The 72,089-nt window shown below is 38.6% G+C and overlaps 3 protein-coding genes across 5 annotated transcripts; 2 read left to right on the top strand and 1 right to left on the bottom strand.

Annotated features, from left to right (window-relative positions):
- Positions 1 to 18,111: 18,111 nt before the first annotated feature.
- On the top strand, positions 18,112 to 20,656 carry LOC146467048 (uncharacterized). The gene is made up of 4 exons (XM_085126398.1): positions 18,112 to 19,028; positions 19,185 to 19,305; positions 19,637 to 19,741; positions 20,079 to 20,656. Exons 1-4 carry the CDS (start codon positions 18,871 to 18,873, stop codon positions 20,142 to 20,144), a joined length of 450 nt encoding a protein of 149 aa, XP_084982524.1. The 5' UTR covers positions 18,112 to 18,870; the 3' UTR covers positions 20,145 to 20,656.
- Positions 20,657 to 20,758: 102 nt separating this feature from the next.
- On the bottom strand, positions 20,759 to 25,184 carry LOC146467047 (uncharacterized). The gene is made up of 3 exons (XM_085126393.1): positions 24,297 to 25,184; positions 23,355 to 23,577; positions 20,759 to 22,246 (listed from the first exon to the last, which is right to left on the bottom strand). Exons 1-3 carry the CDS (start codon positions 25,140 to 25,142, stop codon positions 21,528 to 21,530), a joined length of 1,788 nt encoding a protein of 595 aa, XP_084982519.1. The 5' UTR covers positions 25,143 to 25,184; the 3' UTR covers positions 20,759 to 21,527.
- An 11,932-nt stretch (positions 25,185 to 37,116) lies between these two features.
- Positions 37,117 to 51,981, top strand: LOC146467046 (uncharacterized). 3 transcript variants are annotated; one of them, XM_085126407.1, is made up of 8 exons: positions 37,117 to 38,011; positions 44,156 to 44,392; positions 45,018 to 45,280; positions 46,260 to 46,356; positions 48,092 to 48,247; positions 48,641 to 48,748; positions 48,933 to 49,206; positions 51,301 to 51,981. In XM_085126407.1, the coding sequence occupies exons 3-5, from the start codon at positions 45,254 to 45,256 to the stop codon at positions 48,145 to 48,147; spliced, it is 180 nt and encodes a 59-aa protein (XP_084982533.1). In that variant the 5' UTR covers positions 37,117 to 38,011; positions 44,156 to 44,392; positions 45,018 to 45,253; the 3' UTR covers positions 48,148 to 48,247; positions 48,641 to 48,748; positions 48,933 to 49,206; positions 51,301 to 51,981. The 3 variants fall into 3 exon arrangements, with proteins under 3 accessions (XP_084982533.1, XP_084982531.1, XP_084982532.1); XM_085126405.1 differs by having other exon boundaries at positions 37,133 to 38,011; positions 47,295 to 48,247; XM_085126406.1 differs by lacking the exon at positions 37,117 to 38,011 and adding an exon at positions 43,049 to 43,108 and having other exon boundaries at positions 47,295 to 48,247.
- The last annotated feature ends 20,108 nt before the right edge of the window (positions 51,982 to 72,089 follow it).

The raw sequence follows: 72,089 nt of genomic DNA, 5'->3' as shown, positions 1-72,089 counted from the left end.
CAGAAGACTAACCCCCAAACGTAATTATTACTAACCCGCAGAGGTCAGAAAACTAACCCCCAAACGTAAGAAATACTAAACCCCAAACGTAAGAAAGTTACCCCCAAACGTAAGGATTCTTAATCTTCGAACGTTAGAAAACTAACCCCAAACGTAAGAATCCTTAATCCCCAAAACTAAGAAAATTAACCACCAAACGTTAGAATTACTAGCCCCCAAACGTAAGAAAACTAACCCCCAAACGTAAGAAAACTCACCCCCAAACGTAATATTTACTAACCCCCAAAAAAACGAAAACTAACCACCAAACGTAAGAGTCCTTAACCTTCAAACGTAAGAAAACTAACGACTAAACGTAAGAATTAATAGCCTTCAAACGTAAGAAAACTAACCACCAAACGTAAGAAAACTAACCCCCAAACGTAATAATTACTAACCCCCCAAAAAACGAAAACTAACCACCAAACGTAAGAGTCCTTAACCTTCAAACGTAAGAAAACTAACCCCCAAACATAAGAATCCCCAACCCCCAAACGTAAGAATTATTAACCCTTAAACGTAAGAAAACTAACCGCAGAACGTAGGTATTACTAGCCCCCAAACGTCAAAAACTAAACCCCAAACGTAAGAAAACAAATCCCCAAACTAAAAAATTACTAACCTCCAAACGTAGGAAAACTAATCCCCAAACGTAAAAATCCTTACCCCCATACGTAATAATTACTAACCCCCAGACGTAGAAAAACTAACCCCCAAACATAAGAAAACTAACCGCCAAACCTAAGGAATACTAGTCCCCAAAACGGAAGAATCATTAACCCCCAAACGTAAGAAAACTAACCCCCAAACGTAATAATTACAAACCCAAAACGTAAGAAAACACACCCAAAAACGTAATAATCGTTAACCCCCAAACGTAAGAAATCTAACCCCAAAACGTAAGACTCTATAACCCCAAAAGGTAAGAAAACTAACCCCCAAACGTAAGAATTACTAACCCACAAAAGTAAGAAAGCTAACACCCAAACGTAAGAAAACTAACCCCCAAACGTAACAATTACTAACCTCTAGCACTATAACGTATTAAAACTAACCCCCAAACGTAGGAATCGTTAACCCCGCAAACGTAAAAAAACTAACCCCCAAAAGTACTAATTACTAACCCCTAAACAAAAGAAAACTAAACAACAAACGTAAGAGTCCTTAACCCTCAAACGTCAGAAAACTAACCACCAAACGTAAGAATTACTAACCCCCAAACGAAAAAATTCCTCAACCCCTAAACGTAAGAAGACTAACCCCTAAACGTAAGAATCGTTAACCCCCAAACGTACGAAAACTAACCCCAAACTTAAGAATCCTTAACCTCCAAATGTAAGAAAACTAACGACCAAACGTAAGAATTACTAGCGTCAACCGTAAGAAACCTAACCCCATCAACCTAAGAATCCTTTACCCCTTAACGTATAGAAACCGTAACGTAAGAAAACTAATCCCCAAACGTAATAATTTGCTAACCCCCAAACGTAAGAAAACTAAGCCCTTAACGTAAGAATCCTTAACCCCCAAACGTGAGAATCCTTATCCCCCAAACGTAAGAAAACTAACCCCCAAACGTAAGAATTAATTACCCCCAGACGTAAGAATCCTTAACCCCAAAACGTAAGAAAACTAACCCCCAAAAGTAATAAGTACTAATCTCAAAAGGTAACAAAACTAACCCCCAAACGTAAGACTCCTTAACCCCCAAACGTAAAAAAAACAAACCGCCAAACGTACGAATTACTAGCCCCAAAACGTAAGAAAACTAATCCTCAAACGTAATAATCCTTAACCACCACACGTAAAAACTAGCTCCTAAACTTAAGAATTACTAACCCCCAAACATAAAAAAACTAACCCCCAAACGTAAGAATCCTTAACCCCCTAACGTAAAAAAACTAACCCCCAAACGTAATAATAACTAACCTGTAAACGTAAGAAAACTAACAGTTAAACGTAAGAATCCTTAACCCCCAAACGCCAGAAAACTAACCGCCAAACGTAAGAATTACTAGCCCCCAAACGTGAAAAAACTAACTCCCCAACGTAAGAATCCTTAACCCCCAAACGTAAGAAAACTAACCCGCAAACGTATTAAAGAATTACTAGCCCCTAAACGTAAGAGAACTAACCCCCAAACGTAAGAATACTTAACCCCCAAACGTAAGAAAACTGGCCCCCAAACGTAAGAAATACTAACCCCAACACGTAAGAAAACTAACTCCCAAACGTAAGAATCCTTAACCCCCAAACGTAACAAAACTAACTCCCAAACGTAAGAATCCTTAACCCCCAAACGTGTCAACCCTTAACCCCCGAACGTAAGAAAACTAATCGTCAAAGGTGAGAATCCTTAACCCATAAACGAAAGGAAACTAACCCCCAAACGTAAGAATTACTAATGCCCAAAAGTAAAAAAAACTAACAACTAAACAGAAGTATTCTTAACCGCCAAACGTAAGAAAACCAACCCCTCAAACGTAGGAATCCTTAGCCCCCAAACGTAAGTATTACTATCCTCCAAAAGTAAGAAGTCTAACCCACAAACGTAAGTATAGTTAACCGCCAAACGTAAGAAAACTAACCCCTGAAGGTAGGAATCCTTAACCCCTAAACATAAAAAAACTAACCGTCAAACGTAGGGAAATTAACCCCTAAACGTAAGAATTACTAACCCTTAAACGTAAGAAAACTAACCCCCAATCGTAAAACTCCTTAACCCCAAAACATAAGAAAGCTAACCCCTAAACGTAAGAATACTTAGCCCTTGAATCTAATGAAAATAGACCCCCAAACGTAAAAAATACTAACCCTTAAACGTAAGAAAACTAACCATCAAACGTAAGAATCCTTAACCCCCAAACGTAGAAATTACTAACCCCAAACGTACGAAAACTAACCATTAAACTTAAGAATCCTTAACCTCAAACTTAAGAAAACTAAACCCCAAATATAAGAATCCTTAACCTCCAATCGTAAGAACTCGAACCCTTTAAATGTAAGAATTATAAACCCTCAAACTGAAGAAAACTTACCCCCAAAGGTAGGAATAATAAACCTACAAAAGTAAGAAAACTTAACCCCAAACATAACTAAATTAACCTCTAAACATAAGAATTACTAACCCCAAAACATATTAATTTTTAACCCCCAAACATAAAAAGGAGCCCCCAAACATAAAAATCCTTAATCCCCAATCATAAGAAAACGAACCCCTCAAACGTAAGAATCATTAACCCTCAAACTGAAGAAAACTTACCCCCAAAGGTAAGAATCTTTAACCCCCAAAAGTAAAAAAAAACAATCATTAAACGTAACTAAACTAACCGCCAAACGTAAGAATTATTAACCCCTAAACGTAAGAATAATTAACCCTCAAACATAAGAAAACAAACTTCCAAACGTAAGAATTGCTAATCCCCCAACCTAAGAATTGCTAACTTTTAAACGTAAGAAATCTACCCCCAAACGTAATAAAAAGTAACCCCCAAAAGTAAGAATTACTACCCCACAAACGTAAGAAATCTAACCTATTACAAACACAAGAATTACTAACCCCCAAACGTAAGAAAACTAACTCCCAAACGTAATATTTACTAACCCCCAAAAAAACGAAAACTAACCACCAAACGTAAAAGTCCTTAACCTTCAAACGTAAGAAAACTAACGACTAAACGTAAGAATTAATAGCCTTCAAACGTAAGAAAACTAACCACCAAACGTAAGAAAACTAACCCCCAAACGTAGTAATTACTAACCCCCCAAAAAACGAAAACTAACCACCAAACGTAAGAGTCCTTAACCTTCAAACGTAAGAAAACTAACCGCTAAACGTAAGATTTACTAACCCCCAAACATAAGAATCCCAAACCCCCAAACGTAAAAAAACTAACCCCCAAACGTAAGAATTATTAACCCTTAAACGTAAGAAAACTAACCTCCAAACGTAAGAATCATTAACTCCCGAACGAAAGAAAACTAACCGCCAAACAAAAGAATTACTAGCCCCCAAACGTAAAAAAACTAACTCCCAAACGTAAGATTCCTTAACCCCCAAGCGTAAGAAAACTAACACCCAAACGTAAGAGTTACTAACCCCCAAACGTAAGAATCTCTAACCCCCAAACCTTACAAAAAATAGCTCCAAATGTAATGTTTACCAACTCCCAGACGTAAGAAAACTAACCCCGAAACGTAAGAATCCTTAAGCCCCAAACGTAAGAAAACTAACCGCCAAATGTAAGAATTACTAGCCCCCAAACGTACGAAGACTAACCGACAAACGTAAGAATAACTAGCCCCCAAACGTAAGAATCCTTAACCCCAAAACGTAAGAAAACTAACCCCCAAACGTAATAATTACTAACCCCCAGACGTAGAAAACTAACCCTCAAACGTAACAATCGTTACCCCCCAAAGGTACGAATCCTTACCCCCCAAACGTAAGAAAACTAACCCCCAAACGTATAAAAACTAACCGCCAAACGTAAGAATTACTAGCCCCAAAACGTAAGAAAACTTACCCCCAAACATAAGAATCCTTAACCCGCAAATGTTAGAAAACTAACCACCAAACGTTAGAATTACTATCCCTTAAACGTAAGAAAACTAACCTCCAAACGTCAGATTCCTTAACCCCCAAACGTAAGAAAACTAACCCCCAAACATAGGAATTTGTAACCCCAAAACGTAAAAAATCTAATCCCCAAATGTAATAATTACTAACCCCAAAACAAAAGAAAACTAACCCCCAAACGTAAGAATCTTTAACCCTCAAACGTTAGAAAACTAACCGCTAAACGAAAGAATTACCACCCTTCAAACGCAAGAAAACTAACCCCCAAACGTAATATTCCTTAACCCCCAACCGAATGAAAACTAACTCCCAAACGTAAAAATTACCAGCCCTCAAACGTAAGAAAACTAACCCCCAAACGTATGAATCCTTAACCCCTAACCGTAAGAAAACTAACCCCCAAACGTAAGAATTACTAACTCACAAGCGTAAGAAAACTAACTTCCAAACGTAAGAAAACAAACCGCCAAACGTAAGAATTACTAACCTCCAAACGTAAAAAAACTAACCCCCAAACGTAAGAATCCTTAACCCTCAAACGTAACAAAACTAACCCCAAAACGTAATAATTACTAACCCCAAACGTAAGAAAACTAACCCCTAAACGTAAGCATCCATAACACTTAAACGTATGAAAGCTAACCGCCAAATGTAAGACTTACCAGCTTTAAAACGTAAGAAAACTAACCCCCAGACGTAAGATTCCTTAACCCCCAACCGTAACAAAACTAACCTCAAAACGTAAGAATTACCAGCCCTCAAACGTAAGAACACTAACCCCCAAACGTAGGAAACCTGACCCCCAACCATCAGAAAACTAACCCCCAAACGTAAGATTTACTAACCCCCAAACGTCAGAATCCTTCACACTCAAACGTAAGAAAACTAACCCCAAAACGTAATAATTACTAACCCCCAAACGTAAGAAAACTAACCCCCAAACGTAAGAATCATTAACCCTCAAACGTTAGAAAACTAACCGCTAAACGAAAGAATTACCACCCTTCAAACGCAAGAAAACTAACCCCCAAACGTAATATTCCTTAACCCCCAACCGAATGAAAACTAACTCCCAAACGTAAAAATTACCAGCCCTCAAACGTAAGAAAACTAACCCCCAAACGTATGAATCCTTAACCCCTAACCGTAAGAAAACTAACCCCCAAACGTAAGAATTACTAACCCACAAGCTTAAGAAAACTAACTTCCAAACGTAAGAAAACAAACCGCCAAACGTAAGAATTACTAACCTTCAAACGTAAAAAAACTAACCCCCAAACGTAAGAATCCTTAACCCTCAAACGTAACAAAACTAACCCCAAAACGTAATAATTACTAACCCCAAACGTAAGAAAACTAACCCCCAAACGTAAGCATCCATAACACTTAAACGTATGAAAGCTAACCGCCAAATGTAAGACTTACCAGCTTTAAAACGTAAGAAAACTAACCCCCAGACGTAAGATTCCTTAACCCCCAACCGTAACAAAACTAACCTCAAAACGTAAGAATTACCAGCCCTCAAACGTAAGAACACTAACCCCCAAACGTAGGAATCCCTGACCCCCAACCATCAGAAAACTAACCCCCAAACGTAAGATTTACTAACCCCCAAACGTCAGAATCCTTCACACTCAAACGTAAGAAAACTAACCCCAAAACGTAATAATTACTAACCCCCAAACGTAAGAAAACTAACCCCCAAACGTAAAAATCCTTAACCAGCAAACGTAAGAAAACTAACCCCCCAAACGTAAGAATTACTAGCCCCCAAACGTAAGAAAACTAATCCCAAACGTAATAATTACTAACCTCCAAACGTAAGAAAACTAACCCCCAAACTTTAGAATCGTTAACTTCCAAACGTAAGAAAACTAACCCCCAAACGTAATAATAACTAACCCCCAAACGTAAGAAAACTAACCCCTAAACGTAAGAATCCTTAACCCCCAAACGTAAGAAAACTAACTGCTAAACGTAAGAATTACTAACCCCCAAACGTAAGAAAACTAACCCCAGAACGAAATTATTCTTAACCCTGAAAGATAAAAAAATTAACCCCCAGTCGTAGGAGTTACTAGCCTCTAAACGTAAGAATCCTTAACTCCTACACGTAAGAAAACTAACCCCCAAAGCGTAATAATTACTAACCCCTAAACGTAAGAAAACTAACCGCCAAACGTATGAATTAGTAGCCCACAAAAGTAAAAAAACTAACCTCAAAACGTAAGAATCCTTAACCCCGAAACGTAAGTAAACTAAACTCTAAACGTAAGAATTACTAAACCTTAAATGTAAGAAAACTAACCCCCAAACTTAAGAAACCTTAACTCCCGAACGTAAGAAAACTAACCCCCAAACGTAAAAATTACTAGCACTCTAACGTTAGAAAACTAACCCTCAAACGTAGGAATCCTTCACCCCCAAACGTAATAATTACTAACCCCCAAATGTAAGAAAACTAACCCCCAAACGTAAGAATCCTTAACCCCCAAACGTAACAAAGCTAACCCCAAAACGTAATAGTTAATAACCCCCAAACTTAAGAAAACTAACCCCTGAACGTAAGAATCCTTAACCCCCAAACGTAAGAAATGTAAACCCCAAACGGAATAATTACTAACCCCCAAACGTAAGAATCCTTAACCCCCCAACAAAAGAAAGGTAACCGCCAAATGTAAGAATTACCAGCCCTTAAACGTAAGAAAACTAACCCCCAAACGTAAGAATCCTAAACCCCCAACCGTAAGAAAATTAACCCCCAAACGTAAGAATTACCAACCCCTAGCACTCTAACGTATGAAAATTAACCTCCAAACGTAGGAATCCTTAACCCCGAAAACATTAAAAAACTAACCCAAAAAAGTAATAATTGCTAACACCAAAACAAAGGAAAACTAACCCCCAAACTTAAGAATCTTTAACCCTCAAACGTTAGAAAACTAACCGCCAAACGAAAGAATTACCACCCTTCAAACGCAAGAAAACTAACCCCCAAACGTCAGATTCCTTAAACCCCAACCGAATGAAAACTAACTCCCAAACGTAAAAATTACCAGCCCTCAAACGTAAGAAAACTAATCCCCAAACGTATGAATCCTTAACCCCTAACCGTAAGAAAACTAACCCCCAAACGTAAGAATTACTAACCCACAAGCGTAAGAAAACTAACTTCCAAACGTAAGAAAACAAACCGCCAAACGTAAGAATTACTAACCTCCAAACGTAAAAAAACAAACCCCCAAACGTAAGAATCCTTAACCCTCAAACGTAACAAAACTAACCCCAAAACGTAATAATTACTAACCCCAAACGTAAGAAAACTAACCCCCAAACGTAAGCATCCATAACACTTAAACGTATGAAAGCTAACCGCCAAATGTAAGACTTACCAGCTTTAAAACGTAAGAAAACTAACCCCCAGACGTAAGATTCCTTAACCCCCAACCGTAACAAAACTAACCTTAAAACGTAAGAATTACCAGCCCTCAAACGTAAGAACACTAACCCCCAAACGTAGGAATCCCTGACCCCCAACAATAGGAAAACTAACCCCCAAACGTAAGATTTACTAACCCCCAAACGTCAGAATCCTTCACACTCAAACGTAAGAAAACTAACCCCAAAACGTAATAATTACTAACCCCCAAACGTAAGAAAACTAACCACCAAACGTAAGAAAACTAACCCCCCAAACGTAAGAATTACTAACCCTCAAACGTAAGAAAACTAACCCCCAAACGTAAGAATTACTAGCCCCCAAACGTAAGAAAACTAATCCCAAACGTAATAATTACTAACCTCCAAACGTAAGAAAACTAACCCCCAAACGTTAGAATCGTTAACTTCCAAACGTAAGAAAACTAACCCCCAAACGTACTAATAACTAACCCCCAAACGTAAGAAAACTAACCCCTAAACGTAAGAATCCTTAACCCCCAAACGTAAGAAAACTAACTGCTAAACGTAAGAATTACTAACCCCCAAACGTAAGAAAAGTAACCCCAGAACGAAATTATTCTTAACCCTGAAAGATAAAAAATTTAACCCCCAGTCGTAGGAGTTAGTGACCTCTAAACGTAAGAATCCTTAACTCCTACACGTAAGAAAACTAACCCCCAAAGCGTAATAATTACTAACCCCTAAACGTAAGAAAACTAACCGCCAAACGTATGAATTAGTAGCCCACAAAAGTAAAAAAACTAACCTCAAAACGTAAGAATCCTTAACCCCGAAACGTAAGTAAACTAAACTCTAAACGTAAGAATTACTAAACCTTAAATGTAAGAAAACTTACCCCCAAACGTAAGAATCCTTAACCCCCAAACGTAACAAAGCTAACCCCAAAACGTAATAGTTAATAACCCCCAAACTTAAGAAAACTAACCCCTAAACGTAAGAATCCTTAACCCCCAAACGTAAGAAATGTAAACCCCAAACGGAATAATTACTAACCCCCAAACGTAAGAATCCTTAACCCCCCAACAAAAGAAAGGTAACCGCCAAATGTAAGAATTACCAGCCCTCAAACGTAAGAAAACTAACCCCCAAACGTAAGAATCCTAAAACCCCAACCGTAAGAAAATTAACCCCCAAACGTAAGAATTACCAACCCCTAGCTCTCTAACGTATGAAAACTAACCTCCAAACGTAGGAATCCTTAACCCCGAAAACATTAAAAAACTAACCCCAAAAAGTAATAATTGCAAACCCCTAAACCAAAGAAATCTAACCCCCAAACGTAAGAAAACTAACCGCCAAACGTTAGAATTACTTACCCCCAAACGTAAGAAAACTAACCCCAGAACGTAATAATTACTAACCCCCAACCGTAAGCATCCTTAACACTAAAACGTAAGAAACCTGACCGCCAAATGTAAGAATTACCAGCCTTCAAACGCAAGAAAACTAACCCCCAAACGTAAGATTCCTTAATCCCCAAACGTAAGAATTACCAGCCCTCAAACGTGAGAAAACTAACCCCCAAACGTATGAATCCTTAACCCCCAACCGTAAGAAAACTAACCCCCAAACCAAAGGATTACTAACCCCCAAACGTAAGAAAACTAACCCTCAAACGTAACAATTACTAACCCCTAGCACTCTAACGTATGAAAACTAGCCCCCAAACGTAGGAATCCTTAACCCCCAAACGTAAAAAAACTAACCCCCAAAAGTAACAATTACTAACCCTTAAGCAAAAAAAAAATAACCCCCAAACGTAAGAATCCTTAACCCCCAAACGTAAGAAAACTAACCGCCAAACGTAAGAATTACTAACCCCCAAACGTAAAAAAACTAACCCCCAAACGTAAGAATCCTTAACCCCCAACCATAAGAAAACTAACCCCCAAACGTCAGAATCTTTAACCCCCAAACGTAAGAACCCTTAACCCCGAAAGGTAAGGAAACTAACTGCCAAACGTAAGAATGACTAGCCCATAAACGTAAGAAAACTAACCTTTAAACGTAAGAATCCTTTACCCCCAAACGCAAAAAAACTTAACCGCAAACGTAAGAAGCCTTAACCCCCAAACGTAAGAAAATTAATTACCAAACGTATGAAATACTAGCCCCCAAACGTAAGAAAACTAACCTGCAAACGTAAGAATCCTTAACCCCGAAACGTAAGAGAACTAACCCATAAACGTAAGAATTAGATACCCCCAAACGTAAGAATTACTAACCCGCAAACGTAAGAAAACTAACACCCAAACGTACGAATCCTTAACCCCCAAATATAAGAAAACTATTCCCTAAACGTAATAATTACTAACCCCCAAACGTAAGAAAACTAACCGCCAAACGTAAGAACTACTAACTCCCAAAACGTAAGAAAACTAACACCTAAAGGTAAGAATCCTTAAAAAACAAACGTAAGAAAACTTATCCCAAAGGTAAGAAAACTAGCCCCCAAACGTAAGAATTACTAGCCCCCAAACGTCAAAAAACTAACCCCAAAACGTAAGAATCATTAACCCCCAAAGTAAAGATTTACTACCCTCCAAACGTAAGAAAACTAACCCCCAAACGTAAGAATCCTTAACAACTAAAAGTAAGAATCCTTAATCTCTAAACGTAAGAATACAAACACCAAAACCTAATAATTACTAACCCCCAAACGTAATAAAACTAACCCCCAAACGTAAAAATCCTTACCTTCAAACGTAATAATTACTAACCCCCAGACGTAGGAAAACTAACCCCCAAACATAAGAAAACTAACCGCCAAACGTAAGAAATACTAGCCCCCAAAACGTGAGAATCATTAACTCCCAAACGTAAGAAAACTAACCCACAAAGGTAAGAATTCCTAGCCCCCAAACGTAAGAAAACTAACCCCCAAATGTAAGAATCCTTAACCCCCAAACGAAAGAAAACTAACCCCCAAACGTAAGACTCCTTAACCCCCAAACGTAAAAAAAAACAAACCGCCAAACGTAAGAATTACTAGCCCCAAAACGTAAGAAAACTAATCCTCAAACGTAATAATCCTTAACCACCACACGTAAGAAAACTAGCTCCCAAACTTAAGAATTACTAACCCCCAAACATAAAAAAACTATCCCCCTAAAGTAAGAATCCTTAACCCCCTAACGTAAAAAAACTAACCCCCAAACGTAATAATAACTAACCTGTAAACGTAAGAAAACTAACAGTTAAACGTAAGAATCCTTAACCCCCAAACGCCAGAAAACTAACCGCCAAACGTAAGAATTACTAGCCCCCAAACGTGAAAAAACTAACTCCCCAACGTAAGAATCCTTAACCCCCAAACGTAAGAAAACTAACCCGCAAACGTAAGAATTACTAGCCCCTAAACGTAAGAGAACTAACCCCCAAACGTAAGAATACTTAACCCCCAAACGTAAGAAAACTGGCCCCCAAACGTAAGAAATACTAACCCCAACACGTAAGAAAACTAACTCCCAAACGTAAGAATCCTTAACCCCCAAACTTAACAAAAAATAACCCCCAAACGTGTCAACCCTTAACCCCCGAACGTAAGAAAACTAATCGTCAAAGGTGAGAATCCTTAACCCATAAACGAAAGGAAACTAACCCCCAAACGTAAGAATTACTAATGCCCAAAAGTAAAAAAAACTAACAACTAAACAGAAGTATTCTTAACCGCCAAACGTAAGAAAACCAACCCCTCAAACGTAGGAATCCTTAGCCCCCAAACGTAAGTATTACTATCCTCCAAAAGTAAGAAGTCTAACCCACAAACGTAAGTATAGTTAACCGCCAAACGTAAGAAAACTAACCCCTGAAGGTAGGAATCCTTAACCCCTAAACATAAAAAAAACTAACCGTCAAACGTAGGGAAATTAACCCCTAAACGTAAGAATTACTAACCCTTAAACGTAAGAAAACTAACCCCCAATCGTAAAACTCCTTAACCCCAAAACATAAGAAAGCTAACCCCTAAACGTAAGAATACTTAGCCCTTGAATCTAATGAAAATAGACCCCCAAACGTAAAAAATACTAACCCTTAAACGTAAGAAATCTAACCATCAAACGTGAGAATCCTTAGCCTCCAAACGTAAGAATCCTTAACCCCCAAACGTAGAAATTACTAACCCCAAACGTACGAAAACTAACCATTAAACTTAAGAATCCTTAACCTCAAACTTAAGAAAACTAAACCCCAAATATAAGAATCCTTAACCTCCAATCGTAAGAACTCGAACCCTTTAAATGTAAGAATTATAAACCCTCAAACTGAAGAAAACTTACCCCCAAAGGTAGGAATAATAAACCTACAACAGTAAGAAAACTTAACCCCAAACATAACTAAATTAACCTCTAAACGTAAGAATTACTAACCCCAAAACATATTAATTTTTAACCCCCAAACATAAAAAAAGGAGCCCCCAAACATAAGAATCCTTAATCCCCAATCATAGGAAAACGAACCCCTCAAACGTAAGAATCATTAACCCTCAAACTGAAGAAAACTTACCCCCAAAGGTAAGAATCTTTAACCCCCAAAAGTAAAAAAAACAATCATTAAACGTAACTAAACTAACCGCCAAACGTAAGAATTACTTACCCCTAAACGTAAGAATAATTAACCCTCAAACATAAGAAAACAAACTTCCAAACGTAAGAATTGCTAATCCCCCAACCTAAGAATTGCTAACTTTTAAACGTACGAAATCTACCCCCAAACGTAATAGAAAGTAACCCCCAAAAGTAAGAATTACTACCCCCCTAACGTAAGAAATCTAACCCCCGACGTAAGAATTAAAAACCCCCAAACGTAAGAATCCTTAACCTTTAAACGCAAAAAAACTAACCGCCAAACGTAAGAATTACTAACCCCTAAACCTAAGAATAATTAACCCTCAAACATAAGAAAACAAACTTCCAATCGTAACAATTGCTAACCCCCAAACGTAAAAAAACTAACCCCCAAAGGAAATAATTCCTAACCCCCAAACGTAAGAATCCTTAACCCCAAAAGGTAAGAAAACTAACCCCCAAACATAAGAGTTACAAACCTCTAAACGTAAGGAAACTAACCCCCAAACGTAAGAATCCTTAACCCCATAACGTAAGAAAACTAACCCCCAAACGTAATGATTACTAACCCCTAAACGTAAGAAAACTAACCCCCAAACGTAAGAAAACTTAACCCCCAAACGTAAGAAAACTAACCGTCAAACGTAACAATTACTAGCCCTCAACCGTAAGAAAACTAACCCCATAAACGTAAGAATCCTTAACCCCCAAACGTAAGAAAACTAATCCCCAAAGGTAATAATTGCTAACCCCCAAACGTAAGAAAACTAACCTTCCAACGAAAGAATTACTAACCCTCAGACGTAAGAATCCTTAACCCCCAAACGTAAGAAAACTAATCCCCAAACGTAATAACTACTAACCCCAAAAGGTAAGAAAACTAACCCCTAAACGAAAGAATCCTTAACCCCAAAACGTAAAAAAACAAACCGCCAAACGTAAGAATTACTAGCCCCCAAATGTAAGAAAACTAATCCTCAAACGTAAGAATCCTTAACCCCCACACGTAAGAAAACAAACTCCCAAACGTAAGAATTACTAACCCCCAAGCGTAAGAATCCTTAACCCCCTAACGTAAGAAAACTAACCCCCAAACGTAATAATAACTAACCCGTAAACGGAAGAAAACTAACACCCAAACGTAAGAATCCTTAACCCCCAAACGTCAGAAAACTAACCGCCAAACGTAAGAATTACTAACCCCCAAACGAAAAAATTCCTTAACCCCTAAACGTAACGAAACTAACCCTTAAACGTAAGAATCGTTAACCCCCAAACATCAGAAAATTAACCCCCAAACGTACGAAAACTAACCCCAAACTTAAGAATCCTTAACCTCCAAATGTAAGAAAACTAACGACTAAACGTAAGAATTACTAGCGTTAACCGTAAGAAACCTAACCCCATCAACCTAAGAATCCTTTACCCCTAAACGTAAGAAAACTAATCCCCAAACGTAATAATTGCTAACCCCCAAACGTGAGAATCCTTAACCCCCAAAAGTAAGAAAACTAACCCCCAAACGTAATAACTACTAACCCCAAAAGGTAAGAAAACTAACCCCCAAACGTAAGAATCCTTAACCCCAAAACGTAAAAAAACAAACCGCCAAACGTAAGAATTACTAGCGCCCAAATGTAAGAAAACTAATCCTCAAACGTAAGAATCCTTAACCCCCACACGTAAGAAAACAAACTCCCAAACGTAAGAATTACTAACCCCTAAACGTAAGAAAACTAACCCCCAAACGAAAAGATCCTTAACCCCCTAACGTAAGAAAACTAACCCCCAAACGTAATAATAACTAACCCGTAAACGTAAGAAAACTAACAGCCAAACGTAAGAATCCTTAACCCCCAAACGTAAAAAAACTAACCCGCAAACGTAAGAATTAATAGCCCCTAAACGTAAGAAAACTAACCCCCAAACGTAAGAAAACTAACCCCCAAACGTCTCAACCCTTAACCCCCAAACGTAAAAAAAAAACCGACAAACGTGAGAATCCTTAACCCCCAAGCGAAAGGAAACTAACCCCCAAACGTAAGAATTACTAATGCCCAAAAGAAAAAAAAAACTAACAACTAAACATAAGTATTCTTAACCGCCAAACGTAAGAAAACTAACCCCAAACGTAAGTATTACTATCCCCCAAAAGTAACTATAGTTAACCGCCAAACGTAAGAAAACTAACCCCTAAACGTAAGAATCCTTAACCCCTAAACATAAAAAAACTAACCCCAAACGTAGGAAAATTAACCCCCAAACGTAAAAATTACTAACCCTTAAACGTAAGAAAACTAACCATCAAACGTAAGAATCGTTATCCCCCAAACGTAAAAATTACTAACCTCAAACTGAAGAAAACTTACCCCCAAAGGTAGGAATAATAAACCCCCAAAAGTAAGAAAACTAAACCCCAAACATAACTAAATTAACCTTCAAACGTAAGAATTACTAACACCCAAACATAAGAATTTTTAACCCCAAAACTTATGAAAAGTAGCCCCCAAACATAAGAATCCTTAATCCCCAATCATAAGAAAACGAACCCCTCAAACGTTAGATTTATTAACTCTCAAACTGAAGAAAACTTCCTCCAAAGGTAAGAATCTTTAACCCCCAAAAGTAAAAAAACTAATCCCTAAACGTAACTAAACTAACCGCCACACGTAAGAATTACTAATCCCTAAACGTAAGAATAATTAACCCTCAAACATAAGAAAACAAACTTCCAAACGTAATAATTGTTAGCTCTCAAACATAAGAATTCCTAACTTTTAAACGTAAGAAATCTAACCCCAAAACGTAAAAGAACTAACCCCTGAAATTAAGAATTACTAACCCCCAAACGTAAGAAATCTGACCCCAAACGTAAGAATTATAAACCCCCAAACGTAAGAATCCTTAACCTTTAAACGCAAGAAAACTAACCACCAAACGTAAGAATTACTAACCCCTAAACCGAAGAATAAATAACCCTCAAACATAAGAAAACAAACTTCCAAACGTAAGAATTGCTAACCCCCAAACATAAGAATTGCTAACTTTTAAACGTAAGAAATCTAACCCCCAAACGTAAGAATCCTTAAACCCAAAACGTAAAAAAAAACATTAACCCCCAAACGTAATAATTACTAACCCCCAAACGTAAGAATCCTTAACCCCCAAACCTAATAATTACTAACCAACAAACGTAAGAAAACTAACCCCCAAAGGTAAGAAAACTAACTGCCAAACGTAAGAATTACTAGCCCCCAAACGTAAGAAAACTAACCCCCGAACGTAAATATTCTTAACCCCAAAAAATAAGAAAACTAACCCACAAACGTACGAGTTTCTAACTTCTAAACGTAAGAACACTAACCCCCAAACGTAAGAATCCTTAACCCCAAAACGTAAGAAAACTAACCTCCAAAAGTAATAATAACTAACCCCTAAACGCAAGAAAACTAACCCCAAACGTAAGAATCCTTAACCCCAAAACGTAAGAAAACTAACCCCCAAACGTAAGAATCCGTAACCCCCAAACGAAAGAATTACTAGCCCAAAACGTAAGAAAAATAACCCCCAAACGTAAGAATTACTAGCCCCAAAACGTAAGAATTACTAACCCCCAGACGTAAGAATCCTTAACCCCCAAACGTAAGAAAACTAACCCCCAAACGTAAGAATCCTTTACCCCCAAACGTAAAAAAACAAACCGCCAAACATAATCCTTAAACGTAAGAATCCTTATCCCCACACGTAAGAAAACTAACTCCCAAACTTAAGAATAACTAATCCCCAAACGTAAAAAAACTAACCCCCAAACGTAAGAATCTTTAACCCCCTAACGTAAGATAAGTAACCCCCAAACGTAATAATAACTACCCTTAAACGTAAGAAAACTAACCGTCAAACGTAAGAATCCTTAAGCCCCAAACGTCAGAAAACTAACCGCCAAACGTAAGAATTACTAGCCCCCAAACGTAAGAAAACTAACCCCCCAACGTTAGAATCCTTAACTCCCAAACATAAGAAAGGTAACCCGCAAACGAAAGAATTACTAGCCCCTAAACGCAAGAAAACTAACCCCTAAACGTAAGAAAACTAACCCCCAAACGTAAAAATTACTAACCCCCAAACGTAAAATTCCTTAACCCCTAAACGTAAGAAAAGTAACCCCCAAACGTAAGAATCCTTAACCCCAAACGTTAGAAAACTGACCCTCAAACGTAATATTTACTAACCCATAAACGTAAGAAAACTAACCCCGAACTTAAGAATCCCTAACTTCCAAACATAAGAAAACTTACCGCCAAACGTAAGAATTACTAGCTCCCAACCGTAAGAAAACTAACCCCCAAACGTGATAATAACTAACCCTTAAAAGTAAGAAATACTAACCCCAACACGTAAGAAAACTAACCGCCAAACTTAAGAAATACTAACCCCCAAACGTAAGGATCCTTAATCTTCGAACGTTAGAAAACTAACCCCCAAACGTAAGAATCCTTAATCCCCAAAACTAAGAAAATTAACCACCAAACGTTAGAATTACTAGCCCCCAAACGTAAGAAAACTAACCCCCAAACGTAAGAAAACTAACCACCAAACACAAGAATTACTAACCCCCAAACGTAAGAAAACTAACCCCCAAACGTAATATTTACTAACCCCCCAAAAAACGAAAACTAACCACCAAACGTAAGAGTCCTTAACCTTCAAACGTAAGAAAACTAACGACTAAACGTAAGAATTAATAGCCTTCAAACGTAAGAAAACTAACCACCAAACATAAGAATCCTTAACCTCCAATGGTCACAAATCGAACCCTTCAAATGTAAGAATTATAAACCCTCAAACTGAAGAAAACTTACCCCTAAAAGTAGGCATAATAAACTCCCAAAAGAAAGAAAACTAAACCCCAAACGTAACTAAATTAACCTCCAAACGTAAGAATTACTAACCCCAGAACACAAGAATTTTCAACCCCCAAACTTAAAAAAAACTAGCTCCCAAACATAAGGATCTTTAATCCCCAATCATAAGAAAAGGAACCCCTCAAACGTAAGAATCATTAACACTAAACCTGAAGAAAACTTGCCTCTAAAGATAAGAATCTTTAACCCCCAAAAGTAAAAAAACTAATCCCCAAACCTAACTAAACTAACCGCCAAACGTAAAAATTGCTAACCCCTAAACGTAAGAATAAGTAACCCTCAAACATAAGAAAACAAACTTCCAAACGTAAGAATTGCTAACCCCCAAACATAAGAATTGTTAACTTTTAAACGTAAGAAATCTAACCCCCAAACGTAAGAAAACTAACCCCCAAAAGTAAGAATTACTAACCCCCAAACGTAAGAAATCTAACCCCCCAACGTAAGAATTACAAACCCCCAAAAGTAATAAACTTACCCACAAACGTAAGAATCCTTAACCTTTAAAGGCAAGAAAACTAACCACCAATTGTAAGATTTTTTAAGGTTACCGTGTACCTTCAGGGGTGGCTTCAGTTTAACGGATGTAGCGCCTCTCGGTTACATCACAGATACCCAAAACCCTATATCAAATTAAAGCTTATAGAACTGGGTATCCAAATATTTCATTGTTTTTTCAAGAAAATAAATTCCTAAGTTTTCCGCGGTGTCGAAACTTGAAGGCACGGTTCGTCTTTCTAGAGTTCCAACTCAACGCGATTTTTATATTTTGAAATTTTGTTTTTCTTCTCACGGTCAGGATCCCAAAGGCTAAAAAAGCGTGTCGGGGTTTTCCTTAATTCGCTTGCGTTCAAAAGTTACGGAACATTTTTAAAACTGCAAGAAAAACATGCGGAGTGAACGCACAGAAATGGCTGTCAAGGAAAAAGTTTTAAGAATTATCGAATTCCCCGACACCCTTTTGTTGATTATACATTGTTCTAGGATCTGGCCAAATCTTACAGAAATCGGCCAAATCGTTGTTGAGTTGTAACTCTTCAAAGTGTCTCCTCGAAGCGGAAATTAAAGTTCGAGAAAACAGCGCTTGAAAAAAATTCTCGCTACACAAACAGGTACCGCCCCCTAACGCCTTTGCGGAAAATTAGCCAATCATTCTGCAAGGCACTTTTTCTTCCGGTCACCTCCTGTGAAGATTTTCCCGCAATTTTGCACGTACTCGCATTACAGAGTAATCAATTCCTTCGCCATTTCGTTAGATATTTGCGGTGTTTATTTTACGATATTGTATTTTGTTATCATCATGGGAAAAAATAAACGAGGAAAGGCTTCATCACACAAAACTGTTGCGCCCAAGCCAAAGCGACAAAGGCGGGCTAAAGCATCCGAAGAAAGAGCGGCGGAAACAACAGTACCGGTGAATCACCGTGACCGCATGGTTACAGCAATGGCAGAAATTGGGTAAGCTTATTGCTTGTAAATGTGCTTTCCAATTTGTTACACGATTGTAACTCCTAAGGAAAAGTCCTTAAATATTACTGCTGCCGTAGTAACAGCACGCACAGGCAAAAATGCCAATGGTCTGGAATACTCCTTGATGAATTCGATCTTGAATAGGTACGACGCAAATTTCTTCGCCGACATGCTTGAAAAGAGCACTGCAGACAGAAAAAAAAGGGGGAAGCCGGCGAGGAAGAACCGCTACTATCATTATTGTTCCTGGGCCCACGCGTTGATGGTAAGTAAAAGCAATTAATCCCTAAATCCCTCTCGTCTATATGTAGTGCTGACACCAATCGTTTCTGAACAATGGATACTTATACTCCAATTCTCCAGATTTAACTCCATGTTCGGATAGCAATTTGAAGTTATACAGTGACATAATATTATTTTCCGTTACCGAGGATCTGCTAAATACTTCCTTCTTACTAAAATACGTACATCTAAATAACCTCGTTTAGCCATGCGAAGCAATTATCAAAAATGACCGGAAATTCGGTAAGCGCATGTGAGAATTTAATACTAATGGAAAAACCCATCCTTAAATTTGTAGCACTTTTTGTTTTCAGCGAAACGAAGTGGGTCCAGAGGATTGCGAGTATGCGTTTCCGGAACAAGTGTTGAACTACATCAGGGATCTTGTACCGGGTGACATCAAAGGTGAAATTCGCGAAGTAAGTTGACGCTTGATTATCCCAAGCTTACAATTTCTTGACATGAAATTAAAAAAGTTCGTGGTACGAGGTGTTTCAAAGGGGGCCACGGTACCGCCAGAGTTTTTAATTGGTTTTTATTTTGGTATACTGCTTTCGGGGGGCTGATTTCCTTTTCTTGTTTTTTTCGTAATTTTATCGCTCTTTTCCTTTTTTCGGACAGGAAAGGGGGGGGGGGGGGGGGGGCATATTTTTGGGCATATACAGGCTATACATGCAACCGAAGGGAAACGTGTAGGCTCTAAAGATAGCAAAGTCAAGTATTTGAACATGTGTATTTCAACTTTTATCTACACAGGATGCATTTAAAGTTACCCTGCAAGATTTCTGCAGAGTTATGGAAATGAGACCACTTGAGGCCTGAAGAAATTAGGCTCGCAATTAGTTATTTTGCCAGCTATTGGTCATCAGGAGACTCTGGGGAATTCGAAGAAAAAAAAAATCGGAGTGATTGCCCCGTAACGACTAGTGTTATTTTACCCCAGAAATCCAATTCCAGTTCCCTACAGTCTCTCCTGGCGACTAACGCTGTCCAAATAGCCTAAAGACTATGGGTACCAGGTTGGGACCCCTTTGTTAAAAAAAAAAAACATTTTTAGATATTTCAACTCATGCATATTGCGCAGTCCCAGAAAATATCCATACCCACCCCCTCCCAACTCCACCCGGTTTAGCTTCATACTTTGCTTCTAAAATTTTGGCTTCTTAGAGCCCCCTCCCCTTAGGGATTTCCAATGACCTTCTATGGGGTGAGTATGGATTTTTTCTGGAACTGCCTATTATGTACACGTGTTAGAAAAATTTGAATTAAAAAAAGTTCAATGTGTTGTACAAAAAATAACTGAAACTACTTACTGGCTCACCGATTATTTTCTCAACTTGACAAAGTGAATTCCTGTGTACCCCCCCCCCCCCCCCCAAATCTACATACACCCTTTAAAAGCAGGGATGGAGACCAATGCCCAGATTTTTTATCCTTGAAATTTAGAAACAATCAGGATGCAATATGCATCTAAACCAAATAAATAAATAAATAAATAAATAAATAACTAAATAAATAAATAAAGAAAGAAAGAAATAAATAAATAAAGGAGAACCTATAATGACTTTGCATAGTTTTCACCTAGATGGAATTCCTTTAAAAAAACAACAACATTATAATGGCAATGTCCCAAATTTACATTAGTCAATAACAATCCCAAGGATTCTGGCGGAAGTGACAATATAAAAGACATTTTGCCAAGTTTGATTATCATTCTGAAGAGTAAAATTCTGAAGAGTAAAAATTTGACTGTAGCCTTGCAATTCTCAAGAAGACAAGGTCATAAAGAATAAATTTACATGTATATACAGTGCCTATCAACGAAAGCGTTTTTCGTTATTTAACATATTATCCCACAAGTGGGTGCTAACAATGACTCCTCATAAATTATTAGTTATAACTTTACAGCATGGTGCATAGGAGTGTAAAAGGATTTTTCCAACAAAATCCTTCGATAAATTTACCTCAGGAATAGCAATGATAGTTTCAGCCTTTGGAAAAAAAATTCAAATCTACATACATGTAGGGTAACAACAAACCTGGGCATGCCAACATGAAAAGGTTTAGAGATTTTCCAATTTTTACTTAAGACAAACAGCAAAACTATTATTATTAGGCCTTCCACTCTAGCACCAAATGCTTTAAATGCCACAGAATCTTTGACAGAGAGGTATTATAATTATTGTTTCACCGACCACTGAGGGTTCATGGTGCATAAAAAGCCCCTGAACTGTACGTTGTGCCCTCTTTGTGGACAAAACCATCTTGCTTCTTTACCTTCTGCCTTTTCAGTTTCTTTCTCCTTGCTTTCACCTCTGCTTGATCCTTATAGTCACTACCGCGAATGCGCTCATTATCAATTCGCTTCCAACCCTCCAACATTGGAGGTCTCACAGGAATCCCTACAGCTGGACATAACTTCCTGTAGGTAGCCTGGGCTCCTGCATTAAACAAAAGAATGCTGATGCATACAGCCAAGTAAGTCTCCTGTGGTGAGACATACTGTTCTTTGGGTGCTAAGCCCCATGTGACATGGTGTAGGGACTCGTTTCTGTTCTGGCTCAAACATCGTTCACAACCAGCTAAAAATGACTCACTTCCAAGCTTACTGAAAACTTCCTGGGCGACTTCAACCACTGCAGGTGGAAGAGGATCTTTAATTGGCTTGTGTTCGCGAGTGTTGCAAGCAACATCTTTCTGGAAGCTGCACCAAGAATCTTTACCAATGGGGCAGTCCTCATGCTGGGGGTTCTCTGGGGTACTGGCATAATGCTTCAAAATCGCTCTTGTGGCTTTTGCCATCTCCTTTGCATTTCCTTTGTTATCCCGGAGGGCTTTCCCGTAAAAGCTTTGCATCGCATCAATTCTGCTGATTGTCAGTCTACCAGCGCCTTTTATGCCTTTGCCATCTGACAGTTTCTTTCCTGTGTTGAGATCAATACAACTTAATTTAGTTCAACAAACTCTTGTCATAGAAATATTTTATTCCCACTCTCACTTGTTTGCAAATCTCTATTAACAGCCCGGTGCATTCACTGTGTTTATACAATACATAACAAGGTCATCTACAAAATCTGTGGTTCTCATACTTTCTTCTACAGTGCAGGCCTTGGTTGTTCAAAGGTTGGATAACTCTATCCGGTGGATAAGTCGCTATCCAGTGGATAAAATGTATTGGTTGGAGTAGATTTTATCCGCTGGATAGCAATTTATCTGCTGGGTAGAGTTATCCGCTCTTTGAACAACCAGGACCAGGTCAGAATTAGGCTTAATTTTACGACTTCGCCTTTGAAAACATTACTATTTGCATTATTTACTTATCACTTTTTTCTTCTGTTGTACAGGTCTATGTAAAATTAACATGATTCTCTTGAGAAGCATTTGTAATGAATGGAGTACTGTAATTTTGAATAAAGCTAACAGTGATGACAACGATTAATGATGAATTTTTAAGGAACTATTATGCACCCTTTCTATGTAAGGTGAACTCAGAAAGTGATTAAATTTCAGTTCTGTCAGCTTGTAACAGTTTTGGGAAACAAAGGGAATTATCAAAAAATCAAAGGGTATTGACAATTGAGATCTACCGTGTAATTATACCATGCCCAAGAAGTCGCGACCATAATTGTTTTATGGTTGCTCTTGAAAAGGAAATCAGCAAGGCCTACCAATCTTACTTGATTGTTTTATAAAACAATTATTTCACTTGCCCTTGTTGGATATTGGATGATTATAGCAAACTCGGCACTGTGCGCCTCATTGGCTATCTATCATCTCATATCCAACGTGTGCTCGTGGAATAATAAATTGTTAAATATATGAGTGGCTTTTTTATGACCTGCATGATTTCAAGTAGCTGCAAGTCTGTTGGGCACAGGTGTGGATGGCACTAGGACGTACATCTGTACACCTGTTGGCAAACTAAAAAGCATAAGCTTCCAATAATACTGTTATGTTTAGAATAAAAATTTGAAATGAGGTGGGAACAGGATCATAACAAATAGGTGAAAATTTATCATTGTTGTAGCTTACCACTATATTTATTTACAAGAGCTCTCAAGTTGGACCCCATCCTCTTTGTGACATGAGCAATGCACTCCTCTTTGTCTATGTATACTGCAGGTCCGTAAGGAGCTGCATTCTTCACTCTGGTGTAGCTTTTACTGTCGCCATCACCAACATATGGGATGTAACGGAGCTTGTGTTTCTCTTCTGACCGCTGATAAATGCGCACAGCACCTTCTGCTTCCATTGCCTACAAAGACATGTAATAACATGTGAACACAAATTATTTCCTTAGTCCAAGGCCAAAAGAGCTAATGTTGGCCATGTCAATTTGTAGATTGGTTCGTCAAAAAAAAACACGTTACGAGGGAGCTCAAAATAATCATATTTCAGATCAACTGTCATCTAAGGTTTTGATATGTTTAATCCGGAAATAACGATAACTACTACTACAGGTGTATTATTTCGAAAAACAGTACCTGGAAACCATTTGCCAATTGGGGGCTATAAAAAATTAATCCTTATAAGGTAAGTGAATTCAAAACAGAAGTTGAAGTAATCCAGACCTTAGCTTCCATGCAAATATATATGAAATACAGTCTGATGTGTGTACTACTTCAATGCAGCAGTGTTATAACTCTACTCTACTGATTATGTCTTAGTTTGCTTTATATGAAAAAAAAAAAAAAAAAAAAAAAAAAAAAAAAAAAAAAAAAAGAAAAAACATAATACCTGAATGCTAAGTCCACTCCCCTAGGATACCCCTCAATATCTCAAGTCACATTCTTATTAAACTCTTCAAACCCACACCGAAAATCCCCGGCCTAACATGCTAAAATGCAAGCCTGGAATGTTCAACTCATAATAATAATAAAAGGACTAAAACTAGAAATTCACATACAATTATTAAAAATATGTGCCCCTCATGAGCGAAGGATAAACAAAAAATAAAATAATTCGTAAGCTTACCCCTGAACTTCCTTCGTGATTCATGAAACAGTTTTCATCGTGGCCTAGATACCATTCTGTAAACTGTCGCCTCGAAATTTCCCCGCGTTTTCTTTTTTCTTCCATTTTTGTGCATTGGTTGCATGCACTGCTCAGATACACAACATCCACGACTTTGCCCGATTCGACCGAAATTGCAGCCACAAGGCCATCGCGCGCTGTCCAGCCCCTGCTGCTCCACGAACCATCAAAACTTGCACCAGCGTCCACAATTTTTTCTTTTAGTGCGTCATCCGAACAATCTTCGATGTCTCCCACATCCCTGAGAATTTTTTTCACTTCAAAGGCGGCATCACAGAGTTCTTCCTCAAGCATTGTTTCTGCGACTTTCAAAATCGCCTTTGTATGCTGAGACCACGGCTTTTTCCCCACTGGATTTGGCAAGTTGACAATACTGCAAAACTTTTGGGCTGCTGAATAGCCACGACCTATCGCTCTAAAGGCCAAAACGATGGCGCGATTCACATCGTAAAATCGCGAATTCTTCGGCGATGTGTGAAAACGCGTTGGATGGTTGTGCGATTTACAGTCAACACGTTTACAACGAAGAACCCAAACCTGCCCTTGCCCACTCCTTGTTTCCTTCTCCTCCAAAAGTTCTAATTCACTAGTTTTGCAGTCTCTGCAAATGGCAGATTCCTTCAAGGCATCCTGGAGAAGCTCCGCATCGAGAAAGTTGAGCGTCTCTGGCAAAGATTCGTCACCTACGGCGTCATCATCTTCTTCACAGTCATCCGATGAATCACTGTCACCGGTACTAGTGTTGTCAAGATCGGCCCAAATCTTAACCGAGCCTCTTTCTTCCATTCCAAGAAGCTTCTGCCTACTGGCTCCACAACTGGCCTGTTCTTCAGGAGTATCCGAGGACCACTCCTGATAGTAGGAACCTTTGTCGGACTCTGCACGTACGTTCAAACGTAAAAATCTTTAATCCCCAAACGTAAGAGAAGTAACCCCCAAACGTAAGAATTACTAGCCCCCAAAGGTAACAAAAATAACCCCCAAACGTGACAATCCTTAACCCCCAATCGTAAAAAACTTAACCTCCAAACATGAGAATCCTTAAGAGCGCCTTTTTTTCATGACCGAGTGAGTGATGGCACAGGGTTCAAAAATTGACTACCCTTATATTTTGCTCAGACATATGTTAATAAACGTGGTGTATTTCTTATGTTCAGCTCTGCTTTTGTTTTCCAGAAATTTACCAAATAACTGTAACGGGCGCTGACCGTCACAAAATGGCGGAAATTAGTGCGTCGAGTAACAACACAAGAACTTCGCTCGTGTAAAGCGCAAAAGGAAGCACGGTTTTTTCAAATTGGTATATTTGTGCAAGAGTCATTGGCAAATGATTCAAGTCTAAAACAAGGATTGTTTACTTAACTGGGAATGCACGGCACGAGTTTGAAAATCACCAATATTTCATTGTTTAAAAATCTCATTTTGGAGCAGTTTTTCAATAAACGTTTTTCCTATGTGGTATAACTCAGAAGCGCTTGAGATTAAGGTTGTGATTAGTGGAAATAGTCTTCTTTTCAAGGATATAAAAATTAGTCTGGGGCTTTTAACTTCTGCACGAAAAAACCATGCTCTATGTAGAGAAAACTCCACTTGTCAACAAACACAAATAATCGAATTAGTCTCTGTTATCGAAACCAATATTCCAAGCAAATCTTAGTGCTTAGCACCTATTTGATTAGAAGGTCAACATTACAAGTTTACCTTGCTAAAACAGTGGCTGTAGATTGGTTTTCATTCCTACTTTCTCTTCAAAATTACCATCTTCCCTCTGACAGCGAGTTTACGAAATCAACAACTATCTGAACGATACCTGGGTGGCTCTTGTACAAACATCGGCGCTATTCTTCGCAGTTTCAAATACACCATATCTGCTATCTTTCTCTAACGTACAACTGAGCTTGTTTCATCGTAAAAATATGACCATTGAGCGAGATTTTCGATTACTGAGCGACACTGTCGTTTTGACTTCTTCAATCCATGCATATCATTTGTATGTCACGCAATGACATATCACACTCCTTACAAGGAAGGCTTGGTTACCAATATTCCTTCAGGTGTTACACAAGTTTTGCGGATAAGGAAATAATTTTGGTTTGTTAAAAAAGACACTCTGTGCTCTAAAATTCTTAAAACAAATGGAAAAAACGCCAAAAAGAACGAGATAGGTTAAGGAAGAAAGAACCACCGACAGACAGAAAAGCAGCCCGAACGATAGAAAGAAAAAAGAAAGAAAGAAAACGAACTTGTAAGCAAACAAAGGAAGAAATGAAGGAAATAAACAAATGTAAAATTTAGAAGAAGGAAAGTAGTAATAAAATAATGGGAAGGGAAAAGCGGGAGCGCTCAACACTAAAGAAAACCAAATTTAATAAGGTGAACCAATCCTAATGATATAATGACCATCGCGTCATTCTAAATTTTTAAACAAACAGATGATCGCGCAGCCACGTTGTCCTTCCGGATAACACATGAAATGGATATCAATTGCTCTTTTCAGAGGTTAGCTGGGGGACAGTGCTCCCAAGATAAACGAAGACGAGCAAAAGAAAAAAAAGTGCCCTTATCCTCCCGTTGCTTTCATGCGGAAAAAGCATCTCAGCACACACACAGTCTGTCGGCGTAAGTGATGTTGAGTCGGAGATAAACTTAATTTTTGCACGGGCTTCAATTTTCACTGCACCTTGTGACATTTCGGACATGACCATCTGTCCAGTTCATCCCTTCTCTTTGGGCTTTGGGTGGTGGAGAGGTTCCCAACGATACCTTATCGAGCTACGCCAAAGGGAAATCGCGCATGCAAGGCTGACCGCGGTATTAACAAGGCGCTTTCGGAGACTATCTAAGACGTACCAGAGCCAACAGGTACAAATTTTCCCGTAAGGCAACGTAGTTTTGCTAATTCATGTTAGGGGAAGGTCAATATGAAATTTAAGAGTTGTGTCTTATTTTCAAACTGAGCGAAAAGCCGTAAGTCGGAACAAAATTAACATACAGTTGCAACAAGAAGCTCGCATTTTTAATAAACTAGCCTGTTTTTGGTGTGCGATAATTTAATTATAATGTTTATCACGAACTTAAATTTTTTTCCGTAAATGAAACCAACATGCTTATTTTCCTGGAAACCCAACTATAAATGCAACGCTTCTGCTTTTATTATTATTATTATTATTATTATTATTATTATTATTATTATTATTATGGATACTTTTTATAGTTGTAGCTACTAATCTGTGAAGAACTCCGTTAAGTTCTCTCAAATAAAATGAACTCTGACAGTTACACAATTTTGTAGTCTCATTATATTCCCTCAGAAGCCCTTCAGACTAATCGCTGGTACTGAGAGTGGTCATATTCAGGGCTCATTACAGTGGTTATTTTACATCTCCAAATTGTAGACGGGGCCGCCATAAAAATTTCAACGTGGCCATCCGAACCATTTGAGGGTCTAACCTTCTTCTCTAAATATTTCTGACCATGAGTATGGGTGCGGCCGTGGTTAGAACCCTGCGGTGCTTAATATTATTCTAGAAACTTTTTGTTTTTTTTATTTTCAGGAGCACAGTTATCCTAATAACGTGTAATAATTATCGTTGCTTTGGGTAGGAATATGCCGTGACTGTAAATTGCAATTAATCCGGATTCATCGGCCATATGGAACTGTGTAGCTCAAGCTAAGCCTAGCTGATGTTACAAAGGGCATTGAAAATGTTGTACTTCTAAAGGACATTTGTTTGTCTTTTAGCATGTCACTGACACATCAGTTCATCGCAAACAGCCTTACATGAAAAAGATTCAGTCACTTTGTCTAGGCTGCATCTGCCAGCAATAAGATTCGTTTTCCGGGCTCTTATCTGCTTTTTGCTTTAAGTATGTTCTTCATTGGCCTTACAAGCTGAGTGCTAAAAGCATTGGTGGCATTTATGCCACTGTTAGGCTAACCTTCAGGCGACACTTACACCACCGGCCCGTGTTACTCTACCCGCGTTGAATAGCTTTCGCTAAACGCGGGTAGTGTACATCTGAATAATGTAAAAGATGATTTTAATAAATGATTGATTTATACAATACAATACAATACAATATTTATTTCGCCATATACACAACATTTACAGATGGGAAGAAAAAAATGAAGAAAAAAAATTGAAGAAAGAAAATAAATGGCGAGGAAACCTGAAAGAAACCACGAGGCTTATAACAAGTCAGGCTTCCTCACTTAACTAATCTTATATTAGAATTACAATATGGACTTATGGTAAATTAACTTTGACCGCGCACACGTACACATACACATATTAAGTAAGTTAGTTAGTTAAGAATTACAGCCTTACAGAAGTTAATACCTAGAAAGAAGAAATTCTTTAAGCTTTCTTTTAAAAGAAGCGGAGGAGGGAGAACTAGTTATGTCAGAAGTTAGCGAATTATAAAAGTTTGGACCTTGAAAGTAAATTGAAAACTTCCTGGTGTTCGTTCTGCACAGTGGCAAGCGGAAGGACTGAGCATTCCTAGTATTATAATTATGGATTTGACTATTCAGTAAAAAAAAGTTATTGAATTTGGAAGGGAGTGTAGAGTTCTTGAATGAAAACATAAAAAAGCCTAATTGAAACGAATGGATATCATGAAATTTTAAGAGTTTAAGTTCCTTAAAGATAGGGCCAGTATGGGCAATGTATGTGGAATTGCTTACTATTCTTAACGCACGTTTCTGTAAGGTTACAATTCTTTGAAGGTTTGACTTATAGGTACCATCCCAAGCTAAATTGCAATAATATAAATATGGAAGGATCATAGAATTGTATAAAGTACGAAGGGAGTGAGTAGAGAGAAAAAACCTAGATTTATGAATAATACCTATAGATTTGGATAATTTATTTGCTGTTAAGGATATATGAGATTTCCAGGTCAAATTGTCATCTAGTAAAACACCCAAGAACATGGTCTCAGAAACACGAAGGATAGGCTGCTCATTTATGAAAACTTGAAATTCAAAGGATTGCTTCTTTTGCCAGGGTTTACATGAAAAAGGGCGTTATTTGAGCGTAGCTTACATAAGGCGCGAACTTTCTTATCTTAAAGAAGTAATTGTCACAGCCTTTAAATTCGGTTCTCTTATGTTGTTTTAGTCTCGTCGATAAAGTCAGGCAAGGCCGGGCTATTAAGCTGGACATGGTGTGCCCATTTGACACCAGTGGTACCATTCTGTCCACTGCACGTGCACGATGTACAAAGCATCTGCTTGTAAAAAATTTGTACAAAAAAATCCCATCCTAAAAGATAAAAAGTTGGTAACAGATTAAGTACCATGTCAGCTAAGGTATTTTAAGCTTGAAGTCGGTAGACGCAGACAAACTGCCGCGGAAAAAATATAATCTGGTTGTTAGTTTTATTGGGTGTCCTGCGCGCTCGGTCTCATTGCGTGACAAACATTCTCATTCTACAGACGATTCCTCTTGTGTGCGTCTTCGGGCGGAAAAATTTCTTCTTCTGCGACTGTAGCTATAGATAATTGAATCATCGTTCTTAATCGTACAATTGAGTTACCTTATTTGCCAGAGCCGTGTGGAGACTCAAATATGGTTGAATCTGTCAGGATCGGAACTGTAATGTTTCATGCAGGAGTCATACGTATGGTTGTTGATTACTTGTGCTTTGGTAAACATGTTCGAAGGGAAGATAACAATTTTGAAGGGAGAGTGGCGATGAAAAGCAATCTACAGCCACAAGTTTTACAAGGTAAACTTGTAATGTTGACTTCCAAATCAAATACGGTGCTAAGCACTAAGATTTGCTTGGAATATTGGCTTCGATAACAGACTCTAATTCGATGATTTGTGTTTGTTGACAAGTGGAGTTTGTGATTTTTCTCGACATAGAGCGTGTTTTTTCCATGCAGAAGTTAAGAGCCCCAGACTAATTTTTATATCCTTGAAAAGAAGACCATGTCCACTAATGACAATCTTAATCTCAAGCGCTTCTGAGTTATACCGCATGGAAAAAACGTTTATTGAAAAACTGCTCCAAAATGAGATTTTTAAACAATGAAATATTGGTGATTTTCAAACTCGTGCCGTGCATTCCCAGTTAAGTAAACAGTCCTGGTTTTAGACTTAAATCATTTGCCAATGTCTCTTACACAAATATACCTATTTGAAAAAACCGTGCTTCCTTTTACGCTTTGCACGAGCGAAGTTCTTGTGTTGTTACTCGACGCACTAATTTCCGCCATTTTATGACGGTCGGCGCCCGTTACAGTTTTTGAGAATTTTCTTGAAAATACAACCAGCTTTGAACAAAAAAAATATATCACGTTTGTTGGCTTATCATAGGGTATCTCTGAGCGAAATATGAAGATTTTGAATTTTTGCAGCATGTGCCATATTTTACTGATATCACGCGGTCTTCACGGACATTCTCTCTTAACCCCCAAACGTAAGAAAAGTAACCGCCAAACGTGAGAATCCTTAATCCCCAAACGTAAGACAACAAACTCTCAAACATAACAATTACTAACCCCCAAAAGTAAAAAAAACTAACCCCCAAACGTAAGAATCCTGAACGCAATAACGTAAGAAATTAACCCCCAAACGTAATAATTACTAACCCCCAGACGTAAGAAAACTAACCCCCAAACGTAACAATCCTAAACCCCCAAACGTAAGAATTGCTAGTCCCCAGACGTAAGAAAAATAACCCTTAAACGTAATAATTACTAACCCCCAAACGTAAGAATTCTTAACCCTTAAACGTAAGAAAACTAATCGCTAAACGTAAGAATTACTAAGCCCCAAACGTAAGAACACTAACTCCCAAACTTAAGAATCCTTAACCACCAAACGTAAGAATTACTAGCCCCCAAACATAAGAAAACTAACCCCCAAACGTAAGAAAACTAACCGCCAAACGTAAGAATTACTAGCCCCAAACATAAGAAAACTAACCCCCAAACGCAAGAGACCTTTACCGCCAAACGTAAAAAAACTAAAAGCCAAACGTACGAATTACTAGCGCCCAAACGTGAGAAAACTAACCCCTTAACGTAAGAATCCTTACACCCCAAACGTAAGAAAACTAACCCCCAAACGTAAGAATTACTAAGCCCCAAACGTAAGAAAACTAACCCCCAAACGTAAGAATCCTTAACTCCCTAACGTATGAAAACTAACCCCCAAACGTATTAATTACTAACCCCCAGACGTAAGAAACTTATTCCTCAAACGTAAGAATTTTTAACCCCCAAATGTAAGAAAACTAACCGCCAAACGTAATCACTACTAACCCCTAAACGTAAAAAAACTAACCCCCAAACTTAAGAATTACTAACCCCTAAACGTAAGAAAACTAACCCCCAAACGTAATAATTACTAACCCCTAAACGTAAAAAAACTAACCGCCAAACGTAAGAATCCATAACCTCCAAACGTCAGAAAACTAACCACCAAACGTAAGAATCACTAGCCTCCAAACGTAAGAAAACTAACCCCCCAACGTAAGAATCCTTAACCTCCAAACGTAAGAAAACTAACCCCCAAACGTAAGAATCCTTAACCCCCAAACGTAAGAAAACTAACCCCTAAACGTAAGAAATACTAACCCCCACACGTAAGAAAACTAACCCCCAAACGTAAGAATCCTTAACCCCCCAAACATAATAAAACTAACCCCCAAACGTAATAATTAATAACTCCCAGACGTAATAAAACTAACCTCGAAACGTCTCAATCCTTAACCCCCAAACGAAAGAAAACTAACCCACAAAAGTAAAAATTGCTAATGCTTAAAAGTAAAAAAAAACTAACAACTAAACGTAAATATTCTTAGCCGCCAAACGTAAGAAAACTAACCCTTTAAACGTAGGAATCCTTAGCAATTAAACATAAAAAACTAACTCCCAAACGTAAGCATAGTTAACCGCCAAACGTAAGAAAACAATCCCCTGAACGTAAGAATCCCTAACCCCTAAACATAAAAATTAACTAACCCCCAAACGTAAGAATTACTAACCCTTAAACGTAAGAAAACTAAACCCTAAACGTAAAAATCCTTCACCCAAAACGAAAGAAAGCTAACCCCTAAACGTAAGAATCCTTAGCCCCCGAAGCTAAGAAAACTAACGCCTAAACGTAAAAAAAAACTCTTAAACGTAAGAAAACTAATCATTAAACGTAAGGATCCTTAACACCCAAACGTAAGAATCCTTAACACCCCAAACGTAAGAAAACTACCCCCCAAACTTGAAAATTACTAACCCCAAACTAACCCCTAAATGTAAGAATCCTTAACCCCAAACTTAGGAAAACTAACCCCTAAACATAAGAATCCTTTAACCCCCAATCGTAAGAAATCGAACGCCTTAAAAGTAAGAATTATTAACCCTCAAACTGAAGAAAACTTACCCCCAAAGGAGATTGTTGCGATGAAATTACTGCGCTCTTACCTTTCAAAGTTAGGGTTTTAGTCAACCCCTTTGCCCTTCCTGTGAACAATTTGTTGAATGTTTGTTTCTCATCGCAAGAATCAAGTAAATTACCTCGGGAAATCTTCAATCAGTCATAAAGTGACGACAATATCGTAAAATATCGTGGCCTCTCTTCAACAGAAAAGAGTCCACTGGATCGCGATAAAGGCCATTTGTGCGCGTGTATGATCCCTAACAGATATTTTGAATCACCTGCTGCTTTGGTATGACCAGGTCCTCCTCTTGCCCCAGACGCACCTGACTCCTTGTACTTTTCCTTCAACCATTCAGTCATATCATTCTCGCAGGATAATAAAGGAACCATTCCTGTTTCGTGCGGAGCCCATGCGGTGGCACCGCACTGATCACTTACCCCTTCAAAGGAACAAAGTGCCATCGTGAAATTACCCTTGAATTTCTTACCCCTGATAAAACATAGCCGCGAAACGGAAGAAGAACGTAACCTCGGTCCAGTCCCCACTCTCTCCTATGTCCAAAATGGCGGACCAGTTGATTTTGCATCATCTCAATGCCCTGGCCTCGTTTGGTTATTGTATTTAGCAACACAAGTTTTTTGTTTTACTATCGAGCTCTCCTAACTGTGCATTCCTTCTTGACGGATGGTTTCATTTACTCCGCTCTAGAGGACTCTGAAGTAACGGGTCACATCGGCACTGCTATAAACTGCAGCTCGTATATCTCTACGTAAGTTTATATATCTATGTATGCATGGCCATGCTCCTTTACTGGTGGGTATTTACAAGAACTGTTCAGGCTGTTAACAGACATAGATTATATGCTAACGAACGTTTTCGTTAAGCTAACTTTATCTTGTAATCATAATAAAAATCAGGCCTGACAAAATATAGAGACTTTCCATGCTTGGAGCATCGGAGAAGAATTATGACTTGGAACTGAATATTAATCAATGAAAAATTCAAGCATCGTTTAGAAAGATCGTTATATCGAGGTAAGGCCTTCATCATTTGTGCTGTTTGATGGGTACTAGGTTTTCAAAGTACAAATTAAACCTTGTTTTGCTAAATGAGGGTATTTGTTGTGCTAATCAAAGGCCTTTAAGAGCAATTGTAAGGTAAGAATCAGAGTATTTCTAAACAATTAAACTGATTTAGCTTTAATAATTCATTTTCACAACCAAATACAGAATGAGGGCTTCATGTCAACAATTTGGTTTCTTTATGGCGTGAATTATGCTCAAAATTCCATTTTGCATGACCTTATAGAGGCATGGAGTGTTTGTGAAAAAAATTCAACAAACCGTGATAAGCCAAATTTTTCTCAACTGATTTTGATAATTAGGTCACTAAAGTAAATAATGGTTTAGGTACGGATGTTAGGCAAGAAGGCAGGTAGATACACTGATTTTTTGAAAAATGGCAATTTTGAGTTGTAATTGTGACATTAATTTTGGCTTAACTCTAGCCCCAGGCTCCTCTCTGTCCAATACCTTGAGGGCAAAGTTACATGCATGAAATGAAAGCTCTATTATAGTAATATTCATAGTCAAATTCATTTGGCAGCACAATTTACCAGTTGGGTTTTATGGCACTTTCAAAATGACCCCTGAAAGGCTGGATTTTTTGTGCTCAAAGGGCGAAAAATGACACCCCCCCTAAAACTCTAAAACTTAAAGTCAGAGAAGTGAGCCAAATTGGCTTTTCAAATATCTCATGGCAACCAACTTCTGTGCCAAGTTTTAGCCAAATCGGTTGACCACAAGTTTTGGCCCCTGGAACACTTTTTCAGACAATGGCACTTAAACGTAAGAAAACTAACCCCCAAACGTAAGAATCCTTAACCCCCAAACGTAAGAAAACTAACCCCCAAACGTAAGAATCCTTAATCACCAAACGTAAGAAAACTAACCCCCAAAAGTAAGAATTACTAACCCCCAAACGTAAGAAATCTAACCCCCAAACGTAAGGAAACTTACCCTTTAACGTAAGAAATCTAACCCTGAAAGGTAAGAATTACTTACCCTAAAACTTAAGAATTACTAACCTTTAAAGGTAAAAAAGCTAACCCCCAAACGTAAGAAAACTAAGCCCTAAGCCTAAGAATTACTAACCTTCAAACGTTAGTAAACTAACCCACAAACGTCAAAATTACCAAACCCCAAACGTAAGAAATCTAAACCCTAAACGTAAGAATTACTAACTTCCGAACGTAAGAAAACTAACCCCAGACGTGAAAATCCCTAACCTCCAAAGGTAAGAAAATTAACCCCCAAACGTGAGAATTACTAACCATCAAACGTTAGAAAACTAACCCTCAAACGTAAGAAATCTAATCCCCGAACGTGAGAATTTGTAACCCCCAAACGTAGAAAATCTAACTTTCGAACGTAGGGTTTTGCAACCCCCAAACGTAAGAAATCTAACTCGGTGGTTATAAATCCTTACGTTCGGGGGTTATAATTAATTACTTTCGGGAGTTGTAAATTCTTACGTTTGGGGGTTATCAATCCTTACGTTCGGGGGTTGTATACTCTTACGTTTGGGGGTTATAAATCCTTACGTTTGGGGGTTGTATTTCTTACATTCAGGGGTTATAATTCCTCACCTTGGGGGTTTTAGTTCTTATGTTCGGGGTTGCAACTTCTTACGTTTGGGGGTTATATGTTTTTTACGTTTGGGAGTTATAAATCCTTACGTTGGGGGGGGGGGGGATTCTATTTCTTACTTTTTGGGGTTATAAAACATTACGTTCGGACGTTGTCTTTCTTACGTTTGGGGGCTATAAATCCTTTCTTTCGGGCGTTGTATTTTTTACGTTTGGGGGTTATAAATCCTTACTTTCGGGGGTTATATTTCTTACGTTTGGGGTAATAAATCCTTTCGTTCAGAAGTTGTATTTCTTACGTTCGTGGATTATAAATCCTTAAGGTTGGGTGGTTTGTGGGTGATAAATCCTTACGTTTGGGGGTTATAAACCCTTACGTTCGGGGGTTGTATTTCTTACGTTTGGGGGTTATAAATCCTTACCTTTGGGGTCATATTTCTTACGTTTGAGGGTAATAAATCCTTTTGTTCGGAAGTTGTATTTCTTACGTTAGGGGGTTTTAAATCCTTACGTTCGGGGGTTGTATTTCTTACGTTCGTGGATTATAAATCCTTACGTTTGGGGGTTGTATTTCTTACGTTCAGGGGTTGTAAATCTTTACTTTTAGGGGTTATAAATCCTTACGTTCGGGAGTTATATTTCTTACGTTCTGGGGTTATAAATCCTTACGCTCCGGGGTTGTATTTTTTACATTCGATGGTTGTAAATCCTTACGTTTGGGGGTTATAAATCCTTAAGTTTCTGGGGTTATAAAACGTTACGTTCGATGGTAGTATTTCTTACGTTCGGTTATTGTAAATCCTTACGTTCTTGGGATGTATTTCTTACGTTCGGGGGTTGTATTTTGTTACGTTTGGGGGTTATAAATCCTTATCTTCGGGGTTTTTAAATCCTTACGTTTGTGGGTTATAAATCCTTACGTTCGAGGTTGTATTTCTTACGTTTGGGAGTTATAAATCCTTACTTTCGGGGGTTCTAAATCCTTACGTTTGGGGGTTATAAATCCTTACGTTCGGGGGTTGTATTTCTTACTTTCGGGGGTTATATAGACGGGCAAATGAAGTGAAGATTTTGGTAGGTCGCCATTTCAATCACGAATGTTGCCTTTCGAAAGAGCATCCCAAAATTCTTGGTTGGGACACATTTTTGCAAGAAATTGGCGACCATACCAGAAATTCACGTTTTTGGCGGGACTACCGGTTGCACAAAACCTATCCCAAAGTAGGTTTTCTTGCATGCTGATTCCATTTTCAATGGATTTACTTGACTCTGACGAAGGCATAGTCAAATACTCACCCCTGTATGGACGGGGAAGCAAAGTGACGATTTTGGTAGGTCGCTATTTTCAATCACGAATTTTGCCGTTTGAAAGAGCGTCCCAAAAAACCTGGTTTGGACACATTTTTGTTAGAATTTGGCGACCTAACCAAAAGTGCAATTTTTTGGCGGGACTACCCTACCCCACTGAAAGGACGTTCTATGACTCTGGTCCCACGAGATATAGAGGCACAAAGCCTGTTTTCTTGCATGTTGATTCCATTTTCAATGTTTTTATCTTGACTCTGACGAAGGCAAAGTCAAATACTCACCCCTGTATGGACGGGAAAGCAAAGTGACGATTTTTGTAGGGCGGCATTTTCAATCACGAATTTTGCCGTTCGAAAGAGCGTCCAAAAAAACTTGATTGGTGAACAACTAGGTGAGACTGGAAACAACATACTTTAATCCCATGAGGCATTTTGAGCAAAAAAATCAACATGGCCGACCAAGTGAAGGCGAAAATCGCTCTCTGTGGTAGAAGATTTGTCCTCCATAAACACAGCTTCCACTCGGAAAAGAGGAGCGTATTCATCAAGGAAAGACAAAAGAAGTAATTGTCGAGATAGCCTAACCCTCGATGGGAAAAATACCAAGTATCGTAGAGTGCATATCGTAGCGAATCTGGAGTTAGCGAAAGGAACGTCAAACGTGGCCCTTATCAAGGAAAAGGAAGGGAACTGATCGCAGAACAGCAAGAAACTAGTGAATAATGTGAATTATGAGACATGAGACGCTTTCATAACCTTCATGCAACAGGATGTGGAACGATCGAGGAAGATCAGAACGAATGCAACACGTCAGACTTTTGCGTACGTGACAAGAATACTGATACAGCTGACTCGATCAAAACAAAACAGTAAGCGAGAGCGACGTTGATTATGATTCAGACTTTTGCAATGACTCTGATTTGGATGGATATTGCAGAGACAGTCGCAACTAGCCGCTTGGAGCCGTTTCACCTCCGTTGTATCAGCTTCCTCCATCTCGTTCACCATACGTATACACTGCTCCGATTGCTAAGCTTTAATTAAGACTGAACATTTGACAATGGATAATTTTTATATGCTATGCTCTTAAACACTGCTTAACTTATCAAGCTTTTCAAGATCTCCTCCGTTTGATTTCACTGCACTGTCCTCAGCCTGTATTGAAGGTGAAAGCCTTATTTGTTGCCATAGAGGACAAGATCGTTTACGAACCATGACTAAGTCTGTGAGAGCTGCAGTTTTCCGTTATTTCGGGAATCTGAAGTGGTGTGTCAGAATTGCATCAAAGAGGAAAACGGAGGAAAGACAAGGTATTCACAATTTATAGTCATGGCTATTCATTTTGATTTAGGGAGATTATCGTTTGTAAACAGTGTGATCCCAGTGATTGAATATACCATTATACAAACTTTGTTTATACGAGGTCTTTATGACTGCTATTCTATATTTTTACTGTTGCTTATGATAATTATCTACATTTTTTGCTAGTTTGAGACCAAGATTCCACTATGGGCTATTGCCCTTCTGCCATAAACTACAATGCTGGTCAAAACAATTGAGACATGTTCTAATGGTACTAATAAGTTGAATTTTATGACAATATACCCCCACCTCCAAATCACTCACCGTAATCAACATTGTGCTCCTCTGAAAAGTGCCCAGGTGGAAATCTTATTAAGATCTTAGTAAGATCTTATTAAGTTTCTTATCAAGATTCTTATTAAGAATCTTATTTAAGAATCTTACAAGAATCTTACAAGATCTTGTCACAAGATTCTTACAAGATCTTACAAGATTCTTACAAGATCTTGTAAGATCTTATAAGATTCTAACAATATCTTAAAACATTCTTACTTAGATCTTACAAGATTTTATAAGATTCTTACCAAGATCTTACAAGATTTCATAAGATTCTTACCAAGATCTTATAAGATGTCATAAGATTCTTGCCAAGATCTTACAAGATTTCATAAGATTCTTACAAGACTTTATAAGATTCTTACCAAGATCTTTCAAGATTCTTTCCAATATCTTGCAAGATTTCGATAAGATTTCTTCACATGTTTTTCTAAGATATTGTCAGGATCTTACCAATTAAAATTGTAGAAAGTCTTGGGAGATCCATAACCAGGATAAATTGAAGGGCCAAGATTTGATTTTGTTTTCCAAGCAAGCTGCAAAATAGGGAAAAACCTGAAGTGTATACTTAAATTTTCTTTTGGATTGCCCTGACATTTCTGACATTGACCTTTACTGGTTCATTAAAAATTAAACTAGAATCATGTGTTCCTGAGAGTTTGATCACAGCTTGCTTACAATACAAAATCTATAGGTACCTAGAAACTGACTTGAGGTGGATATGTTCATAGCACTAAGATTCAAAGGATGGGCCATGGTTAAACCATAACCAACAAGAAAAATCATGTGTGATAACCTTTTTATTGCTAAATCTTGGCTAATGTGAAATAAATTTATCACAACAATTTTCACAAGTTAACATGATGGAAACTTTCATTGACTACAATGCCATATACAGCTTTTTTAACAGGCATATATTCAAGTTCTTGTGATGCATGCTCACAAGATCAACAGCACTATAATTATTATTGTAATCCACAAGAGTGACAGAAACAAACCTTTACCAACAAAATGTTCTCTAGACTAGGATACAGTTCTACATGTAACTTTTTCTTCTATTTGCATCAATTAAAGAAGCACTAATAATAATCTATTTGACTTAATTAATCTGGCAGCTTTAAAGCCTTTCTAAACAATCCAGAGAATTATTATTTGCCAGTATTATTTTCTCAAGAAAGAAGCAACCTTAAAAACACTTGTACATTTGAATAAGAGCTTGGTTTCCACTGGTACAATAATATCCTTTAGTGTTAAAAAATAAACAAATAAATAAAAAATAAACATAAAACAAAAAACCCCAATAATTCCTTTCAGTTGCATGTTAAAAGCAAGAAAACATGAAAGCTTGAAATTATCCTGTATGGCCCCTGTGGAGAAAAAAAGAAAAATAATTAAAAACAAAAGAACAAGATATCATTTTTTATGCTATTTTCCTAATTTTTTTGCTAATTTCCTTGCTAAAAAAGCTACCAATTAGAACAATAATTATTTATTAACTAAGGTTAAGTGTATGCCTCCATTGGTCAAATCATCATGTACCGTTTGCCTCTGAGCAAATGCTGACAGCAGCCTTCTATTGGCATCAAAATGTTGAAACACTGTTTGTTAGAAGTGTCTCCCTACCTCCTCCTCCTAAGTAAAGTACAATGGAAGCAATGATGACCTGCACGCCAATTTGCCCAAACAACATTGACCAAGAGGAAAGGGGAGCAGCGTTTCAACAACTATTGAGAGTTTATACTGTTTGCGAGCAGAGCCTTTCAACTTTTCAGCCAAAAGAATGGCACCAATATACAAGAGATACTCAGTGAAGCAACTAAAAACAATAATTATTTGTTTTACAAATGTTGGGAATGGAATGTAGCTGGATTAAGCCACAACCCACTGAAGAGCAGGATTACATCATCATTGTGTGAACCGCACGAGAATGCCAGAATCTTGTTTAAAATAGCGAAATGTGATATGTATTAACATTAACAGTTATATTTACAGTGTATGTGTCCGATATATTTGTACGTAATTAATGACCCGCCTAATTCAGTTTATACTGCAAAAAGGTTGAATAAACGATCATCATTATTATTATTATTATTATTATTATTATTATTATTATTATTATTATAAGTTTATTTTGCGAGGATTTCTCTAAGCCAATTGCCCATTTACATTTCTTTTATGCTTACAAAACTCCAGAGTTTAGGCTGAACCATTTACAATGTGCTAAATATTACTATTCCTAATGCAGGTTTGACTAGTTCATAAAAGCCTGATTTATAAGAAAAAAATGATTGCATTGATCAAGAGGATTGTTACTTAGTGTTCCCTTTATAATTTATTGCTTGCTGTTTTCAACTATGATATCAAGTACTGATCAAATACTGCCATTATGTAAGTTACAAAATTTTATTTAGTATTATTGTTCCAGAGTAGAATTAGCAGAAGTCACTTATTCACAACAAAATTAAATCAGTTAAAATAGATTCTAGCAGTCATAATTATAAGTGACTTTATTGAGCAGGATTTCTTGAGTTGACTCTGAAGTTGCAGTCTTGAGTCTCAACCTTGACAACAAAATGGGGATAGGAGTTGAAAATCTACAGTGAAACAGAAAATTGTGCACTTTAAGTCAGTTCTTCTAAGTGATCACAGTGACCACTAAGCTGCCATTAACTTTAATTTAGACAATGTTGCAGTGAGCTTCTCACCCATAACAATCTTGTTAGTTCCTGATGTGAGTAAAATAAGTCATACACTCCACGAAGATCATAAACTGATCTTCAAGCCAAATCAAGATCGATCACTCAAGTCTTCAGCTTATACCATTTCTGTCATGATATCAACCCGGCCACAAATTACTCCGTAAAAACGTTTGCAAAGGCTTCATATAAAAACTAAATAGGGAATGACCACCTCAACAATCTTCAAGAAGCAGCATGCATATGTAAATGTCTGTAATTCGCGTGGACGATCACCACACATTTTCAAGCAGTCTTTCACAAAATAATTGGTAACGAAACTTACCTCTTTCTAAAAAGTGGTTGTCCAGTGTCAGTTTGCTGCTTGAAGCCATCATTTTTTTTAGCCTAACAGAGGCAAAATCCAGAGGAAATTTGTGCTGTATACTTGAATCCCGCCTAAAATCTAACATGAAACGGTCTTTCCTCCGAGCCTGCAGTGGCATATCTGCTGACCAAAATGGTGCCCAGTCTTCCCAGTCTGAATGAAATCCAAGATGGCTGCCGGTGTTGCTGTGATTCCACGCTTTTCCACGTTTTCTTGCTCATTTTAAAAGCTAGCATTGGGCATGAAAATCGTAGAAATTATGATTTAAAGCATTTTTGTTCTTTCTGGCATTAAATGGAGTTGAGATTCATTAATGCAGGTTTGTAAGTAATAATGTTTTCACAAATGAGTTTCAGTGTAGGACTGTGCATTTAGTTTTTTTTATGCAAATACAATCTGTAAACTGCAAACTGTAAGTCTTAACAGTCACATCTTTTAAGCCTTTGTTTAGAAACATACATGTCTACATAGCGTTTATCAACTTAGAACACTGAAGAAAACAGTATTAAGATGTACAAGGTGTCACAACAAACAACTAAATTTCAAAGAAAGTAAAGGGATTATCACAGTCAGTGTGAGAGTCTTGCTGGCATGTTTATTCTTAGATCCTGTCAAGATTCTTGTAAGATATTATGAGATCTTAATAAAAAATTGAACCAAAGAAGATTTTGTTTTTGTTTTACAAGATCTTCATAAGAACTGTTTTTAAAAGATCTTAATTCTTTATCTATGCTAAGATCTTACAAAGATAATATTATTGTAAGGTGGTAAGATCTTAATCAGAATGGTTGTAAGATCTTGGTACAAATTTCGATTAAGATCTTATTAAGAAAACATTAGGAAATAGGTAAGATCTTATCAAAATTTGTTTATGATCTTACTTTACTTTATAGTAAGATCTTAACAAGATTCTTGTAAGTTAATTCTTAAGATCTTAACAAGATTGCTAATAAGATCTTGTCACAAATTTTGATGAGATCTTAATAAGAAACTATTAAGAAATGGATAAGATCTTATTAAAAGCTGTTTAAGATCTTATTGATTGTTAGGTTGAGGATTTTATCAAGATTCTTACAAGTATCTTACAAGAATTTAGTAAGATCTTGTAAGATCTTATAAGATCTTAAAATGCTGAAGATTGTATAGTTTGTATTAAGATTTTATTAAGAAGAGTTGTAAGATCTTATTAAGATATGAAATCTTAACAAGATGTTATTAAGATCTTAGTGTTATTTTCATTCTTATAAGATTCTTACAAGATCTTGTAAGATCTTACAAGATCTTAATAAGATTTCCACCTGGGTGTTGTGCAAGGTTTAATGGAACCTATAACAAAATAGCAATTGCATGAACTGATGCCACCATCCTTTGTTAAATTAATTGATTTTGATAAAAAATAGCTGCAAGTGCTAACTAAGTTAGCACTTGCAGTTAATTGTTTATCATGTGGCATCCTTAGCTTGGAGACCCAGGGCCAGTCAGTCGGGTTGCGGGTGAAATGGCACGACAAAAGTTTTCAAGAACGCCGTGTTCTTGACACCTTTCATTGCACCATTTCGTCTGCCCCTGACTGACTGGCCCTGTGTCTCTGATGATGACCATGTGGTGTATTGTCAACCAAACAGAATGTCTGTTTTCTTATCAAGGTTGAGGTATCAGGGCTCCAGGGAGGACAAAAAGTTGAAAAGGAGAAAGTGTTTCTTCATGTCAGTCCCTATTGAAGACCAGCTCAAAACTATTATTTTTTAAAAGTATCACTGTTAAGTAATTTTGTATTTGCAACCAACTAACATCACCCACAGTTCTAAATTCTGTCAGGTTGAAATATTCCAATAATTTAGTTGTCCAATATAAATGACACTTATCCACACTACCTGTAAGTATCTCTTAGTGTCATTGTCTTTTGTGGATTGAGAGGTGTTTGTATTGGTTTATTACAGGTATGTCTTTACTGTTTGTACATCTATAATGCAGGTTTCCATTCTTGCCTTGTAACAAATACCGACAGGGAAGTGCAACCCTTGGCTGCACTTTACCCCACAGTAAGGCTTAGCCCTTGGAGCCAGGTCTGGAAAAAATATCCATTCCAGGGTGTTGATCCTCGGTCCTCCCTGATCTGTACTCCACTCAGGATTGCCCCCCTCCTGATTCAGGACTGACCCTACTGGAGACTGATCAGGACCTCTGATCTGTCCCAGGTGGCTACCCCAGGTACCACCTGATCTTGTCTCCTGCCAGGAGAGCTCCACACCTGGTTTCCCTTATCCTTAGATTAGTGTACTTCCCTGTCACCCATATTTTGTCCATTAATTCTGCATTACGTTCTTTATGTGGAAATAGCTGCTAAGAGCTCACAATAGTTATTCTGGAGTTCATTAATAATTAAGCAAATTCTGGTATCTGACAAGATATAGGAAAACAAGTAAAGTACAAACCAATACTTAATCATGCATTAATGGGTCACAATTCAAGTTACTTTTTTCCGGAGCAGAGAATTGTGCAAACATGGCATTAAACCTGTATGCATGGAAATGCAAATCTGTAGAAAAGAGCCTCTAGATAGTTTCTAAATGTAGCCTTCATTTGGTGATCACAATGAGAAAACTTTTATGTCATATTTGCATTGATTTCACAACTTGGCTCATAAGAGTCCTGATTAAACAAGCAAACTAAACGTATTAATTGCATATTTTTTTGGCACTCCTGAAGTCAGTTACTGTGCATGTATGTATAATTATTTTGATTTGTCACAGAGGAGGAAGTGTGGAATCATGTGGTGAACAAGTTGACAAGGCAACACCCTTCCAAAAATATATGTGACACTGTTGATAGATCATCTTACAGGGAACACTGTAAACGTGGATGATTTCTACATAACCTCAACAATTTCAGTTTGATATTCAACACTGATGGGATTCCAGTACCCAAAGTTCTGGTGTTGGAGTATGGCCAATTTATTTGGCAATTAATGAACTGCCTAAAAGTCAGAGGTATTTAATTCTATTTTAGAAATAGTAATAAAACAAATCTTAGGTGGTTGTTTTTCTTACTCAATATAAATAATTGACAAATTATTTGTCGTGTCAGCAGAATTCACTAGGCCATTTCTGAGCTGCCTTGAGCTTGTTGTTACAATGGGGCTATAAGTGCAAAGCCTTTCATATGAAAATTAGTTTTGTTTGCATGTGAATGACAACAAATTTTCACAATAAAAACTTTACACTTAGCCTGGCTTTCATAATGAGGTTCAAAGCAACTCGCAAATGGCCTATTGAGTCTTTAATTATTAAGTAATGATTGAGATGTTGGTATTTTTTTTCTTTTATGGCATGGATTTATTTTCAGGACAAATGCTTACAGTTTTTAAATTCTTTGCGACCTTTTAGTCAGGTTCTCAAAAAAGAACTTAGTTGTTTAGGGAAAGGGAAGGCACAACCTGCAATGATCACATTTATAACTCCTTTTTTAGTGTCTGTGCAGTCACTAAGAAAAAAAAAAGGGTGACTGTGTTATTATTTTAATAGTTACAAATAATATTATTCCCAAAAAGAAAAAACCCTCTTTATTTGTGTAAGTTTTTGCCCTTTATCATCTAAATCTTTTCTATTTTGAAAGGACTTGCTGTGAGTATGCCATCAGGAATGGTTGTGCATTCCAAAGGAGCTGTATGGGTTAGCAGTATGGATTTACAGGCTATTAAGCTAGAAACATCAATAATTATGCATCAGCAGAATGATGAATGTGGATGCAGCACTTGTGAGGCAAGAGGCCAGCATGTATGATCTGGAAAAGGGCGGGCTAGACATTATCCATACCATCCAAATGGGAAAGAAACAACTCATCAGAGTATCATGGAAAATGCAGGTCATTACAGAAAGGTGTGTGCTATGTACTTTACATAACTTTTTTACTGGCCATGTAGTTTGTTTTAAGTAGAAACTGATTGTCTAAGTAGTTAATAACAAGAAATGATTAAAACAGACAGCTTTGGATAACTTTTGTTGACCAAATATAAGACTCGTCAAGGAGAGGGTAAAATGCAACATATAACTTCAAAACAAACAAGGACCATCAAAATTAAAAACATGAAATGAATTAATGTATTGCCTTTGAAAAAGCATGACACTCAGGGTTTTGAGTCAACCTTTAAACTTTGCCTAAAAATAATTTAAAGAAAACTGGAAAAAATCAACATTTAAATTTGCTTTTACATTCAGTGCTGGAAATTTGAGATACAGTCTTATGGAGTAAGAAAAAGTAGATCTCACTTTTTTTCTCAGAATTATAACAACATGTCTTGGATTGATGATTATTTGAAAATTATATTCCAAACTGCATTACAGTTCACTAGCTTATAATAATAATAATAATAATAATAATAATAATAATAATAATAATAATAATAATAATAATAATAATAATAATAATGGTTTATTAACAGATCCACTGGGTGGCTCTTCCCTGTTAAAATACAACAATTACAATTACAAAATAAATCAAATTAAATTAAATTAAGTTATTTACAAATTATAAAGCAGAAACAGGAATTGACGGAAAACAATTACAGTAAAAAACTAACTAATGGCTTTGTACTCTGTTTCTTAAAAAATTCCTTGAGGGTCTTAAAAAGGTTCTGTAATCTTTACAGTTTCTAATAGTTTCTGGTAGATTGTTAAATAGTTTCGACGCATTATCTTGGAGAGTGCCATTTTCGGTCGGGACCACTAATCTAATTGAATTGCTTGAGCGCAGTTCCTTGGGGCATTCCTGTTTTATTATTCTACGATAATCTGGCCAGGTCTCGGCGTTATGCAAAGCTTTATTTATTTAATGGTTTGTCCCCCTTTTTACACCTAGATCTCTAAAGTAGATTCAAGACTGCCAAAAATGCGAAAACCTGATTTCATCAGGCTTTCGCCTCGAAGCCTGAAGTCAAATCGAGGTCACGTGAAAGGTAATATTATTATAACCCAACTTTTTGTGAAACATTATTATCTCATTAATTTATACTTTCATTTTGAGAGAACCAACCCCATTTAGAAACCACCTTGGTACTATAATTTGACAGCCCTACTATTTAATTCTAATAATGGCCTACACATGTATGTTAAGTAGTCAGCAACCAACTCTGTGACAAAAATGAAGTCCTGGGCGCTAATCAAGGTTTGATAATGACTACAATGGACAAGATATGTAAAAGGCTATCTTGAATTGAATGATAGTATACTGTGCGTTTTCCTGTCTAGCTGGCAGGCTGGCTCAAATGACAGTCTGATCCACTATTTTTTTTTTGGTCTCAAACAACATCTCAGTCATGTCAATTACTAAAAACCGTACAGTTAATTTAATGTTTATGCCAGTTTACAGTAAGGTACTACACTGTCATGACTAATTTGATCAGACAATTTGTGATGTAAATAGGTTCTAATTAAATAAATTACTTTCTCGCATTTTGGATACAGCATCTGAATTGTTAAGTTCGCTTTTGTTTTATGCCTTGCCCTACCTTGAGCCAGTATATATTTAGAGCACTTTGCCTTGCCGGTGGAAGGCATACACATTCTTCTTGGGGATTCAATTTCAGAAAGTGATTTGGTGAAAGCGGAGTAGTGCTTGACCTTTTTTTTTTTTTGGCCAGTATGAACCTTTGTATGGTAAGCTACTAACAATAATTATTTGTAATGGTTATACCTCATGAGCTTTAAACAGTGTATCCAAAGAAAGACCTTGTTGCCAACATGACCCCTTTTTGTATTCAGGGCAAGTAATTACGATTTTTAAGATACAGGTCTGTATTTCAAAATACTGTTAATTCAGGCAAAATCCCCGTTACATAAAGTAATTATGACTTCACAAGGAAAAATGTAAAATAATTTTATTTTTTTATTCTAGGTGGAGGCAGCTGCAGAATCAAACATCACAACTTTATGCACCTTAAGCTTGCAAAGTGTATGAAATGCTGGGGACCATTGTGGTCTTGTTTTGGTTTTGAAGGGATGAATGGAAGCTTGACAAAGTTCATCCATGCATATGGGACAGGGATGATTGGAAAACAGATATCTTTATTTAAAAACAATACTAATAATTTGACCTGTGGTTCCTTTTTGAGACTTCAGAAACATGTCTTGGATTGATGTTCCCTGTGACTAGGGGATATGGGACTCACCCTTCTGGAGACTGATCAGGACCTCTGATCTGTCCAAGGTGGCTAGTCCCCCGGTACCACCTGATCTTGTCTCCTGCCAGGAGAGCTCCACACCTGGTTTCCCTTATCCCTAGATTAGTGTACTTCCCTCGCACCCATATTTTGTCCATTACTTCTGCATTGTGTTCTTTAAGTAGAAAAAGCTGCTAAGAGCTCACAATTCTGGAGTTCATTAACATAAGCAAACTCTGGTATCTGACAAAATATAGGAAAACAAGTAAATTGAACAAACCACTACACTTAATCATGCATTTATGGATCACAATTCAAGTTACTATTTCCTGGTGCAAATATGGCATTAAACCTGTATGGAAAATCAAATCTGTAGAAAAGAGCCGCTACATAGTTTCTTAATGTAGCCTTCATTTTTTGATCATGGTGAGAAAACTTTTATGCCATATTTGCATTCGCAACTTGGCTCATGAAAGGCAAGGCAACAACACCCTTCCAAAATATGTGACATTATTGATGGATCATCTTACAGGGAACACTGCCTTGAACCTGGATGATTTCTACACAACCCCAACAATTTCAGTCTGATATTCAACACTGATGGGATTCCAATATTCAAAAGTTTTGTTGTTGGAGTATATGGCCAATCAGTTTATCTGGCAGTTAATGAACTGCCTAAAAGTCAGGGGTAATTAATTTATTTTGAAAATAATAATAAATCTTGGATTGTTTTTCTTACTTAATATCACTATTTGACAAATTATTTGTTATGTCAGCAGAATTCCGTAGGCCATTTCTGAGCTGCCTTGAACTTGTCATTAAAATGGGGCTAAGTGCAAAGCCTTTCATAGGAAAATTAGTTTTGTTTGCATGTGAATGACAACAAATTTTCACAATAAAATCTTAACGCTAAGCCTTGCTTTCATAATGAGGTTCAAAGCAACTCGCAAATGGCCTATTGGGTCTTTAATTATTTAGTACTGATTCAGATGTTGGTTTTTTTTCTTTTATGCCAAAATATTGGATTTATTTTCAGGACAAATGCTTACATTTTTTAAATTCTTTGTGCACTTTTTGTCAGGTTCTCAAAAAAGAACTTAATTGTTTGGGGGCAAGGGAAGGCAAAACCTGCAATGAGCACATTTCTAACACCTTTTTTGGTGTCTGCGCAGTAACTATGAAAACAAAGGTGAGTGTTATTATTATTTATTGTCATAAATAATGCCATTTTGTGAAGTAAAAACTCACAGGTCTGGTTGTTTGAAGGCGAGATCCAATTCAACTAAAGACTGTCAGATTTCACAGTACTATATAAGCAGATTATGAAGATTATGTAATTTAAATGTAGTTATGTTTTCTTTTCTTTTTTAAAGAGCATTCATAGTGACTTTTTCCATAACAATCTGTGGAATTGGAGGCAAGCTAACAACAATTATCCCAACTGCAAAGTTGAAAGAAGCTTTCAAGAAGTCAGGAGTTTCACTGGACATCTGTGTGCCAGTTGAAACGTTTCAAAGGGCAGTGATGGCTAACATGGAATTTTGCAGTAGGGAGTACACAAGGATAGCAAAACAACACTGCAGTGTGGTCTACTTTGCCAACAAGTTTGGAATAATTCAGTACTTTTGTGCCACTGCAACAAGTGGGGTATGCATGAGTAATAATAATAATAATAATAATAATAATAATAATAATAATAATAATAATAATAATAATAATAATAATAATAATAATAATAATAATTAAAAAAAAAATTAACGGAATGATAACTTTATTATTTACAAGAATAAAATCTACTAGATACAGTTTGATTCTATTAAAACCTGAGGGATTTTAGAGTTTGCCGTCATAAATACAGTATATGTAATAATAATAATAATGATAATAATAATAATAATAATAATAATAATAATAATTATTATTATTTTTTTCTTTTTTTTTTAAATAATTAAACTTTATTGAAATATTCGGAGCAAAATCGATATATTTACAATTTAAAACTATTAATTAAAAACTATTAAAAACCTATTTACAATTCATGCATCATCACTAAAATATATATTTGGAAGTTAAAATACGGTCCAGCTAAAATTGCGAAAATAAAGAAAAGAAAAGATAAAAAAAAACTGAGAAATTCGTTCTCATCCTAAAATCTAGCCAGGTTTTTATCGATTTCAAAGTCGGTATCTGCAATCTTCAGCGGTGCTCTTCGCGTACAACGTGAGCCTCTCAAGCATTGCAGCGCAGATCTCAGGAGGGCAAATGAGACTTTGGCGCAAATCCATGACAATAATAATAATAATAATAATAATAATAATAATAATAATAATAATTTTTTTAATAAAAATATGAGAACTCTTTATTAACATATTTCAAGCAAATTGCTATTCACAAGTTAAAAGTAGAAAAATAACTATTAAAAAGTAAAATTAATTAAAAATAATAAATCTTTATTAAGGTGGCTGAACACAGTTTGCGTGCGTTTTCTGTAAGTGATGCTATTAAGCGCGTGCTAGGGTTGTGGTACGCAAATACGGTGGTCGATAAAGCGATCCCTCAATTTCACATGAAATGGATAATAAAGTTAAGTTTTGATCCTAAATAACTAACTTTCTCGTTTCTGGACTCTTTTTCTTTTCTTTCCGAGAAAAAAAAAAAAACATTCACCAAGACCTTTCGCATGCTTTCCATCTTTGCCATGAACCCAAATAAAACCATGCATGCACATTTGACCAAAAAATTGCGACTGGTTGTTTTCGTGGAAATGTTTTCTAAGGAACTGCTCATAATAATTCCCTGAAATTTGGCATAAAAATAGTTCCCTATAAGCGTAACTCGCCTACAAAGAGAAACCTTAATCTAACAGAGGGTATCTTTACAAAACATTAAAATGCAAAATCAATATTTGCAGGAGATCTCTCAGTCAAAATAACATGAAAATAGTGCAACTGTGTCAGTGTTTTGTGAGTTGTGCTGGATACAAAAAATGGGAAAAATCTAATAGGTACATTTTCTAAAAATAAAGGAAACCTACTATTTATGGGCGTTTAATAGTTAGCTGCGTTGCCATGGAAACGGTACTTAGCTCAACAAGACGTACGAAAATACATTTTTTCTTAGTTGGTCTTACACCATACCAATTTTGGGTGTCCAGAAATTCATAGTTTCCAAATAACGTCTTCTGACACCTGGACACTAAAAAAAATGTATTCGGCCACCTTAACATATTCCAAGCTATTTACAAGTAAAGGAAAAAACAAAAGTCATAAACTTACAAAAAGCTATTCTCGTTTGTAATAAAAAGTCATATTATTATTATTATTATTATTGTTGTTATTATTATTAAACTTCTGGATGCCCAGATATCTTAAACAATGATTGGGCGGCCAGCCGTAGCCAATCAATGCAACGTCCAAAGTCCTTACAATTAAAATCCTAACTCCTATTCATAGAGATCCTTGTAATTAAATTCTAAAACTATTTACTATCCATAAAATCCTCAATATAAATACTAAAACTTCTGTTCCTCGCGATGGAGACACACAATGATGGTGTGCACTTGTGAATTGTTTTTTTAAGGATGTTTTTAATTTTTTTATCCATAATATTCGCTTGAGATTTACCATACTATTTACAAGGCTAAAAAGTTAAGAAGATATTAAAACCAAAACAATTTCGACTAATCAAGTCATCCTCAGGGCAAAAAGACGGTCCGCTACATGCATATTTTATATCCTTTAGGTGATTCCTGATGGGAACAGTTTTGCTATGAAGAATGGACTTGTTTGTTCAGACTGGGGCTCCATTGTTGGATCATTAAGCCTTCAATGATCCTGCGCTTGTGAAAAGTTTGGGCTGTACATTTGGAACTAAAAGAATGGGTCGGATTCTCCAGTAGGTGACGGACAGGTTCAGAGTCATTAAAGGAGTTTGAATGTTCATCAATTCGCACCTCCACATTTCTCCTGGTTTCCCTGATGTAATCAACACTGCAAGAACAGTCACTTTTATAGACCACATGTGGTCTGTGATCTGTGAGTGTTTTTGTCCTCAAGGTTGAAAAGACTTTTGATTTGTCTTTTTTTCCAGGGGACGATGAAAATGTGTTGAAACCGGTGAAATTGTTCGGCTTAGAGATAAAAGTTTTGCTAAGTTTTTCATTTCTTTGACAGTAAGGGAGCTTGATGAAAATCGTCTTACGCTCTTCAAGAAGAAAACTCAGGATAAGATTGTCATCTTCGGGTGGACTTGTAGAAAACTGTTCACTGTGTAAGAAATAAAACGCTTGGGGTATCCCGCATTGAGAAACTGCCTCTGGAAAAGATCAAACCGACCTGTAACCAACCCGCTTTCCTGTATGGGACAACCAAGACTCACAAATTCAACAATCCTGGTGAAATCACTAAAGAAAATCTCAAACTCCGTCTGATAGTCAGCACTTGCGACCCTTTTAGGGACCGTACATAAATTAGAGGGGGGGGGGGGGGGGGGGGAGGGCTGGTGCATTTTTATTTTGGCCTACCAGTTTTGGGGAGACCCTCCCCATTCCAGGTGCAGAAAAAATGTTGACCCTCCAAAATAGTTTGCATAAGTTATCATGACCCCCCCCCACCCACCCCTCCTGCCACACTAAGGCTACCTGTATTGCAGCATGGCCTGAATTGTATGACACTGACCTTAAACTAACAGAATGCACGCAAGTTTGTCAAACTGTTTTATCAAGAAGGTAGACGGCAGTATGATTCTCAGCAAAACATTTTCACTTTGAATCTCGAATAAAAAGTATCATGAGCAGCAGTAATCCAGTTGCAGCTGGGAAATTTTATGATGACAATTATGTCATTGTAAAATCTGATGATATCATTATAAGGTCTAACATCAAAACTATGGATGATCTTTAAAAGAATAAAGTTGGTTGTGTATATCTCAGGAACTGCTTCACTCATTGCCTCTCTAACATCCTCAATCCATTCCATTCCAGCGTTTATTTCTTATTCTTATTATTCTTCTTATTATTATTATTACTATTATTACTATTATTATTATTATTATTATTATTATTATTATTATTATTATTATTATTATTATTATTATTATTATTAAAGGCATGTCAAACTCAAGTGGGAAATGCAACCCGAACTCTTTAGAAAAGTGGTATGATTGCATGTTTTCTATATAACATATTTCAATGTTTCATATGAGTACAAACTATACTGGAGTGGTTCATCAATGGTCAGTCATGATGGATGTAAGGATCACTACTTATAAACCTGCAAGCAAGCAGAATACTTCTCTCGTGTAACTAGATCTTTGTTAGCATGATAATGTTCCCAAGGTTAATGAGACATTCATACTCAACAGCTTCTTTGTCAATAGGGATGCGATAACTTCTACAGTCTACTGTAATTTGTAACTAATGTGCATTTGTATCAACTACATGTATTTAAGGGGCTTACACACTATACTCTGCTCATTACCTCTAGAAAGATTTTTATTTCCCTTAAAGAAGTGAAAACATTGTTTTGTAGAGGAAGAAAATGTTCTTTCATTGTCAGACTTACTTATACATACACATAATTTATGATAAATTTGTATGCTTAACTTGATAACAGGCAAGCCAGAACTGGAGGAATTGAGCTATGAGCTCCAGTTTCTGGCTTCACCTGGTTTAAAATATAACAAACAAAACAGCTTTCTTTCTGATGATTTCAATTCCAACTGTGCAATAAATTAGCAGTAAACATGTGATGCAGACATGCAAATATCTGCAGAGTAAACATTTTACAGCCTTAACAGGCAACGGTGTTGGCATTCTAATTAAACAGGTGGAATGGAAGTCACCAGAGAGAGCTGACTACTGGTTTTCCACACAGCACTGTCAATCTGGCAAAATTGCAGTCTATGCAGTGGGTTCATTTCCAATATAGATCTACACTGTATATGAACTTTGTATTTTCCATTATGATTGTTAAGCAGGCACCCCAATGAAAGTGAATGCAGATTGATAAATGATTATAGTAGAGATTTTCATAACAGCCATGCTCTTTGTCAACATAATGGCAAACCTAGTCAATCGTAGTTTGAATAGGACAGGTTGTTTTAAGATTTAAAGAAATAGTTCCCCTATGAAAGGGCAAGCCCCTCTTTCCTTTCACACCATTCGGTTGTGGTATCTTTGCTGCCTCAATTCTCCTCTGCAAATTTCTTACTATCACAACAGCAATATGAAGATTTGTTTTTTAATTGGCTTAACAGGGTTCATACCGAAAACTAAGCCAAAGTTGTCAATACTAGTTTTTCCAAAAAAAAATGCATGTTTGTTAGTTGTTTACCTTGGTGAAGAGCTGAAGGTAAGAATGGGCAGGTCAGGCCCATTTTATACTGGAACTTCCTGTCTAAGTTTCTGGAGGTGTAATTTTCCGTAATAACAATAATAGGGAATGTGCTTGAGTAATTTCAGCTGTAATTTGATAATTCTTGTCAACATGGCCCGTAAAATGGAAAAGTGTGGATGTAATATATCAAGCACAAGGAAGAATGTTTCATCAGATATCCAAACACTGATAAGTAGGTTGAAAAAAAACAAGGGTTACGATTTAGACACAAGGTTTTTCTTCATTTACAAACAGCTAGTGTTAGCTAATTCCCAACCATTGTTATTTTTTTTGTGCCATTAATATTTTTAAAATTGACTCAATAAAGTTTTATTGTTGACAAAATGGAATTAAGTTCTTGCTTCAAGCAATGTAGTGATGTGATGGTGTATGCTTATCCAGGGCTAATGGGACACTAATGGGGTTAGTTCCATATTGCAAAAAAATATGATGCATGGCACTCAAATGACAATATTTCCCATTTCTGCTTTAATTACTTAATGAATAGGCCTTTGTTTTTTTTTTGTTTTTTTTTTGTTTTTTTTTTTTATTATTGCTGCCATGTTGGTGTACCCATAAAAAGAACATTTGGTTACACAAAAATTGAAGTAAACTCTCAGGACAAAAAATTGTTGTTCCTGTTACACCAACATGGCTGCCTTGACATCAAGCTCAATCCATCAGTAGTCATTTAAGGCATTTAATTTGCTTAATTATTGGTTTCATATGTCATCCTTTGTCTCAAAGATGAAATTTGTGAGCTATAAATTTGAAAAACCAGTTTAACTCTCTAGAAAATAGAACGTTTCTGTCTCATTACTATTAAAATCTCAAGAGAATACAGCTTGGGTGATCATATGCTAAATTCTCATTACCTCAAGAGTTGAAAAAGCATTTTCATTACAAAGAGACATTTGATGCTGATCACTGTTAGGGCATAAAGGGTTAAGGTAAGTGTAAATTTTTCTGCAGTGTTTAATTTCTAGGAAATGTCAGGCAGTGTTCCCTTGACATCCCTGGATTGCATTGCATTGAGAAATAGCGATGGAATTTAATGACGAATTGAGTTGGTACTTTAAAAGTTATATGCTTTGTTTTAATGTCGTTACTGTTATAGTACAGAACTACAAGCTAGATGTTAATGGTAACTTACTCTTTGGAAATGTAAAGAAGCAATGAATGAATCCATAGTTTTCGTTGTCGTTGTGCAAGGATGAAAAGACGAGAGAATCTGGGAAATAGTCATTTCGCACAGTATAGTGACGTCCTCTGGCGGGAAGGAAAGCTTATGTTAATGAGCGTTCGCAGTCGTGATATTACATTCATGTGGCGTAGTTATTCTCGATTTTTGAGCCGTCTGGTGGTTAAGGGGCATCATAAAGTCCCGATACCCGCAAGTCACTGGCACATTTCAAAGAACTTAGACGTGTCTTCCATCCTTCCATCGTTAAAAGCGCTTTTAAGCCCACTTGTTTTGGCGATGGCTGGTGGATCGATCCAGACGGAAAGTTTATCACCAACTCTTCAAAACTCCTGTCCACGGTAATCTTTAGTTTAGCCGGTATTATCGTGAGTTGTGGCCCATTTGCTAACCTATGTCGCGATCGAATTCGGGAAATGAAGAGTTGGTTTTAGACTTATAATATTTTTCTCTAATCTCGGAAATGTGTGTTCCGCGTCAAAAATGTCCGCCGTTACCCACAATGCAAAGGAAACCTTGCAAATGGAAGAAGCGTCCAAAAAAACGTAGCTGGGACACATTTTTGTTAGAAATTGGCGACCTAACCAAAAGTGCACTTTTTGGTGGGCCTACCCTACCCCCCTCAGGAGCAGTTCTATGAGTCTGCTCCCAAGGGAGGCACAAAACCTACTCCATAGTAGGTTTTCTTGCATGCTAATTCCATTTTCAATGTTTTCACTTGACTATGACGAAGGCAAAGTCAAATACTCACCCCTATATGGACGGGGAAGCAAAGTGACGATTTTGGTAGGTCGCCATTTTCAATCAGGAATGTTGCCAATGGAAAGAGCATCCAAAAAAACGTAGTTGGGACACATTTTTGTTAGAAATTGGCGACCTAACCAAAAGTGCACTTTTTGGTGGGCCTACCCTACCCCCCTCAGGAGCAGTTCTATGAGTCTGCTCCCAAGGGAGGCACAAAACCTACTCCATAGTAGGTTTTCTTGCATGCTAATTCCATTTTCAATGTTTTCACTTGACTATGACGAAGGCAAAGTCAAATACTCACCCCTATATGGACGGGGAAGCAAAGTGACGATTTTGGTAGGTCACCATTTTCAATCAGGAATGTTGCCAATGGAAAGAGCATCCAAAAAAACGTAGTTGGGACACATTTTTGTTAGAAATTGGCGACCTAACCAAAAGTGCACTTTTTGGTGGGCCTACCCTACCCCCCTCAGGAGCAGTTCTATGAGTCTGCTCCCAAGGGAGGCACAAAACCTACTCCATAGTAGGTTTTCTTGCATGCTAATTCCATTTTCAATGTTTTCACTTGACTATGACGAAGGCAAAGTCAAATACTCACCCCTATATGGACGGGGAAGCAAAGTGACGATTTTGGTAGGTCGCCATTTTCAATCAGGAATGTTGCCAATGGAAAGAGCATCCAAAAAAACGTAGTTGGGACACATTTTTGTTAGAAATTGGCAACCTAACCAAAAGTGCACTTTTTGGTGGGCCTACCCTACCCCCCTCAGGAGCAGTTCTATGAGTCTGCTCCCAAGGGAGGCACAAAACCTACTCCATAGTAGGTTTTCTTGCATGCTAATTCCATTTTCAATGTTTTCACTTGACTATGACGAAGGCAAAGTCAAATACTCACCCCTATATGGACGGGGAAGCAAAGTGACGATTTTGGTAGGTCGCCATTTTCAATCAGGAATGTTGCCAATGGAAAGAGCATCCAAAAAAACGTAGTTGGGACACATTTTTGTTAGAAATTGGCGACCTAACCAAAAGTGCACTTTTTGGTGGGCCTACCCTACCCCCCTCAGGAGCAGTTCTATGAGTCTGCTCCCAAGGGAGGCACAAAACCTACTCCATAGTAGGTTTTCTTGCATGCTAATTCCATTTTCAATGTTTTCACTTGACTATGACGAAGGCAAAGTCAAATACTCACCCCTATATGGACGGGGAAGCAAAGTGACGATTTTGGTAGGTCGCCATTTTCAATCAGGAATGTTGCCAATGGAAAGAGCATCCAAAAAAACGTAGTTGGGACACATTTTTGTTAGAAATTGGCAACCTAACCAAAAGTGCACTTTTTGGTGGGCCTACCCTACCCCCCTCAGGAGCAGTTCTATGAGTCTGCTCCCAAGGGAGGCACAAAACCTACTCCATAGTAGGTTTTCTTGCATGCTAATTCCATTTTCAATGTTTTCACTTGACTATGACGAAGGCAAAGTCAAATACTCACCCCTATATGGACGGGGAAGCAAAGTGACGATTTTGGTAGGTCGCCATTTTCAATCAGGAATGTTGCCAATGGAAAGAGCATCCAAAAAAACGTAGTTGGGACACATTTTTGTTAGAAATTGGCGACCTAACCAAAAGTGCACTTTTTGGTGGGCCTACCCTACCCCCCTCAGGAGAAGTTCTATGAGTCTGCTCCCAAGGGAGGCACAAAACCTACTCCATAGTAGGTTTTCTTGCATGCTAATTCCATTTTCAATGTTTTCACTTGACTATGACGAAGGCAAAGTCAAATACTCACCCCTATATGGACGGGGAAGCAAAGTGACGATTTTGGTAGGTCGCCATTTTCAATCAGGAATGTTGCCAATGGAAAGAGCATCCAAAAAAACGTAGTTGGGACACATTTTTGTTAGAAATTGGCGACCTAACCAAAAGTGCACTTTTTGGTGGGCCTACCCTACCCCCCTCAGGAGCAGTTCTATGAGTCTGCTCCCAAGGGAGGCACAAAACCTACTCCATAGTAGGTTTTCTTGCATGCTAATTCCATTTTCAATGTTTTCACTTGACTATGACGAAGGCAAAGTCAAATACTCACCCCTATATGGACGGGGAAGCAAAGTGACGATTTTGGTAGGTCACCATTTTCAATCAGGAATGTTGCCAATGGAAAGAGCATCCAAAAAAACGTAGTTGGGACACATTTTTGTTAGAAATTGGCGACCTAACCAAAAGTGCACTTTTTGGTGGGCCTACCCTACCCCCCTCAGGAGCAGTTCTATGAGTCTGCTCCCAAGGGAGGCACAAAACCTACTCCATAGTAGGTTTTCTTGCATGCTAATTCCATTTTCAATGTTTTCACTTGACTATGACGAAGGCAAAGTCAAATACTCACCCCTATATGGACGGGGAAGCAAAGTGACGATTTTGGTAGGTCGCCATTTTCAATCAGGAATGTTGCCAATGGAAAGAGCATCCAAAAAAACGTAGTTGGGACACATTTTTGTTAGAAATTGGCAACCTAACCAAAAGTGCACTTTTTGGTGGGCCTACCCTACCCCCCTCAGGAGCAGTTCTATGAGTCTGCTCCCAAGGGAGGCACAAAACCTACTCCATAGTAGGTTTTCTTGCATGCTAATTCCATTTTCAATGTTTTCACTTGACTATGACGAAGGCAAAGTCAAATACTCACCCCTATATGGACGGGGAAGCAAAGTGACGATTTTGGTAGGTCGCCATTTTCAATCAGGAATGTTGCCAATGGAAAGAGCATCCAAAAAAACGTAGTTGGGACACATTTTTGTTAGAAATTGGCGACCTAACCAAAAGTGCACTTTTTGGTGGGCCTACCCTACCCCCCTCAGGAGAAGTTCTATGAGTCTGCTCCCAAGGGAGGCACAAAACCTACTCCATAGTAGGTTTTCTTGCATGCTAATTCCATTTTCAATGTTTTCACTTGACTATGACGAAGGCAAAGTCAAATACTCACCCCTATATGGACGGGGAAGCAAAGTGACGATTTTGGTAGGTCGCCATTTTCAATCAGGAATGTTGTCAATGGAAAGAGCATCCAAAAAAACGTAGTTGGGACACATTTTTGTTAGAAATTGGCGACCTAACCAAAAGTGCACTTTTTGGTGGGCCTACCCTACCCCCCTCAGGAGCAGTTCTATGAGTCTGCTCCCAAGGGAGGCACAAAACCTACTCCATAGTAGGTTTTCTTGCATGCTAATTCCATTTTCAATGTTTTCACTTGACTATGACGAAGGCAAAGTCAAATACTCACCCCTATATGGACGGGGAAGCAAAGTGACGATTTTGGTAGGTCGCCATTTTCAATCAGGAATGTTGCCAATGGAAAGAGCATCCAAAAAAACGTAGTTGGGACACATTTTTGTTAGAAATTGGCGACCTAACCAAAAGTGCACTTTTTGGTGGGCCTACCCTACCCCCCTCAGGAGCAGTTCTATGAGTCTGCTCCCAAGGGAGGCACAAAACCTACTCCATAGTAGGTTTTCTTGCATGCTAATTCCATTTTCAATGTTTTCACTTGACTATGACGAAGGCAAAGTCAAATACTCACCCCTATATGGACGGGGAAGCAAAGTGACGATTTTGGTAGGTCACCATTTTCAATCAGGAATGTTGCCAATGGAAAGAGCATCCAAAAAAACGTAGTTGGGACACATTTTTGTTAGAAATTGGCGACCTAACCAAAAGTGCACTTTTTGGTGGGCCTACCCTACCCCCCTCAGGAGCAGTTCTATGAGTCTGCTCCCAAGGGAGGCACAAAACCTACTCCATAGTAGGTTTTCTTGCATGCTAATTCCATTTTCAATGTTTTCACTTGACTATGACGAAGGCAAAGTCAAATACTCACCCCTATATGGACGGGGAAGCAAAGTGACGATTTTGGTAGGTCGCCATTTTCAATCAGGAATGTTGCCAATGGAAAGAGCATCCAAAAAAACGTAGTTGGGACACATTTTTGTTAGAAATTGGCAACCTAACCAAAAGTGCACTTTTTGGTGGGCCTACCCTACCCCCCTCAGGAGCAGTTCTATGAGTCTGCTCCCAAGGGAGGCACAAAACCTACTCCATAGTAGGTTTTCTTGCATGCTAATTCCATTTTCAATGTTTTCACTTGACTATGACGAAGGCAAAGTCAAATACTCACCCCTATATGGACGGGGAAGCAAAGTGACGATTTTGGTAGGTCGCCATTTTCAATCAGGAATGTTGCCAATGGAAAGAGCATCCAAAAAAACGTAGTTGGGACACATTTTTGTTAGAAATTGGCGACCTAACCAAAAGTGCACTTTTTGGTGGGCCTACCCTACCCCCCTCAGGAGCAGTTCTATGAGTCTGCTCCCAAGGGAGGCACAAAACCTACTCCATAGTAGGTTTTCTTGCATGCTAATTCCATTTTCAATGTTTTCACTTGACTATGACGAAGGCAAAGTCAAATACTCACCCCTATATGGACGGGGAAGCAAAGTGACGATTTTGGTAGGTCGCCATTTTCAATCAGGAATGTTGCCAATGGAAAGAGCATCCAAAAAAACGTAGTTGGGACACATTTTTGTTAGAAATTGGCAACCTAACCAAAAGTGCACTTTTTGGTGGGCCTACCCTACCCCCCTCAGGAGCAGTTCTATGAGTCTGCTCCCAAGGGAGGCACAAAACCTACTCCATAGTAGGTTTTCTTGCATGCTAATTCCATTTTCAATGTTTTCACTTGACTATGACGAAGGCAAAGTCAAATACTCACCCCTATATGGACGGGGAAGCAAAGTGACGATTTTGGTAGGTCGCCATTTTCAATCAGGAATGTTGCAATGGAAAGAGCATCCAAAAAAACGTAGTTGGGACACATTTTTGTTAGAAATTGGCGACCTAACCAAAAGTGCACTTTTTGGTGGGCCTACCCTACCCCCCTCAGGAGAAGTTCTATGAGTCTGCTCCCAAGGGAGGCACAAAACCTACTCCATAGTAGGTTTTCTTGCATGCTAATTCCATTTTCAATGTTTTCACTTGACTATGACGAAGGCAAAGTCAAATACTCACCCCTATATGGACGGGGAAGCAAAGTGACGATTTTGGTAGGTCGCCATTTTCAATCAGGAATGTTGCCAATGGAAAGAGCATCCAAAAAAACGTAGTTGGGACACATTTTTGTTAGAAATTGGCGACCTAACCAAAAGTGCACTTTTTGGTGGGCCTACCCTACCCCCCTCAGGAGCAGTTCTATGAGTCTGCTCCCAAGGGAGGCACAAAACCTACTCCATAGTAGGTTTTCTTGCATGCTAATTCCATTTTCAATGTTTTCACTTGACTATGACGAAGGCAAAGTCAAATACTCACCCCTATATGGACGGGGAAGCAAAGTGACGATTTTGGTAGGTCACCATTTTCAATCAGGAATGTTGCCAATGGAAAGAGCATCCAAAAAAACGTAGTTGGGACACATTTTTGTTAGAAATTGGCGACCTAACCAAAAGTGCACTTTTTGGTGGGCCTACCCTACCCCCCTCAGGAGCAGTTCTATGAGTCTGCTCCCAAGGGAGGCACAAAACCTACTCCATAGTAGGTTTTCTTGCATGCTAATTCCATTTTCAATGTTTTCACTTGACTATGACGAAGGCAAAGTCAAATACTCACCCCTATATGGACGGGGAAGCAAAGTGACGATTTTGGTAGGTCGCCATTTTCAATCAGGAATGTTGCCAATGGAAAGAGCATCCAAAAAAACGTAGTTGGGACACATTTTTGTTAGAAATTGGCAACCTAACCAAAAGTGCACTTTTTGGTGGGCCTACCCTACCCCCCTCAGGAGCAGTTCTATGAGTCTGCTCCCAAGGGAGGCACAAAACCTACTCCATAGTAGGTTTTCTTGCATGCTAATTCCATTTTCAATGTTTTCACTTGACTATGACGAAGGCAAAGTCAAATACTCACCCCTATATGGACGGGGAAGCAAAGTGACGATTTTGGTAGGTCGCCATTTTCAATCAGGAATGTTGCCAATGGAAAGAGCATCCAAAAAAACGTAGTTGGGACACATTTTTGTTAGAAATTGGCGACCTAACCAAAAGTGCACTTTTTGGTGGGCCTACCCTACCCCCCTCAGGAGAAGTTCTATGAGTCTGCTCCCAAGGGAGGCACAAAACCTACTCCATAGTAGGTTTTCTTGCATGCTAATTCCATTTTCAATGTTTTCACTTGACTATGACGAAGGCAAAGTCAAATACTCACCCCTATATGGACGGGGAAGCAAAGTGACGATTTTGGTAGGTCGCCATTTTCAATCAGGAATGTTGTCAATGGAAAGAGCATCCAAAAAAACGTAGTTGGGACACATTTTTGTTAGAAATTGGCGACCTAACCAAAAGTGCACTTTTTGGTGGGCCTACCCTACCCCCCTCAGGAGCAGTTCTATGAGTCTGCTCCCAAGGGAGGCACAAAACCTACTCCATAGTAGGTTTTCTTGCATGCTAATTCCATTTTCAATGTTTTCACTTGACTATGACGAAGGCAAAGTCAAATACTCACCCCTATATGGACGGGGAAGCAAAGTGACGATTTTGGTAGGTCGCCATTTTCAATCAGGAATGTTGCCAATGGAAAGAGCATCCAAAAAAACGTAGTTGGGACACATTTTTGTTAGAAATTGGCGACCTAACCAAAAGTGCACTTTTTGGTGGGCCTACCCTACCCCCCTCAGGAGCAGTTCTATGAGTCTGCTCCCAAGGGAGGCACAAAACCTACTCCATAGTAGATTTTCTTGCATGCTAATTCCATTTTCAATGTTTTCACTTGACTATGACGAAGGCAAAGTCAAATACTCACCCCTATATGGACGGGGAAGCAAAGTGACGATTTTGGTAGGTCGCCATTTTCAATCAGGAATGTTGCCAATGGAAAGAGCATCCAAAAAAACGTAGTTGGGACACATTTTTGTTAGAAATTGGCGACCTAACCAAAAGTGCACTTTTTGGTGGGCCTACCCTACCCCCCTCAGGAGCAGTTCTATGAGTCTGCTCCCAAGGGAGGCACAAAACCTACTCCATAGTAGGTTTTCTTGCATGCTAATTCCATTTTCAATGTTTTCACTTGACTATGACGAAGGCAAAGTCAAATACTCACCCCTATATGGACGGGGAAGCAAAGTGACGATTTTGGTAGGTCGCCATTTTCAATCAGGAATGTTGCCAATGGAAAGAGCATCCAAAAAAACGTAGTTGGGACAAATTTTTGTTAGAAATTGGCGACCTAACCAAAAGTGCACTTTTTGGTGGGCCTACCCTACCCCCTTCAGGAGCAGTTCTATGAGTCTGCTCCCAAGGGAGGCACAAAACCTACTCCATAGTAGGTTTTCTTGCATGCTAATTCCATTTTCAATGTTTTCACTTGACTATGACGAAGGCAAAGTCAAATACTCACCCCTATATGGACGGGGAAGCAAAGTGACGATTTTGGTAGGTCGCCATTTTCAATCAGGAATGTTGCCAATGGAAAGAGCATCCAAAAAAACGTAGTTGGGACACATTTTTGTTAGAAATTGGCAACCTAACCAAAAGTGCACTTTTTGGTGGGCCTACCCTACCCCCCTCAGGAGCAGTTCTATGAGTCTGCTCCCAAGGGAGGCACAAAACCTACTCCATAGTAGGTTTTCTTGCATGCTAATTCCATTTTCAATGTTTTCACTTGACTATGACGAAGGCAAAGTCAAATACTCACCCCTATATGGACGGGGAAGCAAAGTGACGATTTTGGTAGGTCACCATTTTCAATCAGGAATGTTGCCAATGGAAAGAGCATCCAAAAAAACGTAGTTGGGACACATTTTTGTTAGAAATTGGCGACGTAACCAAAAGTGCACTTTTTGTTGGGCATACCCTGCCCCCCTCAGGAGCAGTTCTATGAGTCTGCTCCCAAGGGAGGCACAAAACCTACTCCATAGTAGGTTTTCTTGCATGCTAATTCCATTTTCAATGTTTTCACTTGACTATGACGAAGGCAAAGTCAAATACTCACCCCTATATGGACGGGGAAGCAAAGTGACGATTTTGGTAGGTCGCCATTTTCAATCAGGAATGTTGCCAATGGAAAGAGCATCCAAAAAAACGTAGTTGGGACACATTTTTGTTAGAAATTGGCGACCTAACCAAAAGTGCACTTTTTGGTAGGCCTACCCTACCCCCCTCAGGAGCAGTTCTATGAGTCTGCTCCCAAGGGAGGCACAAAACCTACTCCATAGTAGGTTTTCTTGCATGCTAATTCCATTTTCAATGTTTTCACTTGACTATGACGAAGGCAAATTCAAATACTCACCCCTATATGGACGGGGAAGCAAAGTGACGATTTTGGTAGGTCGCCATTTTCAATCAGGAATGTTGCCAATGGAAAGAGCATCCAAAAAAACGTAGTTGGGACACATTTTTGTTAGAAATTGGCGACCTAACCAAAAGTGCACTTTTTGGTGGGCCTACCCTACCCCCCTCAGGAGCAGTTCTATGAGTCTGCTCCCAAGGGAGGCACAAAACCTACTCCATAGTAGGTTTTCTTGCATGCTAATTCCATTTTCAATGTTTTCACTTGACTATGACGAAGGCAAAGTCAAATACTCACCCCTATATGGACGGGGAAGCAAAGTGACGATTTTGGTAGGTCGCCATTTTCAATCAGGAATGTTGTCAATGGAAAGAGCATCCAAAAAAACGTAGTTGGGACACATTTTTGTTAGAAATTGGCGACCTAACCAAAAGTGCACTTTTTGGTGGGCCTACCCTACCCCCCTCAGGAGCAGTTCTATGAGTCTGCTCCCAAGGGAGGCACAAAACCTACTCCATAGTAGGTTTTCTTGCATGCTAATTCCATTTTCAATGTTTTCACTTGACTATGACGAAGGCAAAGTCAAATACTCACCCCTATATGGACGGGGAAGCAAAGTGACGATTTTGGTAGGTCGCCATTTTCAATCAGGAATGTTGCCAATGGAAAGAGCATCCAAAAAAACGTAGTTGGGACACATTTTTGTTAGAAATTGGCGACCTAACCAAAAGTGCACTTTTTGTTGGGCATACCCTGCCCCCCTCAGGAGCAGTTCTATGAGTCTGCTCCCAAGGGAGGCACAAAACCTACTCCATAGTAGGTTTTCTTGCATGCTAATTCCATTTTCAATGTTTTCACTTGACTATGACGAAGGCAAAGTCAAATACTCACCCCTATATGGACGGGGAAGCAAAGTGACGATTTTGGTAGGTCGCCATTTTCAATCAGGAATGTTGCCAATGGAAAGAGCATCCAAAAAAACGTAGTTGGGACACATTTTTGTTAGAAATTGGCGACCTAACCAAAAGTGCACTTTTTGGTGGGCCTACCCTACCCCCCTCAGGAGCAGTTCTATGAGTCTGCTCCCAAGGGAGGCACAAAACCTACTCCATAGTAGGTTTTCTTGCATGCTAATTCCATTTTCAATGTTTTCACTTGACTATGACGAAGGCAAAGTCAAATACTCACCCCTATATGGACGGGGAAGCAAAGTGACGATTTTGGTAGGTCGCCATTTTCAATCAGGAATGTTGCCAATGGAAAGAGCATCCAAAAAAACGTAGTTGGGACACATTTTTGTTAGAAATTGGCGACCTAACCAAAAGTGCACTTTTTGGTGGGCCTACCCTACCCCCCTCAGGAGCAGTTCTATGAGTCTGCTCCCAAGGGAGGCACAAAACCTACTCCATAGTAGGTTTTCTTGCATGCTAATTCCATTTTCAATGTTTTCACTTGACTATGACGAAGGCAAAGTCAAATACTCACCCCTATATGGACGGGGAAGCAAAGTGACGATTTTGGTAGGTCGCCATTTTCAATCAGGAATGTTGTCAATGGAAAGAGCATCCAAAAAAACGTAGTTGGGACACATTTTTGTTAGAAATTGGCGACCTAACCAAAAGTGCACTTTTTGGTGGGCCTACCCTACCCCCCTCAGGAGCAGTTCTATGAGTCTGCTCCCAAGGGAGGCACAAAACCTACTCCATAGTAGGTTTTCTTGCATGCTAATTCCATTTTCAATGTTTTCACTTGACTATGACGAAGGCAAAGTCAAATACTCACCCCTATATGGACGGGGAAGCAAAGTGACGATTTTGGTAGGTCGCCATTTTCAATCAGGAATGTTGCCAATGGAAAGAGCATCCAAAAAAACGTAGTTGGGACACATTTTTGTTAGAAATTGGCGACCTAACCAAAAGTGCACTTTTTGGTGGGCCTACCCTACCCCCCTCAGGAGCAGTTCTATGAGTCTGCTCCCAAGGGAGGCACAAAACCTACTCCATAGTAGATTTTCTTGCATGCTAATTCCATTTTCAATGTTTTCACTTGACTATGACGAAGGCAAAGTCAAATACTCACCCCTATATGGACGGGGAAGCAAAGTGACGATTTTGGTAGGTCGCCATTTTCAATCAGGAATGTTGCCAATGGAAAGAGCATCCAAAAAAACGTAGTTGGGACACATTTTTGTTAGAAATTTGCGACCTAACCAAAAGTGCACTTTTTGGTGGGCCTACCCTACCCCCCTCAGGAGCAGTTCTATGAGTCTGCTCCCAAGGGAGGCACAAAACCTACTCCATAGTAGGTTTTCTTGCATGCTAATTCCATTTTCAATGTTTTCACTTGACTATGGCGAAGGCAAAGTCAAATACTCACCCCTATATGGACGGGGAAGCAAAGTGACGATTTTGGTAGGTCGCCATTTTCAATCAGGAATGTTGCCAATGGAAAGAGCATCCAAAAAAACGTAGTTGGGACACATTTTTCTTAGAAATTGGCGACCTAACCAAAAGTGCACTTTTTGGTGGGCCTACCCTACCCCCCTCAGGAGCAGTTCTATGAGTCTGCTCCCAAGGGAGGCACAAAACCTACTCCATAGTAGGTTTTCTTGCATGCTAATTCCATTTTCAATGTTTTCACTTGACTATGACGAAGGCAAAGTCAAATACTCACCCCTATATGGACGGGGAAGCAAAGTGACGATTTTGGTAGGTCGCCATTTTCAATCAGGAATGTTGCCAATGGAAAGAGCATCCTAAAAAACGTAGTTGGGACACATTTTTGTTAGAAATTGGCGACCTAACCAAAAGTGCACTTTTTGGTGGGCCTACCCTACCCCCCTCAGGAGCTGTTCTATGAGTCTGCTCCCAAGGGAGGCACAAAACCTACTCCATAGTAGGTTTTCTTGCATGCTAATTCCATTTTCAATGTTTTCACTTGACTATGACGAAGGCAAAGTCGAACACTCACCCCTATATGGACGGGGAAGCAAAGTGACGATTTTGGTAGGTCGCCATTTTCAATCAGGAATGTTGCCAATGGAAAGAGCATCCAAAAAAACGTAGTTGGGACACATTTTTGTTAGAAATTGGCGACCTAACCAAAAGTGCACTTTTTGGTGGGCCTACCCTACCCCCCTCAGGAGCAGTTCTATGAGTCTGCTCCTAAGGGAGGCACAAAACCTACTCCATAGTAGGTTTTCTTGCATGCTAATTCCATTTTCAATGTTTTCACTTGACTATGACGAAGGCAAAGTCAAATACTCACCCCTATATGGACGGGGAAGCAAAGTGACGATTTTGGTAGGTCGCCATTTTCAATCAGGAATGTTGCCAATGGAAAGAGCATCCAAAAAAACGTAGTTGGGACACATTTTTGTTAGAAATTGGCGACCTAACCAAAAGTGCACTTTTTGGTGGGCCTACCCTACCCCCCTCAGGAGCAGTTCTATGAGTCTGCCCCCAAGGGAGGCACAAAACCTACTCCATAGTAGGTTTTCTTGCATGCTAATTCCATTTTCAATGTTTTCACTTGACTATGACGAAGGCAAAGTCAAATACTCACCCCTATATGGACGGGGAAGCAAAGTGACGATTTTGGTAGGTCGCCATTTTCAATCAGGAATGTTGCCAATGGAAAGAGCATCCAAAAAAACGTAGTTGGGACACATTTTTGTTAGAAATTGGCGACCTAACCAAAAGTGCACTTTTTGGTGGGCCTACCCTACCCCCCTCAGGAGCAGTTCTATGAGTCTGCTCCCAAGGGAGGCACAAAACCTACTCCATAGTAGGTTTTCTTGCATGCTAATTCCATTTTCAATGTTTTCACTTGACTATGACGAAGGCAAAGTCGAACACTCACCCCTATATGGACGGGGAAGCAAAGTGACGATTTTGGTAGGTCGCCATTTTCAATCAGGAATGTTGCCAATGGAAAGAGCATCCAAAAAAACGTAGTTGGGACACATTTTTGTTAGAAATTGGCGACCTAACCAAAAGTGCACTTTTTGGTGGGCCTACCCTACCCCCCTCAGGAGCAGTTCTATGAGTCTGCTCCCAAGGGAGGCACAAAACCTACTCCATAGTAGGTTTTCTTGCATGCTAATTCCATTTTCAATGTTTTCACTTGACTATGACGAAGGCAAAGTCGAACACTCACCCCTATATGGACGGGGAAGCAAAGTGACGATTTTGGTAGGTCGCCATTTTCAATCAGGAATGTTGCCAATGGAAAGAGCATCCAAAAAAACGTATTTGGGACACATTTTTGTTAGAAATTGGCGACCTAACCAAAAGTGCACTTTTTGGTGGGCCTACCCTACCCCCCTCAGGAGCAGTTCTATGAGTCTGCTCCCAAGGGAGGCACAAAACCTACTCCATAGTAGGTTTTCTTGCATGCTAATTCCATTTTCAATGTTTTCACTTGACTATGACGAAGGCAAAGTCAAATACTCACCCCTATATGGACGGGGAAGCAAAGTGACGATTTTGGTAGGTCGCCATTTTCAATCAGGAATGTTGCCAATGGAAAGAGCATCCAAAAAAACGTAGTTGGGACACATTTTTGTTAGAAATTGGCGACCTAACCAAAAGTGCACTTTTTGGTGGGCCTACCCTACCCCCCTCAGGAGCAGTTCTATGAGTCTGCTCCCAAGGGAGGCACAAAACCTACTCCATAGTAGATTTTCTTGCATGCTAATTCCATTTTCAATGTTTTCACTTGACTATGACGAAGGCAAAGTCAAATACTCACCCCTATATGGACGGGGAAGCAAAGTGACGATTTTGGTAGGTCGCCATTTTCAATCAGGAATGTTGCCAATGGAAAGAGCATCCAAAAAAACGTAGTTGGGACACATTTTTGTTAGAAATTTGCGACCTAACCAAAAGTGCACTTTTTGGTGGGCCTACCCTACCCCCCTCAGGAGCAGTTCTATGAGTCTGCTCCCAAGGGAGGCACAAAACCTACTCCTTAGTAGGTTTTCTTGCATGCTAATTCCATTTTCAATGTTTTCACTTGACTATGACGAAGGCAAAGTCAAATACTCACCCCTATATGGACGGGGAAGCAAAGTGACGATTTTGGTAGGTCGCCATTTTCAATCAGGAATGTTGCCAATGGAAAGAGCATCCAAAAAAACGTAGTTGGGACACATTTTTGTTAGAAATTGGCGACCTAACCAAAAGTGCACTTTTTGGTGGGCCTACCCTACCCCCCTCAGGAGCAGTTCTATGAGTCTGCTCCCAAGGGAGGCACAAAACCTACTCCATAGTAGGTTTTCTTGCATGCTAATTCCATTTTCAATGTTTTCACTTGACTATGACGAAGGCAAAGTCAAATACTCACCCCTATATGGACGGGGAAGCAAAGTGACGATTTTGGTAGGTCGCCATTTTCAATCAGGAATGTTGCCAATGGAAAGAGCATCCAAAAAAACGTAGTTGGGACACATTTTTGTTAGAAATTGGCGACCTAACCAAAAGTGCACTTTTTGGTGGGCCTACCCTACCCCCCTCAGGAGCAGTTCTATGAGTCTGCTCCCAAGGGAGGCACAAAACCTACTCCATAGTAGGTTTTCTTGCATGCTAATTCCATTTTCAATGTTTTCACTTGACTATGACGAAGGCAAAGTCAAATACTCACCCCTATATGGACGGGGAAGCAAAGTGACGAATTTGGTAGGTCGCCATTTTTAATCAGGAATGTTGCCAATGGAAAGAGCATCCAAAAAAACGTAGTTGGGACACATTTTTGTTAGAAATTAGCGACCTAACCAAAAGTGCACTTTTTGGTGGGCCTACCCTACCCCCCTCAGGAGCAGTTCTATGAGTCTGCTCCCAAGAGAGGCACAAAACCTACTCCATAGTAGGTTTTCTTGCATGCTAATTCCATTTTCAATGTTTTCACTTGACTATGACGAAGGCAAAGTCAAATACTCACCCCTATATGGACGGGGAAGCAAAGTGACGATTTTGGTAGGTCGCCATTTTCAATCAGGAATGTTGCCAATGGAAAGAGCATCCAAAAAAACGTAGTTGGGACACATTTTTGTTAGAAATTGGCGACCTAACCAAAAGTGCACTTTTTGGTGGGCCTACCCTACCCCCCTCAGGAGCAGTTCTATGAGTCTGCTCCCAAGGGAGGCACAAAACCTACTCCATAGTAGGTTTTCTTGCATGCTAATTCCATTTTCAATGTTTTCACTTGACTATGACGAAGGCAAAGTCGAACACTCACCCCTATATGGACGGGGAAGCAAAGTGACGATTTTGGTAGGTCGCCATTTTCAATCAGGAATGTTGCCAATGGAAAGAGCATCCAAAAAAACGTAGTTGGGACACATTTTCATTAGAAATTGGCGACCTAACCAAAAGTGCACTTTTTGGTGGGCCTACCCTACCCCCCTCAGGAGCAGTTCTATGAGTCTGCTCCCAAGGGAGGCACAAAACCTACTCCATAGTAGGTTTTCTTGCATGCTAATTCCATTTTCAATGTTTTCACTTGACTATGACGAAGGCAAAGTCAAATACTCACCCCTATATGGACGGGGAAGCAAAGTGACGATTTTGGTAGGTCGCCATTTTCAATCAGGAATGTTGCCAATGGAAAGAGCATCCAAAAAAACGTAGTTGGGACACATTTTTGTTAGAAATTGGCGACCTAACCAAAAGTGCACTTTTTGGTGGGCCTACCCTACCCCCCTCAGGAGCAGTTCTATGAGTCTGCTCCCAAGGGAGGCACAAAACCTACTCCATAGTAGGTTTTCTTGCATGCTAATTCCATTTTCAATGTTTTCACTTGACTATGACGAAGGCAAAGTCAAATACTCACCCCTATATGGACGGGGAAGCAAAGTGACGATTTTGGTAGGTCGCCATTTTCAATCAGGAATGTTGCCAATGGAAAGAGCATCCAAAAAAACGTAGTTGGGACACATTTTTGTTAGAAATTGGCGACCTAACCAAAAGTGCACTTTTTGGTGGGCCTACCCTACCCCCCTCAGGAGCAGTTCTATGAGTCTGCTCCCAAGGGAGGCACAAAACCTACTCCATAGTAGGTTTTCTTGCATGCTAATTCCATTTTCAATGTTTTCACTTGACTATGACGAAGGCAAAGTCAAATACTCACCCCTATATGGACGGGGAAGCAAAGTGACGATTTTGGTAGGTCGCCATTTTCAATCAGGAATGTTGCCAATGGAAAGAGCATCCAAAAAAACGTAGTTGGGACACATTTTTGTTAGAAATTGGCGACCTAACCAAAAGTGCACTTTTTGGTGGGCCTACCCTACCCCCCTCAGGAGCAGTTCTATGAGTCTGCTCCCAAGGGAGGCACAAAACCTACTCCATAGTAGGTTTTCTTGCATGCTAATTCCATTTTCAATGTTTTCACTTGACTATGACGAAGGCAAAGTCAAATACTCACCCCTATATGGACGGGGAAGCAAAGTGACGATTTTGGTAGGTCGCCATTTTCAATCAGGAATGTTGCCAATGGAAAGAGCATCCAAAAAAACGTAGTTGGGACACATTTTTGTTAGAAATTGGCGACCTAACCAAAAGTGCACTTTTTGGTGGGCCTACCCTACCCCCCTCAGGAGCAGTTCTATGAGTCTGCTCCCAAGGGAGGCACAAAACCTACTCCATAGTAGGTTTTCTTGCATGCTAATTCCATTTTCAATGTTTTCACTTGACTATGACGAAGGCAAAGTCAAATACTCACCCCTATATGGACGGGGAAGCAAAGTGACGATTTTGGTAGGTCGCCATTTTCAATCAGGAATGTTGCCAATGGAAAGAGCATCCAAAAAAACGTAGTTGGGACACATTTTTGTTAGAAATTGGCGACCTAACCAAAAGTGCACTTTTTGGTGGGCCTACCCTACCCCC

This window comes from Pavona decussata, unplaced genomic scaffold (genome assembly GCF_977016875.1).
Source record: "Pavona decussata unplaced genomic scaffold, jaPavDecu1.1 SCAFFOLD_139, whole genome shotgun sequence".
NCBI lineage: Eukaryota > Metazoa > Cnidaria > Anthozoa > Scleractinia > Agariciidae > Pavona > Pavona decussata.
Note: the sequence above shows the minus strand (reverse complement) of the source record. Positions and strands in the feature narration are given on the sequence as shown.

Coding starts and splice junctions, on each gene's coding strand:
- LOC146467047 (XM_085126393.1), bottom strand. CDS start 25,142: ATGGAAGAAAGAGGCTCGGTTAAGATTTGGGCCGATCTTGACAACACT. Junction 23,578..24,296: donor ATCACGAAGGAAGTTCAGGG/GTAAGCTTACGA, acceptor ATGTCTTTGTAG/GCAATGGAAGCAGAAGGTGC. Junction 22,247..23,354: donor TCTTGTAAATAAATATAGTG/GTAAGCTACAAC, acceptor ATCTCAACACAG/GAAAGAAACTGTCAGATGGC.
- LOC146467048 (XM_085126398.1), top strand. CDS start 18,871: ATGGGAAAAAATAAACGAGGAAAGGCTTCATCACACAAAACTGTTGCG. Junction 19,306..19,636: donor CCTGGGCCCACGCGTTGATG/GTAAGTAAAAGC, acceptor TTTTGTTTTCAG/CGAAACGAAGTGGGTCCAGA. Junction 19,742..20,078: donor TCAAAGGTGAAATTCGCGAA/GTAAGTTGACGC, acceptor TTATCTACACAG/GATGCATTTAAAGTTACCCT.
- LOC146467046 (XM_085126405.1), top strand. CDS start 45,254: ATGGAAAATGCAGGTCATTACAGAAAG. Junction 45,281..46,259: donor ATGCAGGTCATTACAGAAAG/GTGTGTGCTATG, acceptor TTTTACACCTAG/ATCTCTAAAGTAGATTCAAG. Junction 46,357..47,294: donor AAATCGAGGTCACGTGAAAG/GTAATATTATTA, acceptor TTTTTATTCTAG/GTGGAGGCAGCTGCAGAATC.